Source organism: Nicotiana tabacum, chromosome 7, assembly GCF_000715075.1.
Source record: "Nicotiana tabacum cultivar K326 chromosome 7, ASM71507v2, whole genome shotgun sequence".
NCBI lineage: Eukaryota > Viridiplantae > Streptophyta > Magnoliopsida > Solanales > Solanaceae > Nicotiana > Nicotiana tabacum.
In genome coordinates this window covers 88,916,940-88,989,028 of record NC_134086.1, presented here as the reverse complement: position 1 = coordinate 88,989,028, position 72,089 = coordinate 88,916,940, and the positions used below count along the sequence as shown (strand labels likewise).

General features: G+C 39.1%; 4 protein-coding genes across 5 annotated transcripts; 2 read left to right on the top strand and 2 right to left on the bottom strand.

Annotated features, from left to right (window-relative positions):
• Positions 1 to 6,243: 6,243 nt before the first annotated feature.
• On the bottom strand, positions 6,244 to 11,167 carry LOC107775360 (serine/threonine-protein kinase PEPKR2). The gene is made up of 3 exons (XM_016595086.2): positions 10,164 to 11,167; positions 7,397 to 7,693; positions 6,244 to 7,080 (listed from the first exon to the last, which is right to left on the bottom strand). Exons 1-3 carry the CDS (start codon positions 10,936 to 10,938, stop codon positions 6,713 to 6,715), a joined length of 1,440 nt encoding a protein of 479 aa, XP_016450572.2. The 5' UTR covers positions 10,939 to 11,167; the 3' UTR covers positions 6,244 to 6,712.
• A 29,990-nt stretch (positions 11,168 to 41,157) lies between these two features.
• Positions 41,158 to 46,738, top strand: LOC107807002 (phosphoribosylaminoimidazole-succinocarboxamide synthase, chloroplastic). The gene is made up of 12 exons (XM_016631279.2): positions 41,158 to 41,542; positions 42,029 to 42,130; positions 42,259 to 42,388; positions 43,617 to 43,709; positions 43,811 to 43,899; positions 44,424 to 44,504; positions 45,192 to 45,281; positions 45,366 to 45,455; positions 45,638 to 45,688; positions 45,795 to 45,841; positions 46,022 to 46,079; positions 46,346 to 46,738. Exons 1-12 carry the CDS (start codon positions 41,234 to 41,236, stop codon positions 46,403 to 46,405), a joined length of 1,200 nt encoding a protein of 399 aa, XP_016486765.1. The 5' UTR covers positions 41,158 to 41,233; the 3' UTR covers positions 46,406 to 46,738.
• Positions 46,739 to 53,425: 6,687 nt separating this feature from the next.
• On the top strand, positions 53,426 to 56,016 carry LOC107816088 (glutathione transferase GST 23-like). The gene is made up of 2 exons (XM_016641760.2): positions 53,426 to 54,066; positions 54,175 to 56,016. The coding sequence occupies exons 1-2, from the start codon at positions 53,752 to 53,754 to the stop codon at positions 54,535 to 54,537; spliced, it is 678 nt and encodes a 225-aa protein (XP_016497246.1). The 5' UTR covers positions 53,426 to 53,751; the 3' UTR covers positions 54,538 to 56,016.
• LOC107816087 (pentatricopeptide repeat-containing protein At5g27460-like) lies at positions 54,311 to 58,674 on the bottom strand. 2 transcript variants are annotated; one of them, XM_016641759.2, is made up of 4 exons: positions 58,518 to 58,674; positions 58,170 to 58,422; positions 56,504 to 57,767; positions 54,311 to 54,450 (listed from the first exon to the last, which is right to left on the bottom strand). In XM_016641759.2, exons 1-3 carry the CDS (start codon positions 58,559 to 58,561, stop codon positions 56,532 to 56,534), a joined length of 1,533 nt encoding a protein of 510 aa, XP_016497245.2. In that variant the 5' UTR covers positions 58,562 to 58,674; the 3' UTR covers positions 54,311 to 54,450; positions 56,504 to 56,531. The 2 variants fall into 2 exon arrangements, with proteins under 2 accessions (XP_016497245.2, XP_016497244.2); XM_016641758.2 differs by lacking the exon at positions 54,311 to 54,450 and having other exon boundaries at positions 56,300 to 57,767.
• Positions 58,675 to 72,089: the final 13,415 nt, after the last annotated feature.

The window sequence follows — 72,089 nt, the reverse complement described above, 5'->3', positions numbered from 1 at the left end:
CCATGTTCCTGAGAACCTCGTGGCAGCTGTCTAGATAATCCTGGGGATCCTTAGTAGATGCACCGCTGAAAGTAGAAGTGAAGAGTTTGGTGAACTTATCCAGTCTCCACAAAGCATCGGCGGACATAGCCGCTCCATCACCGGTCTGAGCTACCACGCCCGACTGTACTGCTCCAACTGGCTGAACCACTGGAGTCTGAATCTGAGGAGCTACCTGCTCCAGAGTGGGAGTAGCAGGAGTTTGGGATCCTCCTCCAACCTGAGAGAAGGTTGGTGCTACAGGAAGCAAGCCTGCCCGGGTGACACTCTCCATGAAGCCTACTAATCGGACCAGAGCATCCTGAAGAACTGGGGTAGCAATAAACCCCTCTGAGACCTGAGTTGGGCCCACCGGAACTGCTGGAGCCAGAACCTCCTCATCAAAATCAACCTGAGGCTCCGTCACTGGGGCTGCTGCTCGGGGCTGAGATCTGCCCCTACCTCGCCCTCTAGCACGGCCTCGGCCTCGCCCTCTACCCCTCATAGGAGCGGCTGCTGGGGGCTTGGGCTGTTGAGCGAAGGATGAGGAAGCGCGTGTTCTCGCCATCTGCGAAAGAATGGAGTAGGAGTTCAATTATCATTGAGAAACAAAATCGCACGACGGAAAGAACAAATGTGAAGTATTTCCTAACTCTGTAGCCTTTGGGGGATAAATACAGCTGTCTCTGTACCGATCCCTTAGACTCTACTAAGCTTGTCTATGAACTGTGAGACCTATGCAACCTAGAGCTCTGATACCAACTTTTTACGACCCGGATTTTCCACCAACGGGAGTCGTGATGGTGCCTACTAATGGGAGCTAGGCAAGCCAAACCTTAACTATTCGCTACACTTTCATTTTTGCTTCTTTTTACCAAATACCAGTCGATAATATGATAAAAGCGGAATTTTTAAATAAATAAGCGAAAGTCAACAATTATATATCTCAAGGCTATGTCTATTACAACCTTTAAAACCTCCAATACCCCAAAACTTGGTGTCACAGTGTCACAGACTGTCTAAGAGTCACTACATACAAGGTCTGAAGAAATACAATGCATTGTTTCTGAACAAAAGGAAATGAAACAGGAAATAGAGATAGAGGGAGATGCCAGGGCCTGCGGACGCCTGCAGGTCTACCTTGGGTCTCCAGATGGACTGAAGAAAGCACTCCAACTACTGTCCGAAAGTTGCTCCTGGATCTGCACACAGTGCAGAATGTAGTATAAGCACAACCGACCCCATGTGCTGGTAAGTGTCTAGCCTAACCTCGGCGAAGTAGTGACGAGGCTAGGACCAGACTACCAAATAAACATGTGCAGTTCATATATGTATATAGCGGAAAAGAAATACAGAAATAACTAGTCAACGTGGAAGGGGGAAACAAGCTGTGGGGGAGATAACAGTTCCGTATAAAAAAAACATCAAGTAAGGAAAGAACGACATAACTAGAATATCAACAAAGAAGCAGAAGTCAACAATTGCACGGCATCACCCTTCGTGCTTTTACTCTCAGCCTCACCAAAGCAGTTATATAATAAAAACGTGCACGGCATCACCCTTCGTGCTTTTAGTTTCGTCCTCACCAAAACAATTATATAATCGAAATGTGCACGGCATCACCCTTCGTGCTTTTACTCTCTTTTCTCAACATATAATATATAGAATTGGCACAGAATGGTACGTCGTGCGGCATGGCATCACCCTTCGTGCTTTTACACTCTTTCCTCACAATAACAAACAATGCACGGCATCACCCTTCGTGCTTTAACACTCTTCCTCACCCAAACAACAATCACAAACAAAGAAGCAAGGGAATAAAACAAAATAATAATAATAATAGAAATACCGACAAGGGAACACAATTAAACAATTAAATCACGGCAAGGGAACAACATCAATAATCTCAATATCCCGGCAAGGGAGATAATTAACAAAGCAACAATATCCCGGCAAGGGAACAATTTAATAACTCTTTCTCAATTTTACTTCACAATTCACTTCACAACTCGAGTCAATCCTCTAGAGGTTCGATTATCACTTATTCTTTCTCAACTCGTTCCAATGCTCTAAAAGTTCAATTGTCACTTATACTTTCACAATTTCACTATACAACTTGAGCCAACGCTCCTCAATGTTCATAGGTCACAATTCTTTCCACAAGCTTTATACAACAATTAGGAATCTTCACCAAGGCATGAATAATACAATAAAATCATGAAAATCACAATATACGACCCACGGTCATGCTTGACACTAACGTATAGATACTCGCCACCATGCCTATACGTCGTACTCGACAAGAAGCAAATAGCAAATAGGACACAACTCATAATCCTTCAAGCTAAGGTTAGACCAAACACTTACCTCGATGCCTCGAACATAACTCAAGTTTCAATTATAGCTTTACCCCTCGATTCCACCGTCAATTCGCTCGTATCTAGTCACAAGTTACTTAATTACATCAATAAATGCTAAATGAATCAATTTGAATGCATGAAAATGAGTTTTCTAAAGTTTTACCCAAAAAGTCAAAACTCGCCCCCGGGCCCACATGGCCAAAACTCGAGGTTCGAACCAAAACCTGATTACCCATTCCCCCACGAGCTCAAATATGTAATTTGTCTTGAAATCGGACCTCAAATCAAGGTCCAAATCCCCAACTTTTTAAAAACCTAGGTTTTACCCAAAACACCCAATTTCCCCATGAAAACAATTGATTTGAAGTTGAAATCATGTTAAAAGATGTTAATGATTGAAGAAAACTAGTTAAAAACGACTTACAATTGATTTGGAGAAGAAAGGTTGTTTGAAAAATCGCCTCTAATGTTTTTGGGGTTTTTGAAAAGTGCAAAATAACTGAAAATCTCGTCTATTTATACCCCTCTCAGAACCTCTCCGCGGACCGCATAAAAAGGACTGCGACCGCGGAGCTCCACCGCGGACCACAAGAAATCGAGTGCGGTCGTGAAGGCTTGGCCTTGCTCACCGCGGACCACACAAATCCCACCGTGGTCACGGAGTCCCCACCGCAGCCGCGAAGCTTCCACCGCGGACCGCGAGTCCTGGCTTCAGAGACCTGCAACTTCTCTAACTCTGCAACTTTTTCCTAAGTGTAAAAACATTCCGAAATTCACCCGAGCCCTCGGGGCTCCAAACCAAATGTCATACTAACTCAAAAACATCATATGGACTTACTCGTGTAATCAAATCATCAAAATAACCTCATGAACATCAAATTAAATCTCGAGATCAATGAAATTTTCTCAAAACTTCTTTAAACATAAATTTTGCAATTTAAGTCCGAATCACGCTACATGATATCCGTTTTTTACCAAATTCCACAAAAATGTCTTAAATCATATATAAGACATGTACTGGGTGCTGCAACCAAAATACGGGCCTGGTACCATCATGTTCTAATCAAATTTCATTTCAAATTTCTTTAAACAATTCCAGAAAACAATTTCCTTTAAAAATTCATTTCTCGGGCTTGGGATCTCGGAATTCGATTCCGGGCATACGCCCAAGTCCCATATTTTCCTACAGACCCTCAGGGACCGTCAAATCATGTGTTCGGGTCCGTTTATCCAAAATGTTGACCGAAGTCAAATTAGCTCATTTTATAATCAAAACTTATCATTTTTCACAGATTATCATGTTTAAGCTTTCCGGCTATGTGCCCGTACTGTGCACGCAAATCGAGGTGACTCTAAATGAGGTTTTCAAAGACTCAGAACACGGGATTTCATTTTAAAAAGGGTCATCACACTCTGGCCCCGAGTGGCCTGTCGAAATCATTCTTGCTCATGAATCCCCGACTATTGTGGGTTCGATCGTTCCTTTTTTCACACCTTGCGTGATTGCGTCTGGACCCACTACTTCTTCGATCTCCGTTATAGGGTTGATATCGATCTCTATTTGATCTTGGTTCATTATCGAAGACTCTTTCGGATCTATCACTAGTTCTGACGGGATACACTGACCCGGAAGGGGTCCCGAGCTGATTATCTTCGACGCTGATTTTTGATTGGTACCTGTTATGGACGTCGGCCCAAGTTACCGCCGGGTATTCTACCAAGTTTTGTTTTAACTACTGTGAAGCCATTGAGCTTTGGGGGTTAAGTCCTTGGGTAAATGCCTGAACAACCCAATCGTCTACGACCGGAGGTAGATCCATCTGTTCCATTTGAAACCTCGACACAAATTCCCTGAGCATCTCGTTATCCTTTTGCTTTACTTTGAAAAGGTCCGACTTCCGGGTTTCGACCTTGATGGCTATGGCATGTGCCTTTACAAAGGCATATGCAAGCATAGCAAATGAATTAATAGAATTAGGGGTAAGTTGTAATACCATATCATAGCTCCTTTTAACAAGGTCTTTCCGAACTTTTTCAACAAAACGGATTCGATTTCGTCATCTTCTAAGTCATTCCCCTTGATGGCATACGTGTAGGAGGTCACATGTTCATTTGGATCAGTTGTTCCATTGTACTTCAGAATTTCGGGCATACGGAACTTCTTCGGAATTGATTTCGGAGCTGCCCTCGGAGGGAAAGGCTTTTGGAAAAATTTCTTGGAATCCAGGCCTTTCAATATCGGGGGTGCTCCTGGGATCTGATCAACCCTAGAGTTATAGGTCTCCGCTTTTTGGTCGTTGGCTTCGATATTCTTTTCCCCCGATTCCACCCGCTTTGTTAGTTCCTCGAGCATCTTTATTATTTCGGGGTTGGCCCCGGCTTCAGCTTCTCTCGACCTTTACGATGTTTGTTCATTTCTTCGGGTGTCCTCCCTAGATGGTTCGGGCTCAACTCTGCTGGGAGCGTGGCTTTGGTTCTATAATTAGGTTGTTGCCACCTGTTGAACTTGTAACATTTCAAAAATCACCCGTAAATTGATTCCATTGCCTTCATCGTCATGCGTACCCCTGGCTACTGACCTGGCTCCTCCACGAACGTTGTTTTCTGGATCGGTGGGCAAGTTAGTGTCGATTGCCACATGAGAGTTGGCATCGATTGGGTCCACGACCGGGGCTCTGCTGGGGTCAACAGGGGGAACTTCATTGTTGGGCACTATATTGGTGTTCTCGCCATGGTGTCTAGACTCAGCATCAACGTTCAAATGAGCAAATTGAAAGTTTGACATTCTTAAATTTACCTGAAATTAAAATCTCAAAGAACAAGAGTAAAGTAGAGTGCGTTATGGAAATTTGTATCAAATTGCCACTATTATCTTTAGCCCCACGGTGGGTGCCAAACTGTTTACCCTAAAAAACGGATAACAACTGAATTTATATGTGATTTTAAGGATATGCTAATTAATTCAATACAAACGATTAATAGTGTTAGATTAAACAAATAGAAGACGTAACAAATTGCCAAACTAATAGTGGGAGTGATCCCGGACTCAGTAATAACTCAATGAAGTGCCTACCTTCAGTCGCGGGCTCACGGTAATGGAGAATTGATGAACAAAAGTAAGAAGAGAGAAAAATAACAGTATATTGCCTTGATATTCGTATTACAATATCTCATGAATAATAAGTTTTCCCCTTTATATAGTAGGGGAGTTTTACCCTAAGTACAATTCTAAAAAGGTAAAAATCTTTCGTTTTGCTAATCACTAATTTTTTGCCGACACGGGCCGAGATTCACGTCGTGATATCCAGTCAAGCACGGATATCACAACCCTTTGTTAGTCGTGCGCAGCCATTTGGTAATGCTCTCCAAAGCCTCGATCCTCAAATCGGACCCGGAGAATATGGCCCTGATATCCCCGAGGGTAGGTGTTTTGCAAGAGCCCCGATACGAGGGGCTCTTCGCTTTGACTCCGATACATAACGGTCACGTTCCTGCTCCGTTTGGCTCACCGGGAAGTCGGAGTCACGCAGTGGGCTCGGTCCCATATACACATATAGATTTATATATTCCTAGATTTCAAAAATCAATTGCATATAGCTTAGTTAGGTTTTGTATTTCTCTTCTACACGAGGTCGCTTGGGAGCATGCCTTACCAAGTTGGATAATGATTTGTTGTTTTTATATGGACACTTCTTTTTCCTTTGTGCACTAATAAATACCAGTTTTTTTCTTTTTGGAAACAAATGTTGGTACTCTTATGTTAGGTCTAGTACTAGCCACGAGTCCAGTATCCATATAGACTCATACAGATATTCATATAGTTAATTAGTGACTCCATATAATTTGAAGTTGAGGCGTAAATATATGAATAAAACTTTGATATCATCAATAGAATACAATGCAACAAGAAAGTTAATGAGCAAACTACAGCAAAATGCTCCATGTGTAGGTTAAGACATTTCAAAAACTGATGAGGAAGTCATGAACTTGAAGAAAGGCGAATAATAATGAGATACCAAACCAGTTAGTTTCTCATTTTATACTGTAATCAGAAGAGTTGTCCCTATGCTGCCATCAGCTATTTACATGTCTGTACAGCAATCAGTTTTTCCCCAATACATGTTATCCACTGTCAGGTGAGGAATGCCTCAACTTTCATCTTAATCTTTGACAGACCTTTCAAATCCAATTATGACGGTGTTATTCGAGTTAATCTGCATCCAAGCTTCTGTACAGTCGAAAATTGTACACTGGTAACTTAATTAGTCTCCTCTAAGAAAAAGAGGCGTCAGCATTATAATGTCAAGACACCTGTACATGGATTATGGCTGGAATCAGAAAGCCTTGCATAGGCTGGACTTCAAGTTAGAAGAACATTGTTCCCTTATTGGACTACTTGTAACACACAATCTGCTCCTTTTTGGTTCAGATATCCTGCAATGCAGTATCGCTGCTGCAAGCACATCAACTAAGCCTGAGTCGTCCGATTCTTCAAATTCTCCAGACTCTCTATTCAAATTTTCACACCTTAAAACTTTGGTTTCGCCAGTGTTAAATTTACTGCATCTCTTCTTTCCATCTGATTCTAGTCTAGACGTAGCTGTTGGTATTTGGCTTGGGGTACCAGAGAAATGCTTTGGCTTCAACCTGACAGACACTGGCTTCAAAGTTCGCTCGGTGTAGAACAGCATCCACGGATGACCTGAAATGCACCTTAATCATAAGTTGGAAAATAAAGCAGCCAAACTTTCATTATATATTTGATAAAGCTGATCAAGAAAAAATTTAACCAAGCAAACGAAGGATACAGAAAAGTAAAGGCGGTTCATCTGCCCATGAACCAGTGCAAAGGTAACAGAAAATTGTTGACAAGTCAACAGATTTAATCAGATAATTTTCCATAACAAAATTCCTGTTTGATCAAAACAAAATAGGAACTGAGTTGTCAACCCAGTTACCTACTTGCTGAAGCAATTAGCAAGGAAACCAGTCAATAACAAATAAAGTAATATGCTTACTTAATACTTCTTCTGCAGTTATCCTTGCAGCAACATCCCTTGTGAGAATCCGCTCAAGAAGATCTCGTGCAGGTTTAGACACAGATTGCCATTTATCTGAGTGAAAATCAAGTGTCATGCTTTTAATTGCCTCAAAAAGGGCATCCAAAGAGCCCCCCTGAAACGGAAGAACACCAACTAGTAGAGCATGTAAAAGAACACCAGCACTCCAAATATCAGTCTTTTTCCCGTAATCCCCTGTAAGAACTTCAGGGGCCACATAAGCAGGACTTCCAGCCAACCCACTTAAACTCTGACCTGCATTATAAAAACAACATCTATAAGAAGGTGGAAAAGCAGAGTTAAGAGGAATATATCCCCTCTTATACTTTGAGTAACAGATATAACCACGTTCTTCAGAAAAAAAAAAAAAGCAAAGAATAAAATAAAAGGAAAAGGAACCTAAACATTTTTTCCTGAAGAAGTCTATAGTCCCATACTGTCCTCTTTAGAATCAGCACCATCAACATATGTATTTGACTAACCCAAGAGAATATTGCCACATTTTGACATTACTTCAGTCATATCTTTTATTTTTCCAGGTTTACACAAAAAAAAATTGTGTGAATCAACAATGACATTCAACAGTCAAGCTGCAAATAAATATTTGAATTGCTCAAAACTTCAAGCATAGAGGGTAACTCTATTTAGATGATTTACTATACTCACGATCATAGCATTAGAAAGTTCACTTGAGGTATGCCTTGAAGAGAGGTAATACTAAAGCACCATCAACCAAATGGGGTGGGCAAAAGTCCAGAGAAGTGTATGCATTTTCCATTGGGTATTTGCCTGTAACTTCTTCTTTGTCATCAGGGAATAACTTTTTACCCTTCAGGGAGTTGAACTTCAATAATTTCGCACTTCAATTTTTATTTTTTAAATCAATAGTTTAGTCAACATCTATAGCCCATATAGTTTGAGTCGGTTCACTATGCTAAAGGACAAGAGAGAAATTGTGTGAAGCCCTAACTTGTGTAGCCTCCCCCCCCCCCCAAACAAACACACACACACAAGTAGACATCACTGATTGGACATCCACAGCCATTCCTAATTTGCTGTTCGCTGCTCTGTTCCGACCCCACAATTCCAACTCTGTTCTACATACCTTGGTTATTGCTGCTCGGAAATTCTATTCCCTCCTTTTCTGATTTACTTTGAGTTTGTGTCCTGTTGAAGCTTCAGGATTATATCAAATGTTTGATTTTGTTAGTGAATGCCCCTTGCCAATATTTTTTCTTTTTTGGAATATAGCCTATATTCTCTGTATACTAAAACCTATTTATTTTTTATCATATTAAGAAAATAAGCTCCAAGATTCTCCTCATGCCTCGAGGAACTATGTACCAGCCCAGTAATGGTCAAGCCTGATAAAAAACTATGTTGCTCGGACTCTCCGAAAATATCGATGGATGCAAACACTGACAATAGAAAGCATTGGAAGGAATAGCTGCAGTCTACGACCTCGCTAAACATTATAGGTTTGCATGGTCGTGAAAGTGAGTTAACATAAAATATCACACTCAATGAACCATAATCCAGAAGTACTAAACTGGAAAATCACAAAGGAGTTTCTGATAATCTATGTATAGAGCTACACATCTGAAAGTACAAGTTACCAGCCATTCATTGAGTTTCACAATAGAATACATGAGGAAATAGGGATAGTTCTACTGGAATTGTAGGATCCAGGTCATCCAGCTGTCTTAAGGTATTCAATAACAATGGTCATTAGCAAAAACCAACCAGTAACACGCCTGCAAGCTAAGTTGTTTTTCCAGATATACCAATTTCCTCAATTTTACCTGTATTTACTTAAATAGAGAGAAGAAAAAAAAGGGGAAGAATGAAAAGCGTATGAAATACATAAGAATACACTCATGAGATCATTGATATTATCTGTTTCCACCATCCATCTATTCTCTATCACCTGAAAATGCAAGCAGAGAAAATTCCATTCTATGCAGTGACAAGGATGACAAATAGTGGAACACGGTGTAGATTTCAGATTAAAGAGGTTAGCACAGAAAGCTTTTCTGCTCTAGTTGATCCGAAACTGCTATCAAGAGAGCATGCCTAAATTTTCAAAATCCACAACTGCAGAGCATCATAGTGGGGAAGGAGGTGAAATCATCCAAGCACTTGCACCTTTTTTTATAAACAAGAAATTTCCCAACGAGTGGTGCGCGGTTCAAAACTCGGTGGATTTTAGGCCTGCCCCTCTACCCTTCTCCACTTAAATGTCAGGTTTTCGTATGCAGCAGGTTTCAAACCTGTGACACGCGCCTAAACTATGATGCACTCTTACCACTGGGCCAAAGCCCGGGGACCCAAGCACTTGCACCAATTAACAGAGTAGCAAGGGGAATCTCACATGTAGGTAGGTAATCTCAAAATAGCTTTCTAAGATTAGAGTTCCCAACTTATCAGCATTGTGAACACATATTTTGAAGAAAGAAATAATCAAACCAGATATCCCAAGATTCAGCATCAGAGCCACAAACAAGTATACAGACAAACCACATAATTTTTTAGTTAAAATACTGGAACACAAACTATTAGAAACAAATCGCAATTGGAAGAGATATGAAACGGAATGCAAGGCAGAGGCATTGCCACTAAGATAATACGAGCAAAATTTACCATAAAAACAAATCGTCTGGTTAACATGACAGTGTAAACAAGCAAGAGTAACATATATAATTGGGTTCAAGTGCAAGTGTTTTACCATTGGCAATCCTCATAGCCAAGCCGAAATCTGCAAGCTTTATCTTCCCAGAAGCAGTTAAAAGGATATTCTCAGGCTTAATATCCCTATGTACAACTCCCATATCATGACAATACTGTATCACCATCATCAAATCCTTAAATATATTAGCAGCCTTATGCTCCGAAAACCTACCTTCCTTTGTCATCCGGTCAATCAACCTCCCACCGGAGCACAACTCCATCACCAAATGAAAACTTTCCCCATCCTCATAGACAGACTGCAATGTCACCACACCCGGGTGCCCCGATAAGTGCTGCATTATCTCCACTTCCCTATGAACCGTCTCTTCGCCTTTAGGCAACGTCTTGCAGGCGAATTCAACCCCGGTCAACTTACTCCTACACATAAAAACTGACCCAAATTTACCTTTCCCTAATGCTTCCCCCATTACATAATCATCTTCAATCTTATTCTTCCTACCCATTTGTGTGGCTGCATCTATGCATCCTATTTTTCTTTTTAAACCTCGTGTACACAAACTAATCGACGAACTGCCACCTGGCGCCGGCGCAGTTGCAGCAGCAAGCCTAATACTAGTTCTACTACAAGATCCTAGGCCAACAGCATCATCTTCCTTACACCTCTTTTTCAACCTTCTAGAACATTCCTCTAATGAAAAATGGGTTTTTTTCAAATTCGATATCATCGAATCATGGGTTGAAGTCGAATCCCATATTTCTCTCTGTTGTTTATTAGGGCACAGAATTTCACATCCTTTTCTCTTCTTCCTCATCAATCAATAAATCGATCACAGCATATATATATATATATGTCAAATTAGGGCAAAATTAATCTAAACCCAATTCACATATTACTTATCCGGTGAGTCTGAAAAGCTTTCACCGGAAAAAAGAACGCGGAATTGAGGGAAATATTGGGATCAATTGATTTGGGTTTCTTGAGAGTGTTCGCAATATAGAGAGAGGGTAATTTTCGATCTATTTATAAGAGCTTAATAGGTTATTTCTCCGTGTCCTACTTAAATGACGATATTTATTAGGAGTCAAAAAGTATGCTTTTTATATTTTTTTTATTACACAAAAAATATGTAAATTATTCTCCTAATCCATAGGTTTGAAAGCTTCCAATAATCTTTCGATATTCATATAAATCTAAGAAAATTACGAACCGATATTAAAATTTAGGAAGTAAAGAAGGAAAATATTGCAAGTTTCATCCGAGTAAACATTATTTATCGCTTTGGCATTCCTTGTTACATAATAATGGATAATGGAAAGCCATTCGATAATAGGTTGATGAACAAGATTGGTGATCTCTTTGGCTTCAAGTAACGTAACTCTTCGATGTACAATGCTTCCGTCAATGGTCTAGCTGAGGCATTCAACAAAATTCTATGCAACTTGTTAAAAAAAGTCATCTCCAAATCCAAACGAGATTGGAATGACCGTATGGAAGAAGATCTATGGGCATATAGGACGACTCACTGCACGCCAACACAGGCGACTCCTTATTCACTCGTTAATGGAGTCGAAGCCGCCTTGCCACTTGAGCGTCAAATACCTTCGTTACGACTGGATATTCAAGAAGGGATCACTGATGAAGAAAATGCTCGAGTTCGATTAGCAGAGTTGGAAGCTCTTGATGAAAAGAGATTGGAAGCTCAACAGAGTCTTGAATGTTATCAAGCTCGATTGTCTCCCACCTTCAATAAAAGAGTTCGCCCAAGATCCTTTCAAGTAGGAGATCAAGTCCTTGTCGTACGAAGACCCATAATTACTTCCCACAAACCTGTAGGGAAGTTCACTTCAAAATGGGATGGGCCATATGTCATACAAGAAGCTTACTCAAGTGGGGCTTACAAGTTGGTTGATGCAGATAGCATGAGAATCGGCCCTATAAATGGCAAGTTTTTAAAGAAATATTATCCTTGAAGTTGCAACGCTCCTTGATGCATGAGCCTAAACTGCATGTTGCTACACTCTTGGCCCGCATGAATCTAAATTGTGTACGGCCCCACAAAAAAAAAAAGTTCAATAGGTTAAAAACTTCAAAAGAGGCGGCCTAGGCAAAAGTTAGGACATAAAAAAAAATAATAAAAAAAAACTCACCTAGTCTAAACTACGGTATGACTTGATCCTCTTCACCGAGGTATGTAGGCATCTTAGAGTTTCATTTTAAGTTCAGTCGCATAAGTTCAAAAGATACATATTGCCCCAATTGTTGTTCGAATGAAGTATGAAGGAATGTAAGATCAAGCTAAAATAACATCCTCATGTTGAACTTTGATCTCATTTGATTTAAAGGGGGCAACCCTCCATGGTAAATTGATATCTTCAATGGGCTAATTTTAAGAGGATGTCAAGTATTTGCATTGAAGTCCATAGATTCTCTATGTTTTCAGGTTCGCCAAACCTTCAAGTTTGTTGACCTCCAAGTCCGCCCTCTGCCTTAAAAAAAGGGAAGAGAAGAGAGGCATCAAAAGGAAACACAAGTATAAGAAAATGATTGTTTGGCACAACATTTCAAATCAGTGAGACTTGAACCTAAGATATTTGTGAGAATATAGCTCTTAAATTTTGATTGATGGCAAGTAAGACATCTTCTGATCTCGAGGCTTCCATACCAAGATACAAAAGTTTTGGTGAAGTCGCGCAATCTGAAATCGTCAGCATGTCAAAATTTTATGTTGACTTTGGAATATTATCTGAAACTATCCTTAAGATATTAAATTTTGCATTTTGGATATGATTTAAATTTCGAAGTTTGATTTCCGAAAAATCAAACGGTTCATAATTTCGACATTTTTACACCAAAATATAAATTTTTTCGTGAGACTGCGCAAATCTGGAATTGATAGCATGGTGTAATATAAAGTTGATGTCAAAATATTATCTGGAATGATTCTGAAGTTATTTGATTGAGAATTTTGGATATGTTCTAGATCTTGACCTCTAGTTTTCAATAAATCAAACGCTTCATAATTTCGACGTTCCTACTCCAAGATATGAATTTTTTGGTGAGACTGCGCAAATCTGGAATTCAATTTGCGATTTCGACTTGTAATTGACTAAGTCCTTAAGCCATCCTTCAAGTTAAACTTTACAAAGTCCACCATCCTTCAAGTTGAAGTCTGCAAGTCTGTCAGTCTTCAAGTTGAAGTATTCAAGCCCTCCAAGTCTGTCGGTAGTTAATGTGAAGTCCTCAAGTTTGTCGGTCTTCAAGTTGAATTATATAAGCCCTCCAAATCTTCAAGTATGTCGCTCTTCAAGTTGAAGCATCAAACACCCCCAAATTTTCAAGCCCGTCAAATCTTCAAATTTGTTGGTCTTCAAGTTAAAATCTTCAAAGTCCGCCAAGCCTTCAAGTTGAAGTTTTCTAATTTTTCAATCTTAAGGTGGACATCTTAGTCTCTTTGCAGCTTAAGTTGGTCTCTTCGCGAGTTTGTCCTTAAAAGGAACTATAATTCTTCAATCCTAAGGTGGACGTTGAAGTCCCTTTGCACCTTAAGTTGTCCTCTTCATGGATTTGATTTTGCTATATGTTGTCATGGATTTGATACTTTTATATGTTGTCATGGATTAGATACTTCTATATGTTGATATCCGTCTATATGGTGATGGAGATTTGTCAGTCTATATGTTGGTATGGATTTATCCGTCTATATGTTGATGTGGATTTGTCCGTCTATATGGTGATGGAGATTTATCCATCTATAAGTTGTTATAGATTTATCCGTCTATAAGTTGTTGCAAATTGATCTGTCTATAAGTTGATGTAAGATCCGCCCGTCTATAAATTGTTGTGGATTTAACCGTCTATAAGTTGTTGCGGATTTATCCTTCGATGGAACGTCATGGAGTTGCATGTCGACTTAGCACTTGATGACCCTTCTTGTTTGACCTACAAAAAAAAATGACAAAAGAAGAAAAGCACAAGAAAAGAAAAAGAAATTACCTTAACGTCAATGCTTCCGAGTCCACAAAACTAAACTAAATATGACTTGCAAATACAGCGAATTGAGGCTAAACAAATACAACGCAGGGGTTTATATAAATCTCAAAGGGACTGCTGAAACGTGAATTTTCGACGTGGGATCAAGTGGTAAGAGGTTGCGTTGGTGTCTTGTTCCTAATTGGATTAAAGTCCTTCTCCAATTATGATTTATCAAGTGGAAGAGAAGTTGATTTCCGTACAACTTGCAACGTCCCTTAGCAAGCCTTGTCCGTGTATAATTATGATCCCATGGAAATAAGATATTGAGTATTACATGGATAGACATGTTTGGATTATCACATGGATAAAAATGTACTACGTTAGCTTATTAGAAATAATTACTTTCAGGAGGTGCATGGACAACTATATATCCCACTGTATTATATACGCATATAAATGATATATGTGTATTATGTACGTTATACTTCAAAACTTATCACGGATGTTAGGTGATGTCATACCCCGGCAAAATTTGAAGTATGAGACATTTGTAGGCATATAAATTTTATTAAAATTAAATTCATGAAATAATTTGGATTATTTTTTATATTCAAGACATATTGGTCCAAATAAATACTATAGGCTAATATAATTGAATTAATTATATAAGTTCAATATATATGGATTAAATAAATAAATCATAATCCATTAGGCTAACCCATTTAATTGGGCTAAAGTGGTGAGTCCACTTCATTAAGCGCAAGATGTCATCTTCCTAGAGGCCAATTTGGTACCACGTGTCAAATGACGTGGCATGCCAAGTCAGACGCAAGAGCCAATAGGATCGTGCCACGTGTCAAAATGACAAAGCATGCCAAGTCATATTAAAAGGCCAATGAAACCGCACCACGTGTGCAAGTGACATGTTCTGGCCAATCAAATGCGACCTTGTCACACTTCAATTTGATTGGTCGGAAAGAGTTTGTTCTTATCATAACTCTTCCCTCCCACAACTATAAATAGGGGTCTTCATAACTCAGAAAAGACACCAAAAGTTATAACAAGAAGCAAGAAAGAGCTCGTGGATCAAATGTTGCAAATTCCTCCAGAAGTTTCAAGCTTCGAGCAATCAAGTTCAAAGAACAAATCAAGTTCAAGTTCAAGTTCAAGCAATCAAACTCAAAATCAAGAACGAAGTCAAATTAAATACAAGGCGTTCAAGATCAAGGTTACTTGTTCGTGATACAATTCGTGGCAACAATCAAAGTGTTCGTGACAGATAAATCAAATTCAAATCCAAGATCAAGCTCAAAGGCCCTTGAATTTATATTGGAAAAGTAGAATGAGAGGAATCATAGAGATTGTAACACTCAAATGTTCAAAATAAAATACTATGATTGTTGCGATATTTTTCGGTTTTGATTTTATTTTCTCGACCCAAAATTTATTGTCTACATTGTTGAACATTATATAGTGGTAGTGTATTACCAATATGGAGGATTCTTATGAAATTGATTTTAATTAAACATTCCTACATATTTTTAATAAAAGTTCAATAGACAAGATGTCTATTGTATTAATTTTAAAATCTTATATATTAAAAAATTAACAGTGAAGTTATTGTAGTCCAAAAAATAAGTTATTACAGCTATGTCATTTCCTTATGAGTTTTCTGTTTAATATTTTAGAGCTATTTTGATTTATCAATATTATATTCGTGCTTTTACAATTATATATGATCACTCCTGTTTTTAAATAGATTTGGACAATATAATATATTTTTTTAAAATTAAATTAGTGATAGGTATTTTTTAAGAAGTATATCCTAAAAGTAATAGGATTACAAGGCTAATATCTAGAATTTCGATTATATTCTTTTATTATGAGTTATTGTGCTTAATATTAAAAGTTTATTTTTGTTATCCAACATTTTATTCATGCTTTTATAATAATATAGATAGATAGATATAAATATTATGTTATTTGGTAACGGCATAACAAGAAAAGCAAACAAGCAAAAATGATAAAGTAAAAGCTACAAAAGGAGAAGGAAAAAAAAAAAGGAAAGTGAAACAACCAACTAAAACCAAGTATAAAGGATAAAAATTCGTATTAAAATATGCATTAAAAGTGAGGAGCTATTTTGAAATAGTCCTTTCTAGATGTGGCAAAATCAACATATTTTAAATAATTATTCAACTAGCTTACATATAAAACTGTTAGGTTTATGATTTAATTGTCAACTTGAACCCCCGACGAATTGAATTCAAAATGGCTCGTCAATTATGTCAAAATAAGACAAGATGACATGCAAAATGCAACTTAAACCCAAATATAAAATATCAAATTTTGTATACGGTGAAATCGGAGGAGTCTATTTCTCGCCACTAAGATGCATTCGGGGGGTCATATCAGTATCTCGAGACTGCAGGACTACGATCGAGCTCCCTCCCCCGAGGTTCGCCCGCGACCCAACAAAGGTTACGAGGGTGGGGAATTTCCGAGGCAAGCAGCCAGCATCAGCATGGTCTAGCATTGTGCCTAGCCGTCTCATCCCTGTAACTTTACATTTAATGCACTATGTACTATATTGTATTCCCTCTCCAATATAAAGAAAATCCATGCCACTTTGTAAAGGGCTGATGTTGCTCCATTTATTTCTCCACAAGATCAATAATATCTCTCTCTCTCTTTCTTCTCTCTAACTTACTCGTTCTTACTCGCTCGAAGCCGCTTTAGCATTTATTACTTTCTTGTTGTTCATTTATTGCTCGGTACTGGCCATAAAGAGCCTTGTTTAATCATATCTTAACTGTTATCACATTCCCGATTGCCCCCGATAGCTCGAGATCGAGTTAGATATCGGCACCGAGGCTTCTTCATCGACCAACCCGAGGCTCGGGGGGCAAGCCCCCTAGATTTGATTACTGCGCCGTTTTACCTTGTATCTCTTCATTAAACTTCATACTCTTAGCATCAACTGCTCTAACAACTAGCATAAAAATAGATCACGTATTTTTAGAATCTCATTTATAAATTTAATTGTTGTTACCATTTTCACGGTAAACACTTACACTTTCCATTGAAAAAATAATAGTGATTATTTTCTTGCTAGTTTCATTTCACAAACACAAGCTATCTTTCACGTTTTTTCTTGCTCGAGATCTTTGATTTCAGGTCAAAATGTATGGCTCGGTAAACAGAGTCGAGAACGACAACCTCGAAAACCATGGGGAAAACGGCGTGGCTATCCCCACTTCCGGAACGCAACCACAGAAATCACGATAACGTGCCCGGACCGATTCTGGCAGACGTGGATTCACAGAACGCACAACAGATCGATGAAACCTCACACACCGATGGAAGCATATAGCATGGCGACCAATTAGAAGCCCAAAAACCCCGGCTCGGGAAGCACAAGAAGTTAGTCTTCACGATAATTTTGAAATGTTGCAGGCACATCAGTTGGCTATTGCTCAGTTACAAAGCCATCCGAAGACTTCCAGCACAGTAGCGCCAGAAACTACTCCCCCATGCGAACGGGTATCGGAGAGGTCAAACAACGATGGGTCAGTAGCCGATCCTGCCATCGTGAAAATGTTGGAGGATCTCACCAAAAGGACCGAGTTAGGCGAGAAAATGATAGCAGCCAACGATATGAAGGTCGAAACTTATAACTTCAGAGTTGACCAAATCCCGGGTGCACCCCCGGTCCTGAAAGGTGTAGATTCGAAGAAGTTCGTGCAACGCTAGAGGAAGAGGCTTCGAAACCCATTCCAAAGAAGTTCAGAATGCCAGAACTCCCAAAATACAATAGGACCTCGGATCCCAACGAACACGTCACTGCCTATACGTGCGCGGTGAAGGGCAACGACATAAAAAACGATGAGATCGAGTCAGTCCTACTGAAGAAATTTGGAGAAACGCTCTCGAAAGGGGTGATGATGGGGTACCACAACCTAGCTTCCAACTCCATAGATTCATTCGCCATGATAGCGGACTCCTTCATAAGGGCGCACGCCGGTGCCATCAAGGTAGCAACAAGGCAGTCCGACGTATTCAAGATTAAGCAGTGGGAGAACAAAATGCTGCGAGAAATCGTGTCTCGTTTTCAGACAGAACGAATGGAGCTACCCCCGTTCTCTGATGACTGGGTAGTGCAGGCCTTCACTCAAGGCCCGAATGAACGAAGCTCGGTGGCATCAAGGCAGCTGAAAGAAAATCTGATCGAGTATTCTGCCGTAACCTGGTCGGACGTCTACAACCGATACCAGTCAAAGATCAGAGTTGAGGACGACCAGCTAGGAGCCCCTTCGGGCTCAGTATACCCGAGCAGGCTCTTGGCGAAGGAGCCAAGATCAAATAAAGATAGGTACCAGCCATACCCCGATGATAGAAGAAACGCTCCAAAGCGCAATCCACCCTGTTATGACTGGTTGGTAAACCAAGGACAGAACCCTCGGGGACCCCTCAACAGAGGTGACATCGACGGGTACGCGGGGCTAACAGGGGCGCCCTGCCTATCGGAGTACAACTTTAATGTCGATGTGTCAGACATCGTGTTCGCCATTAGCAAAATTAGGGATGCCAGATGGCCCAGACCAGTACACTTGGATCCTTCCCAAAAGAACTACAATTTGATTTGCGAGCTTCACAACTCACACGGTCACCGAACCAAGGATTGCAGGCAGCTCCGAGAGGAAGTGGCCCGACTGCTCGATAATGGTCACCTTCGGGAATTTCTCAGCAACCGGGATAAAAACCAATCCCGAGAAAGAGAAATAGCCAAAAGGAACAAAGTAGACGAGCCCCAACACGTCGTCCACACGATTTTTTGATGGTCTCCCCTGACGCATTCAAATAGAGGACCATCTAGCAACCGCCAAACAAGCGCCAGAACGCGAAAGCGCCGTCGCCACCAAGGTATATTCACCTCTCCCTCTTTCTATCTTCTACTTCACGATAACTCTTGAACAGGATAGCGACCAAGGCAATCGGGACGCCACTTCGGCTCGAAGACCCTGAGGTTTCAAAGCATCCGTTGTACTCTTTTCCTTTGATCGGTTTTTTATCCCGAAATGGCTTTTTACCGGCAGTGTTTTTTAACGAGGCAACACCCACGCACTTCCCAAAAAGGATTCAATGAGCCTACGGGACTTTCGAGGCTCCAATAGGAAATGATGTACCGGACCAAACGGTCCAAGGAGCCGCACCCGCGCGGGCCGAGCTCACATCAACGAAACAACATGTATTTACGCCAAGCAATAAAGAACATTTTTCAGCATCTCGTACTCAAGAAAAGGAAATTTTAGCATGCTCACGGCAGGGGTCCCTCCACCAAATGTGTCCCAAAAAACTCGGAGACTTAGCATCAACAATTTGGCATCCGCACGACCCCAGGGTCGAAACTACGGGCTCATAAGGCCCCAACAAGGTAACTCCAAGCTCACGAATAATGGCCTTTGAGCCTAAGTAAACTCGATGACTCGGAGACTATCGCCAATTGCCGTACACTGGAAAACCCGAGGCCGTAAGACCCCGAGCGGGCAGACTCGGTATAACCAGATCTATTTTACGTAGCAACAAAAACTGTAAGACCTCAACAGGCGTGACAAATTGTAAGACCTCAACAAGCATGACAAACTGTAAGACCTCAATGGGTATGACAAACAGTAAGACCTCAACAGGCATAACAAATTGTAAGACCTCAATAGGCATGAAAATTTTGTAAGATCTTACTATAGGCATAAAACTCAATCCCGAAGTTTAGGCTATACGTCGCATTTATAAGAATCCCGAAAGGGCATACCCTCGATGTAGACGCCTAAACTATCACTCGGGATCAAAAATGGATCCGGCCAAACACATATAACTACGGTCAAAATGGCTGCTCCAGCCAAATTAACGTGACTCGGGGACGCCCGACCGTCGTAACAAAAATGCATGCCATTACTTCGAATCTACTTCAAAAAGAACCGGTAAAACAGGCTTCCTTCAACAGGCAAATGAGCTTCGACCATGTCAGCTCCAAATCACAGGGCTTCGAGCTACTCAGCCTACGAGCTAAAAACCTTTCGAGGTGCTCAAATATCGCCGCAAACGACTTGAAAATGAGGTTCTTCCTGAACCGACGATGGGTCAGGCAAAATTATTTCAAAAAGACCTTAACGAGAGGAAAACAAAGCCTACAGTATGCCCACGGGCAAAAGCATAAGAGCCATTGTCTCCAGCCAAATGAGCCTCCGGGCCACACACTAAAAGGTCGCAATGACCAACAGCATAAGAGCCACTATCACCAGCTTGAAAATTGAAAACTTGAGGATTAAAATGAGCTCGAGTCGTAATCCGATTCGGAGACCGGATCCAAAATAGTTAACTATACATGCCTAAGGGCCACATACATAAAAGGTCGCTCCGACCCAAGGCGTAAGAGCCATTGTCGCCAGCCTATGCAAACGTAAAACTCGAGGGTAAATTGAGCTCGAGTCGGATCCCGACTCGGAGACTTAACCTGAAGACGGTTAAAGTACATAAGCCTAAGGGCAAAAAATAAAAGCCACTATCGCCAGCCTAATAAACATCGGGGCCATATTGTAGGTTCAGAGGTTTTTGTTAATTCAAAGGTCAAATCGACCCGATTGAAATCCCGACGAACAAGAGTATAGAAGATACAAATTGCAGGGTTCCCCATCTTATTTTTACATATTGGCGGTGAAGCACAATCTCAACCTATGACATATTATGAAAGCTATATATGCAAAGAAGAAGGCAGGAAATAGAAATTCCCCCTTTCAACAACTAAGGCCCGGTAGCCTCCTTCTTACCGTCCTCAGCATCGGACAGAAGGAACTTGGTATCATACTCCTCTCCTTTGGCTTGCTTGATCTCCCCCGAGAGATTGAAGGCCCTGACATGAATCTCCTCGTGGATTTCCCTCTGGGATATGCACCTCACATATTCCTTGCTATTGCGTGCATGATCGAGGGCCCTCTTCAGCTCAGCTTTAGCAACGGCAGCGCTCCTTGAATAGGACACCACTTTCTATCCCGCCCTGGTATTGCTCATTACAACCTCCGCCCAGACATTCACTACCTCAGGTTTTGCCCTCGAAAGCTCGGATGAAAGCCTTGCGATCATCTTAGCCTGAGCAGAATCGTTCGCACGGACGTTCTGGATTTGCCCCTCAAGAGTAGAATCCCCGGCCTGAGCCCTCTCTTTGGCCACAAAATGGGCACTCACATGCACCTGCAGCTCGGTGAATTCGCATTTGACTCGGCCAATCTCGCCCAGAGTTGTCCCAGCTCATCCGTTTTGTCTTTCAACTGAAATAGCAAAACATCAAGACGCCAAGATAGAAGGGGAGTGCAAGCCAGCATGAAATGCAGGGTATCTATTTTTCTAGGAGGACCTCCCAGACCCAGCTCCGGTCCACCTCACGCCGTAAGGAGACGAGCTCGCTTTCCTTTGCCGCACAAAGAAGCTTGAGGGATTTCTCCCTATCTAGAGCCTCCCACAATGGGGCCTCACAATGAAGCAACTTGGCTTTAAGCCTGTCGAAGGCCTATGAAATAAAGCCAGATAAAGATAAAGAAGAGCGCAGGGCCGGGACATTCTTACAGCAGTCGAAACTTACCATAAGGCCAAAACGCTAAGCCTCGCCGAAGGCCGAAGCAACGTCCAATGGCGTGACACTCCCAGAAGGTTGTTGATCGACCGAATCACTTCTCCTTAACCACTGCAAAGAAGTCGCCTCACTACAAACCTTTCCGCACCCCGAAATATCTTTCTTTTTATTAGCACTCCTTGATCCCGAGGCCAACAACCTCTCCTTCTCCCCTGAGGGACACGGCCTCGCCTTGAAAGGACTCCCAAGACCTGTGATAGATAAATCAAATAAGCTGGCAAGAAAGACGCCATTTCTTAGGAGTCAGAGCATCGTGCACCTACCATGGTACTTCGCCTCCCATCTCCCTTTTGACAGATCTCGCCACCGGTGCCTATCATAAATCGTGCAAGCTGCCAGCTTATGAGACCACTCGGCTAAATCAGGGACCTTGCCAGGTGACCAATGAGTTGCTACAAATAAAGAACAAAAAGATATCGTTACGAAGCCAATCTTATGTTGAGATAAAGGTAGTCCAAACAGAGCACTTACGTGTGAAGTTCCATTTCTCAGGAAATGACAAAAACACTCCAGGGATAACATCGGTCGTCCGAATTCGAATGAACTGATTAATCCATCCACGGTCCTCATCCTCCTCGCTGCCAATTACAGGAGCTCGGGTGGATCGACGCTGAAGAGCAATCAGGTCCCGGTAGCACAATGGTTGATACAACCTCATGAGTTGGCTGAGGGTAAATTCTATCTCGACCTTGTCGGCAAAATATCTCATCGCCTGCACTATTCACCAAAGAGAAGGATGAACCTGCACCAACGTTACTTGATATCTTTGACAGAAATCAAGCACGACCCAGTCCGGGGAATCCGGCATGAAAACATGAGTGTATACGCTCAAACATCCCTCAACAAATGTCATGACACTCTCCTCGGGGGAAGGTACTTGTAGAATCGCGCCTTCCCCCCATCCGCAATCTATTCTGATCATCTCGAGGTTTTCCTCCCTCACTAATGAAATGATCCTCGACACACACTCTCGATGGCTCGGAACATTGGGAGTTTTCCCCAGCGTGATAGCCCTTCTCGATGCATGGCACCCCGAGCCCTGCTCTCCCGACATTGGAGGCGAGCCGCTAGAACCGACCAAATGTGGAACGCATGAGAGACTCCCCTCCACTCGATAATCAGACATCGAAGCAGTGGACATGGCTATGACATATTAGGGGGGCAAAGTGAGGATCCGAGAAAAAAAATCCGAAAAAGGAAAGCAGAAGGACTAGCACAAAGCACCAGGCTCTATAGAAGAGATAGCCTTATTAAGAACAGCAAATTTGCCACTTAAGTGACAGATGAAAAAATATATAGGGGCAAAGCAACAACTGCCCGTTTACCAATTAATTCTGGCCGCGTTAACGTAACCCTCTCCTAGGGGAGCATACTAGCGGAATCACTCCAGCTCTTACGTGACTTAGAAAATTGCGGGACCTCAGGGAGACCCCCAACGTCACAAATATCAGTTTGAGAGGAGCTGTCGATTTAACCCTGCGACATGGCCAGTTTCAGGGCCCCGGTTGATCCGAGAGCACGCCCCGAAGGGCCAAAGCTGAGAGGCAAAAGCAAAAACACAAAAGCAAAGGGGCAAGGAGAAGGGATGACAGAGTGAAAACTCTTTTTCTACATTGTCAAAAAGAAAAACATCTTTACACTGTCCATTCCTCGGGGGGCCGCATACATAGGGAAAGGGATGGTATACAAAAATGACTCGGATACTACTCCTCATCACTATTATCTTCGCCCTATTGGGGGCAATCAAAAGCACCAGTTTTTCCTCCACTACACGGTCCTCCTTAAGATCAGCTGATAGGTTGATACCTCTGACCCCTAGTTCCTCCAGGGTCTCTCTCCTCGCCTTCGCCTTAGCATGCTTAATAGCTCGGATTAGTTTCTGCTCAGTTACTATGGATATGTCATGAGCTATTAGATGCGATGTGGCCACGTCCTCCTGATAAGTAACAACATCTTGTTAGACCTCAGACTTAGCTGCGGCCAAAGCAGCAATCTCCCTGCGAGCATCCTTGAGAAGATCCCAGGATGTCGCCAACTCCCCGTCCGCTATTTTATTTCGCTTCATCGGCCCAGAGATCTATGCATTCAATTGATTAATCTACGAGCCACTCTGCTCGACCTACGTGAGAGGGGTAAGCCCATGAATATATATGAACACGGGATAAAAAGTCGGGCACGAGCAAGGAAAAGTAGCTGAATAGCAAGATTGGCCTTCTTCCGGAGTGTCGTTTCCAAAGTGGCCCGAAGTTCTCCCAGCTCTTTATCTCCCCAGGCAGAGCGAGCCTCCGAATCCTACAGCTTCAAAGTAACTTTCTTACACTCCTTTTCATGATAAGAAAGCTCTCCGCAGAGCCGGAGGATGGCATGGTCGTACATCTCCTTACACTGCAGCATAGCGGAAAAGTTAGAAAGACGAAGAATGATGCTCTCAGACGAAAGAAATGCACGAGAAATGGCTATCACCTGCTGCATGAACTTCTCCGCCGCTTTGACGGCTCCAGGAATATCGAGATCAACTCTATCAATAACACCAGCAAAGATGGTAGCAATAAAGTCTCCCCCTCTGAGAGGAGTTCCCACTGTGGTACCGATCATCCCCGTTGGCATCCCGCATCACCAAAACCTACACCAGCACAGTAACCGCAATACGTTTTCGCTAAGGGCTAAAAAAACACAAAATACGAAGCATATGCGGTAAAGGAACCTCACCATGATTCTTGGCCACCCAATGCTTCTTAGCCAGGCCGGTCCAAGACCGAACGCAATATGGGAACTTCTCGTTCAACCGCCCGATCCATCCCGACAAATCTGGGATCACCTCCAGGTGCCAAGCAGCGACTGCATGGAGCACAAAGAGATTATTATTTCAAAAGGAAGAATAGTTGGAAAGCGGCTAAGAGGAAAATTGCTTACATCGGGTATTCCACCTCTCCGGAAAGGGCATCTCTGGGGAGAGATGATATCCAAGGTCCTTACTCAGCTAAACTTGCTCATCCATCCTCGATCCTTTCCCTCGTCGACGCTCGTGAAAAAAGATTTTTTGGACCAATGGTGGAGCTTGATTAAACCTCGATACAATCGAGGATTATACATCCTGATAAGATGATTGAGGGTAAAAATCTCACCCTCAACCTCTTCGGTGAAATAATGAAGCATCAACACTATCCTCCAAAAAGAAGGGTAGATCTGACCAAGCATCACTTGATATCGGTCGCAAAAATCAAGAATAACCGGGTCTATCTCCAGGGGAGGGGCCTCAACAGATTTATCAGGTCCCAGGGTGAATGGGTAGGTGTACACATGAAGGAAGCCAGCCTTAAAGTCAGTTATATTATCATCGGGACCGGGAATCTCCACCGCCACTGCCTTGCTCCATCGGCAGTCCTTCCTCACCTTGCTAATATCGGTCACGATGCTAACATATCGGGACACATGCTCGCATAGGCTTGGTGTAGATGAAGTGGCATCGACATTAAAATCCTCTGAAACGTCGAGATTAGGTGGGGTACATTGTTCCAAGGAGGGAATCGCTCTGGTTTCTTCCTTAGGTCGGGATGATGCATCGTCGTTCCATCGGGGAACCGTCCTATAGGTCCTAGCCATGTCAATGGTAAAAATCCTTCTATGAAAAGATGAAGGGGTGTCAAATACAAAAATTCTAACTCATGAGCTTGAAAGTGAGGTGAAAGTGGAAAGCGTCAAACAACCGATGCATTTATACGAACCGCTGGGGAAGCAGAAGGGATGAGCCAATTGCAGTTCATGGGTTTCTCGATTATCGTATCTGACGGTGGCCTTACACAGTTCTCTAGAACATGGCATTTAATGCTCTTAAACGGTTGACGTCACGACAATGATGACCTCAAGACGACGGTTCAAATTTGTTTCCTATTACTTCATTCTAGGAAACACGAAGATTATCTATATACGGTGAAATTGGAGGAGTCTATTTCTCGCCACTAAGGTGCATTCGGGGGGTCATATCAGTATTTCGAGGCTGTAAGACTACGATCGAGCTCCCTCTCCCAAGGTTCACCTGCAACCCAATAAAGGTTCCGAGAGTGGGGAATTCCCGAGGCAAGCAGCCAACATCAGCAGGGTCTAGCATCGTGCCTAGCCGTCCCATCCCTGTATCTTTACATTTAATGCACTCTGTACTATATTGTATTCCCTCTCCTATATAAAGGGAATCCATGCCACTTTGTAAAGGGACGATCTTGCTCCATCTATTTCTCCACAAGATCAATAATCTCTCTCTCTCTCTCTCTCTCTCTCTCTCTTTCTTCTCTCTAACTTACTCATTCTTACTCGCTCGAAGCCACTTTAACATTTATTACTTTCCTACGTGTTCTTCATTTACTGCTCGGTATTGGCCATACAGAGCCTTGTTTAATCATATCTTAACTGTTATCCCATTCTCGACTGCCCCCGATAGCTCGAGATCGAGCTGGATATTGGCCCCGAGGCTTCTTCATCGACCAACCCGAGGCTCGGGCAGCAAGCCCCCTGGATTTGATTACTGTCTCATTTTAGCTTGTATCTCTTCATTAAACTTCATACTCTTAGCATCAACTGCTCTAACAACTAGCATAAAAATAGATCACGTATTTCTAGAACCCCATTTACAAATTTAATTGTTGTTACCATTTTCACGGTAAACAAATTTGGACATGAGGAATTATTTAAAAATACATTAGGTTTCACATTTTTTTCCAAAAGCAAAATAGGAAAGGAGGGGAGTGGAGACCCTACCTATTTTGACATAAGCAAAATTCGACCTAATTCGTAATTTTGAAACCTTTTCTTTTTATTTTCCCTTTTCATGGGTTATAATATCGAATTTGTTATAAAACAATAAAAGAATAATATTGAAAAGAAAGAGAGAATTCTTAATGATTTTGGGATGAATTACAATAGAATAGGACCCCTCTATTTATAGGGAAAGAGTGACTTAGCCACCAAGTAATAAACCCTAAGATCTCTCTAAAATATAGACATTCACCATAAATAAAATTCTATTTATAACACTCCCCTTTAAATGCCTATTTACCAGATAATGTGCATCGTTAAAACCTTAACTAAAATAAACCCAGTGGAAAAAAAATCTAGAAAAGGAAAAAGAGTACACATATCTAACAATACGCTTTTTGGTTACCTCGTTAAAAACCTTGCAAGGAAAACCTAGTGGGACAAAACCTTATCAGAAAAAAAGAGTACAACACGTATTAACTCCTCCTGATGAGAGCATCAATTCACACCCTTGAACTTTAGCATTCCAATATTGTTCACCATATTCAAAAGATTGTTGGTAGAGATATGATAAATAAATTAACCATATTAACTTGAATGAATTTGTTTCACCTTGAAATCATTATTCCTAATAGAGATGTATTGTCTTCATATGATCTTGTTGGAATCGTTATTTCAATATCTTCACATAGAGGTAAAGACTCTGCTATCGTATTATCATGCTTATAGTTATAGCAAAATATCTTTGTGCAAAAATTGCACTTAGGATGTGGTCATTCATGACCATAAAATTCTCCAAGAATTGCATATGCTATCAGCATTTTAAATCGTTCATGGATTGCCATGTAAGTATAGTCAAATAAGCCATATAAATAGACTTTAGATTTGCACCAAGTTTTCATGTCATGCCAGACATATAAGATACATGAAAGTGATTACACACACCATTGACTTTATACTTTCAAGTGTTTGAACCACATGTCCAAAACTATATGTCTTTCGTATGAAACCGATTCTATTTGAATTGCGTCTCTTTTATTTGGCTAATAATTTGAGTCTGTATTCAACAAACTTAAGATCCTCAGCTATACTTAGCGCTATCATATATGTCGTCGACAAACATTTTATATCGGTTCCAACATTTTTTTCATAAAGACATGACATGGAGATCTTTTCATTCATATTCTTAGGTACCTGAACCTCTTTTCTGAGATTTTATCAAGTGTTATGTCATGAGATCTTCTAGATCACTTGCCTCCTTATTATGATCATTTTGATCATTTGTTCATCTTCTTTAACAAGAATTTTAATTGAAACCAATTTGTCTATATGCTTTAATTCTACCATAGACTTTGTCCTTTTAGGACTTAATATGAGCATTTGCAATGAGAAATAGTTACTTTCTTTGGGTCAGCAAATGCGTCTGACATGTTTTGCAATATATTACAAATAAATTATCCTTTTATGAACTTCAAGTTCATATTATTTTATTTGAGGATCTTGATGTACAAATGATAATTCATTCAATGTAACTTTTTCTCAACTGTTTATCTTGTGTCCCCCTCATGTTAGAAAAACTAAATTTCTTCCTCAATTTTGGGAACCCATCTTTGTGCATATGGTGTTAATAAAAATATACACCGCTAGTAATAAGATAGAATTATTTGGTTCCTGACCCTGAACCACTTGTGAGGGGAGAATATAATATACTTTCGTATATAACGTATATCAAACTGATATAGATAACTTTGTTCTCATAAGCAATAGTTTAACTATTAAGTGCAGGCACTCAATAATTATTTTGCTAAACTAGCTGTAATGTAAGCCAACTTATCAAGATAAACTGTCTTGAATAAAAAATATGAAAATTATGCTCGAAATTAAATTACCGAGCAAGTTACCTCGCAAACACCGGCAAGGTTGCGGGTTAATAATAATCGCACGTGTAACCATCTCATAGATGCATCTTATGTGGTATACATGGCAGGTGAATATTCTCATATTCACCTTTGATATTTTCAGTATTCATGGGATTCAATCCCAATTTTGTTGGTCTATTAATAACGAGAACAAACAACATAAGAGAATTCGTAAAGAACTTTCTAGTTCTTTAATATTTACCCATGTGAATTCTCTTTTATTTTTGCACATCATACTTAACTTAATATGGCTAAACCAATTATGCCAACTGAATAAATTATTAATATTGATAAAGTTCAGATTTATACCATGACGTGTGCAATTATCAATAAACTCCAAGTTTATTATGATATAGGTTTTTATATCAATAAACTTCTATTTTATTGTGGTATTTTTTTATTTATGTAGTACAGACTGAAGAATAAAGCGAGTAGCTTTTCACATATATATTACCCAGCTATAAGTTGTAGTAATAGAAGATATTAAATCTTCCTTTATTTATAGTCTTAATATAACCAACCGCTTTCGCGAATACTTTAGAAACTCAATAAGTCTCTTTGACACTTACTACGAGACAAAATAGTATAATTGGCTCTTCCAAAACTCTCAAATAATTTTGTACTACCACTTACTCATCAACATCTATATGGTGAATAAACTTTTAAGGAGAAAGTTATACCATTATGGTCATGGTCAAAATCATATGCAAGATCTGTTTCTTGTATTACTGTTGTCTTCGCACATTGCCAAAATATTTTGGCTCTAGAATAGGTATGTGACCAATGACCATTCATCCCATAATAATGACATTATTTTCTTATTTCCCCTCAAACCTCATTCTAGAGGTGACTGTGGTATATTCACTACCACTAGCACGTTCATATTCTTCCAAGAATGAATATGTATTCATAAATCAATGTTGTCACATTCAGATCATGAATGGACCATAATCCTCTATACGTGCCTTACAAAATCTCATGTCAAATCAATGACAAATATTACTTTCACAAAGTGAAGGATTATTTTGAGAATTATTATTGTTCTCATTACCACAATGATGACGATTATAATTTTGTCTATTGTCATGTCCATATCCACTGAGACATTCATAGTAATAATTTTGTCTTCTTTCTTTATCATATACTGCTATCGCATTCTCTTAAGAGAATGAGAATGAAGCAAATTCAATGGGGTGGGTCTCAATTCTTTGCCCACAATCATACATGAATTTGATCATGGCGAGGTATAAATTTTTTACCACTTTGGGTGATTATAATTTCTTACAAACTCCATTAGAGTTACAATCAAAATTTATTGACTTTGCTTATATTTAAAATCAAATTATAGAATTTCAAGAATTTAACAGAGAAAAATAAAGTAAAATACTTACCTTAAATCAAGAATTTAATTATGAAGGAAGTTCACTGAATAATTGACAATCATTATGCTCAATCTCAAAGCTTCTACTCAATTGGTTAGAGTCCGTGCTGATAACGTGTTTCAAAACAATAAAAAAAATATTGCACAGAAAGAGAGAGAGAATTCTTATTTATTTTGGGATGAATTATAATGGAATAGGACCCTTATATTTATAGGGAAAGAGTGACTTAGACACCATGTAATAAACCCTAAAATATCTCTAAAATATAGAGATTCATCATAAATAAAATTCTATTTATAACAGAATTGTCATAGTTTAAAATTGTTGAATTTTGTATTTTTTGGCTTCTAATATAGTAAGCGACGTTATTAAATTGTTATGTTTTTTTTAATATATATATATATTTGGTGTGATAAAACAATAGTAAGTAGCTTTTCCGTAAAAACACAAATAAACTAAAAAGAAATTCTATTACAAAATAAAAACTTTATTATGCAACTTTCAATTATCAATCTAACTCCTAACACTAGAAGATTTCAATTATTTCATCGCGGTAAAAAATACTATTTTGTCGCACCCTTGTGATAAATTGATAACATACTGTTTGATTTTATTTTTTCAAGGAAAAAGGTGAAAAATATCCTCGTACTTTTTTGATGTTTTATATGTCAATACCACACAAGATGGGGAGAGAGTGATTTGTGTGGTACCCAAATTTTGTTTAACTTGATAATAGAAGGACATGGTTCTTCTATGTGTTCCAACTACTACTGTTTGCGGAATAATAAGTAAAGAAAATAAAGAACACAGAGACCCAGATTTTTCACTCTCGAAAGTCGTGATGGCGCCTACTAATGTGAGCTAGGCAAGCCGACTATTGAACAAATAACCTTTTTACCCTTTTTATTCTCTTTAACAGTTATAAAGCAATAATGTGTAAACAACGGAAATTTAAAATAAGCGAAAGAAAAGCAATAGAGTATCTGAACATGTAACTAATACAACTGTTTAAGCCTTAACCACCTAAAACTGGTGTCACAATGTCACAGACGATCTAAGATTTACTACATACAAAGTTCGAAAAATAAACGATACACTGTTTCTGAATTAAGGAAATGAAATAGGCATAATGGGATAGAGGGAGACATCAGGGTTTGCGGATGCCTGCAGGTCTACCTTGGATCTCCGTGTGGACTGAAGGCAGCCACCCAATCTACGGTCCAAAAGCTGCTCCGTGATCTGCACATAGTTCAAAGTGTAGTATCAGCACAACCGACCCCATGTGTTGGTAAGTGCCTAGCCTAAAGGCTAGGACCAGACTACCACATAAACCTGTGCAATTCAACTATATACAGCGAAAAAGAAGAATAGAAATAAACAACCAAATATGGGAGGGGTAGCATGCTACGGGGAAGATATCAATTCAGAATAGAAAGACAACAGGTAGTTGAAGGAAACAGTAAATCTCGGATATCAACAAAGAACCAGAAATCAATAAGTACACGGCATCACCCTTCGTGCTTTTACTCTCGTCCTCACCAAAGCAATCAAGTAATGAAAATGTGCACGGCATCACCCTTTGTGCTTTTACTCTCGTCCTCACCATATAATCATTATAATCGGCACGGGATGGTACATCGTGCGGCACTGCATCATCTTTCGTGCTTTACACTCTTTCCTCACAAATCATACACGGCATTACCCTTCGTGCGTTAACACTCTTCCTCACCCAAGAAATAATCATAAACAATAGGGCAAGGGAATAATGAAATTACGATAAGAATCTCGGCAATGGAACAATAGTTCAACAATCAAGTCGTGGCAAGGGAATAGCATCAAAAGAAACATCAACATCCCGGCAAGGGAGATAACATGAAAAACAACAATATCCCGGCACAGAAGATAATATAATGATTCTCTTCTCTTTTTCACTTTTACACTCACTTTACCAATTTGAGCCAATGCTTTAAAGGTTCAATTTCCACTTATACTTTCATATTTCATTGTACAACTTGAGCCAATGCTCCTCAATGTTCAAATGTCTCAATTACTTCCACAAACTTTGCCCAACAATAGAAATCATCATCAAAGCATGAATAATACAACGAAGCCACAATATTCACAGTATAAGACTCACATTGACACCAACGTATAGATACTCGTCACCATGCCTATATGTCGTACTCGACAAATACCACATAGCAAATAAGACTCGACTCCTAATCCCTCAAGCTAAGGTAAGACCAAACACTTATCTCGATGCCACAAACACAATTCACGTCTCAACTATCACTTTACCCCTTGATTCCACCACCAATTCGCTCGTATCTAGCCACAAGTTACTTAATTACATCAGTAAATGCTAAATAAATCAACTTCAATGCATGAAAATGAGTTTTCCAAAGTTTTACCCAAAAAGTTAAAAATTACCCCCGGGCCCACATGGTCAAAATCTGAGGTTCGAACAAAAACCTGATTACCCATTTCCCCACGAACCCAAATATATAATTTGTTTTGAAATCGGACCTCAAATCGAGGTCCAAATCCCCAATTTTTGAAAAACCTAGGTTCTACCCAAAACACCCAATTTCCCCCATGAAAATTATTGATTTTGAGTTGAAATCACGTGAAAAGATGTTAATGATTGAATAAAACGAGTTAAAATTGACTTACAATCGATTTGGAAGAAGAGTTATCTTTGAAAAATCGCCCAAGAGTGTTTTGGTTTTGAAAGAGTGTGAAAAATGGGAGATTTTCGACTAAATATAAAAATTGCAGGTTGCAGATATGGGAATTGCGACCAGGGTTCGCAATTGAGAACCCCGACCTCTGCTATGTTCGCATTTATGAAGGAGTTCTCGCATTTGCGAGGTGAGAAATGCGAAGGATGCGTCGCATTTGCGACGACTGGCTAAAAGGGGGAGTATCACATTTGCGATAGAATCCTCGCAATTGTGAGGTAGGCTGGCCTGTGCTTCTTTCGCATTTGCGACATGCCTCTCACATTTGCAAGTCAGGCTTCACAAATGCGAAGCCTGTAGGCCTGCAATGCAACAACTGAAAGTCTGCAATTCACCAAGTCCAAAATTCACCCCGTGGCCTATCCAAAACTCACCCGAGCCCTCGGGGCTCCAAACCAAACATGCACACCAACCTAAAAATATCATACAGACTCGCTCGTGCATTCAAATCACTAAAATAACATTAACAACTATGAATTTAGCATCAAAATCATGAAATCTTCTTAAGAACTTCAAATTTCCAATTTTCTCAAAAACGATCCGATTCACGTCGTTTCAAGTCCGTTTCTTATCAAATTTCGCAGACTTATCTTAAATCACATATAAGACCTGTACCGAGCACCGGAACAAAAATACGAGCCCGATACCATCAAATTTTAATCACAATTCATTTCCAAAACTCGTAAATAATTTCAGAAAATAATTTTCTTTAAAATACATTTCTCGGGCTTGTGACATCGGAATTCGATTCCGGGCATATGCCCAGTTCCATATTTTCCTACGGACCCTCCGGTACTGTGCAATCACGGGTCCAGGTCTGTTTACCCAAAATATTGACCGAAGTCAACTTAAACTCATTTTGAATGCAAAATTCATCATTATTCACAAAATGGCTTTCCGGCTATGCATCCAGACTGCACACACAAATCTAGGTGATGCCAAAAGAGATTTTTAAGGCCTCGGAATGCAGAATTCACTTTTAAAACAAGTGATGACCCTCATCACAAAAGAACACAAAGATTTTTACGTGAAAAATACCTGGCTCAAAAGGTGAAAAAACCACGACCTACTACTCAGTAGGATTTTTCCAAACTTTCACTAAAATCACTGAGCCGAAAACTACATTTACAAAAACTCTTTTGTAAACCTAAGATTAACTCTAATCCTGTTGTGGCACACAACATCAACTGTTGCGACATATTCAAGTTAACTCTAACTTGAACACTCTAGGTACCTAAATACAATTGCTTCTATAAAAGCTGAAAGGTACAATTTAAAAGCACCTACTACAATTGAACTAGAATAAAAGATAGACACTTGGAATTGTTTCTTCTATCTTGTTCAAGTAGCTTCAGGATTGCACGATTGAATCACACATAAATTACTTGTAAAATCGCCTTGCTATTTTGCTCTCAATTTAAGTTTAACTTCTGCTTATGTGCATTACCTATAAACAAGAACAACACTGATATTTAATGGGTTAGTAATTAGAGATTGACTGGGATTCAGATGCTACTCTTCTATCGTAGAAAAGTTCTAGTTGATCTCATACTCTAACACTATCTTCTTCCTAAACTGTGTTCTCTTCGCGTAAGGAGTCTTTTTCTCCTTATCCAATATGCAACCTTTTCGATCAGATCAAGAGATATTACTTCTGATAAGTTAGATTTATCTCCTTTACGTGCATCTCACATGTTTGTGTTGATCATGACTGTGCTTCACAAAATGGACCTGGTCCATGTCTAAGTTCTTTTGTCATTCTTCAAAACTTCACCTGTATTTGGGACAACAAATTCCCCCTTTTTGATGATGATAAACCCTGTGCTTTTTACTTACTTGGATCCTGTAAGAACTCAGCTTAACCATCAATACAAAGTTTAGAAAATTCACTTATCATCAAGGACCAAGTTAATTAGGTTATAAATATCACTTATTCAGAATATGTAAAGCACAATATCTCTTTCCTCTTTTGGCATCATCGAAAAGTTGCATACAAAGTGTGAGTCCCAAATTGTAATAAGTACTCATGGCCTCTGGGGCAACTGCAAGTGCAATCATGGATTAATCATCAGTAATCGAGCAAACATATTTAAACTATCAAGGAAATATTAACATTTAACAAGAGCAAAAATAGTAGATATCATTGATAGAAGATATGTTGCTATCACAATCCAACACAAAAAGCAAAAATATTCAAAAAATGAGCAAAAAGAAAGAAAAATCCCTAATCCGGGTCACTGAAGGTACTAGACAGGTTCAGGAGATAAAGGCTAGAATTCCTAAGGCTTGGGAGAGCTAGAGGGTTGGTTTTGGGCTTGGATAAGATTCAGCATATTTTGAAGAATTCCATCATTCTTCTCCTTTTCCTTGGTGAGCTTAGTTCTGAGAGCATCCCTCTCATATTCCACCTCTGTCACACGAGCCTTTAGCCTAGCTATCTCAACATCCTTGGCTTCACTTTTCTGAACAAGAGCCCTGACTTCACTGTTGATAGGAGTCTTCTTGGATGAACCAGGTTCATTTGGGATGACATCGACTAACTAGTCACAAGCAAGCAGAGTATTAATACCAAAGTAATCCTTGCTTTTAGCCATTTCCTATTTCTTCAGAGGCACATTGCACCTATCTAGAACTGTAGTCAAAATAAAGCCATAGGGGGTAGCATGAGCTTTGGAGCCATTGATAACCCTGTTCAGTAGCTTGATGATGAATGCAGGCCAATTGATTTGCCTTACACTTTCAAGGCACTCCATCAGAACTAAGTCCATATAATTTGCAATATGTCTTATCTCCTGCCTGGGCAGGAGGCACTTGTTGACAAACTCAAAAATGACTTTGTGTTGTGGCTTCATTTCACTCTTGTGCACCAACTTGGCCCCATTCACTTCTTCATCACAAAATCTCCTAATGATTGTAAGGGCAGATGGAAGGGAATCCAGACTTGGCCATCTCTGTCTGGTGTAATCATCATATCCCTCAGTAGGTATATCTAGAATCTCTCCTAGTTTCTCTGCATCAAATGTCACTTGAACTCATTTGACTTTGCTTGTAACTCTGCCATCTTTGACTTCAGCATTTGCATTAAATTCAATGATTTCATTTCTGGCCAATCTCCCATCCATCTAAAGGTCCATGTCCTGCCAGCCCTGAGCAGTCAGTGTGTCAACTAAACGAACCATCCCTGGTTCTACCAAATATTTTAGCAATCTTCCCTTCAAAATTTTTCTTTTGCCAAACATGGCAAACTTGTCTTGTTCACCATCAGTCTCATTTTCTTCTTCACCACTCCATTCCTCATCTTCAGAAACTCTAACTTGTTTACTTCTCACTGCAGACCTTGTCCTCTTGGCCAATGAAGGTTCAGCAGCTTCAGACACAGAGAAAGACTTCTTGGAAGAAGTCTTGGGCTTTTTGGGCTTGGGGGTCTGAACCTCCACTGTTGTAACTTTCTCCTGATGGACATGTTCCATCTCCTCAATATCAATAGCTTCTAAGGACTCTGCAACCTTACCCTTTCCTTTAGCCATCCTTTTCTTTTTACTTTCAGCCAGAGCCTTTTGTAGATCACTCTCACTCTGTTTCCCCTGCTTCTTGTGGCTCTTCCGTTGGGCAAGGAAGTTTTAGTAGTTGTTGGGGATTGTCACACCTCCTTTTTACCTACACCCGGAAGGGCATAAGGGAGTTTTTCCAATTAAAGGACAATCAAAATGGGATTTATTATTAAAGATTTAGAGTCGCCACTTGGGAGATTTATGGTGTCCCAAGTCACCGGTTGAATCCCGAATCGAGGAAAAGATTGACTCTGTATTACAGTCCGCGAACCAGAAATCTGAGTAAGGAATTCTGTTAACCCGGGAGAAGGTGTTAGGCATTCCCGAGTTCCGTGGTTCTAGCACGGTCGCTCAACTGTTATATTTGGCTTAAATTATCTGATTTTAACAATTATGAACCTATGTGCAAATTTTAACCTTAACCGCTTTTATTCATTTTTAAAGAAAATTGCAACGTCATTAAAACAAGTCTTGAACCACGTCACATAAATGCACCCGTGGTTTTTGGACATACTTTAACATCGTTGGGATTTGGATTTGGGTCACATAAATGCGCACCCGAGTTTAGGGAGGTAATGTTATTAAAATACGTGCCTAAAGAGACTAACGCGTTATTATTTTGGGGAAGACCGTGAAATTCGCTAAACGGCCCGTCCCGAAATCTAAGTATTTTAATATATACAATTATCGAGGGCCCCGCAATTTATGTGTTTTGTTTAGCGAGGCTCATTCCGTTTTATTATTTTAAAGTGCAAACCTAGAGCAATCTATAGTTTTCTACTTAATTTGTCTCTAAAATAAAAGAAAGGCCCTAATTAATTTGTTACTGGACTGATACAAACTAAGTAATATTTTTGCACCAACATCCGACCATTGGGCTCCGATGTGAGCCCAGCAGAGGGAATTTAAAACCAAATATACACCATAAAATCGGCCAAAACAGACCTTGGCCCAGGCCTAAATGAGAAAGGGGCCAAAACTGGCCTGGGCCGTGCATCAATTATCCTGAGGCTCAAACGTTTAGGGACTAGCCTGTTAAACCCTGTCTTTTACACTAAATGGAATTTCAATTTAATTAAGAACACAAATCTGATGAATCTACTACTAAAATTAACTAGCCAGTAAAATAAATTCAATGCAACATTAAACATGAGTTGGAAAGCAACTGATTTCAGATTTCATGACTCACGTAAACTGCCTATGATCACAATTTCAAACGTGGTGCATGCTAGTTCAAATTTCAAATTCCATACTATGACTCATTTTTATTAAAATGCTGACTCATGAACTTTGATTAAACACTAACGTGACCACATATGAGAATTGAAACTCGAGAATTAAGGATGTTGGATGAAAATAGATTGCCTAAATTAACCTTACGAATTACATATCTCATATGTACTTTTAACTTTCTGATTTCGAACCCACACACAACCACTCAAACTCAGAATTATAGATTAACTCACATCATCACTACTAAATATAAAGCTCCCATGATTAGAAGAAGTATCACACTACTTTAACAGTCTACAGCCTAATTAATCACAGCTTGAAAATACTATTTATACAGATCTAGGAAAACCGGAAATTAACTAAACTAATAGAAACTATTCTGTTAGTCCAGCATGGAATTATTACAATGAATACTCAACTAAACTCATATGCATTTCTAAATATCTAACACACACTTAACGGTTCAAATGCACAAACTTATAATTAACAGTCCATCAGTACGGTTATTACAGTATAATGAAAGCAGTAAATCAACAATAGGCCTCCACTTCAACAACAATAGGCCTCCACTTCATTCATTTTCAACTGGATATTTTCATACATCCAGTTTCAGGACATGTACCTGGTATGTAGAACAGAAAAATGGGGTAAGCAATCAGCAACAGCAAACAGCAAAATACAGCAGCAGAAAGCCCAACACAGTAGCTTCAACACCTCAATCCAGAAATCCCAACAACACGAAGAAAACCAGTAAAAATGGAGAAGAAAAATAGTCCGAAAATCTCTCTTTGTTTTCTCTTTCTAGATTTGAACTCTCTCTGGTGTTCTTCCGCTCTCAATATTTCAGAAAATTTGGTTCTATCTTTTTTTACTCTCTCCAAAATGAATTCTGCCCCTGTATATCCAGTGTATCCAGAGTGTATATCGAGTGTATACCGCTCTCTTCTCCCCCTTGAATCTGATTTTCAGCTCCCTTAAATGGGCATTCAATTAGTGCATTTTCCACTACCAATTTAACTTTTCATTTCTTTAATCATACACTTAATTGTCCACTCAATTAGTGCTTTTAGTTAATTTGATAATGCAAATACTACCCTACCACTATTAGGAGCTTCTCAATTAGTAATCACTTGCATAAAATTATATTAATTAGTGGATTATATACACATTCAACCAAATTATTGAACTAATCCCAGTTATTCTGCCTAAGTGATTAAATGAGATACCATTTCAAAGTTTTCTGATATCCTAATTATTAATTAATTCCAAAAACTGTAAAATCAAATCTTAAATGTCAATGCTATATTTTTGTATTTTTAATGCATTAATAAAATTAAACATGCCCACAAATATATGCAAACAATCAGAAAAATCACGCAATAATTCCTAAAAATAACAAATAATCAAGGCCAAAACCTAATTTTGGGAATTATTTTGGAGTAATTCGTATGAGGCAAAAATCACGTGCTCACAGCTGCCCCTCTTTGTCCGGAAACACGAAGAGTTTTCGTGCAAAGATAAAGTGAGCGGATACGAGCGATTTTTGCCTGTTTGAACACTCTGTGGGAAGTATTTTTTGAAAGATTTGACCGAACCTCTGGTTCAAAGGTTTTCTACATATCCTTGGCTATAAAGGAATCAGGTCAATGTAGTTCGGGAAGTTTTGGAACATTTTCTTATACAACCCCACAAATAGCAGGTACAGACAAATCAACCAGTGGGTAAATGATCAACTACTCCTTTCCCTTTCCCCCTCTCATCACCACATCTACCCTCTCTCTCTTTTTCTTTTTCAGATTTCTTTTTACCTCCACTCCTTCTTAATTCAGGTAATTCCACATCCCTGATAGGCCCAACCAAAACAAACCTATTTTCTAAATTCTCAGTCAAAGAAGAACTTACCTTAGAAGGGGATTCTTGAGCCTTCTCAGAGTCAGAAGACCCAGGTCCTTCCCCCTAACAGATTTGTACGACTCAGAATCAGAGTTAGAATCAGAGTCTTGAGCCTGACTTGCCTTTAATTGCTCATTCAATTTCTTTGAGAGAGCACTAGATGCCACCGTTTTACGAGCAAGCATTTTTACTCTTCTTAGCCTGGATTTGGGAGATGTGCTAGGTGAAGGAAGGTTAGATGAATCAGAGGGAGTGTGTTGTGGAGGAGTTCCAGGGTTGTCTTATAGGTTTGTCATTGTAGATGATTTCTTGAGAGAATTGGTGAGTTAAAGCTTTGGAGAAAAAAGCAATTGGGTGTAAAACAATTGGGTGTTTTACGTGAAAAACACCTGGCTCAAAAGGTAAAAAAACCATGATCTACTACTCAGTAGGATTTTCCCAAACTTCCACTAAAATCACTGAGCCAAAAACTGCATTTACAAAATCTCTTTTGTAAACCTAAGATTAACTCTAATCTCGTTGTTGCACACAGCCTCAACTGTTGCGACAACTTCAAGTTAACTCTAACTTGAACACTCTAGGTACCTAAATACAATTGCTTCTATAAAAGCTGAAAGATACAATTTAAAATCACATACTACAGTTGAACTAGAATAAAAGATAGACACTTGGAACTGGTTCTTCTATCTTGTGCAAGTAGCTTCAGGATTGCACGCTTGAATCACACATAAATTGCTTGCAAAATCGCCTTGCTCTTTCTCTCAATTTAAGTTTAACTTCTGCTTATGTGCATTACCTGTAAAAGAGAACAACACTGATATTTAATGGGTTAGTAATTAGAGATTGACTGGGATTCAAATGCTACTCTTAAGAAGAGTTCTAGTTGATCTCATACTCTAACACTATATTCTTCCTAAACCGTGTTTTCTTCGTGTAAGGAGTCTTTTTCTCCTTATCCAATATGCAACCTTTTCGATCAGATCAGGAGATATTACTTCTGATAAGTTAGATTTATCTCCTTCACGTGCATCTCACATGTTTGGGTTGATCATGACTGTGCTTCACAAGATGGACCTGGTCCATGTCTGAGTTCTTTTATCAGTCTTCAAAACTTCACCTATACTTGGGCCAACATTTTTGAAAATAGTTTTAAAATATACTATGTTATACTATTTGGCTATCTGAATCCATATCATTATACTATAATTAAGAAATACCCATAAATTTGAAGGACTGCCACATGGCTTCACCAAATTCAAATAACCCAACTCCTTTTCTATGGTTCGATTAATTTAAACTCGGAACCCGATCAAAATGCTCGAAACTTAAAACACATCTAAACCTAAAAAGAGATCCAATACCCTTTCATTTATGAATTAAAGTAAAAATCTGGCTTTTTTAGAACATTAATTTTTAGTATTTTTTGGTTTATATGTATTTAAGTTAGGGGTGTTTGGATCAGGTTCTGGGTTTAAATTAAGCGAATCGCGTAATAGAAAAAGTGTTGGGTTATTTGAATTTGGGGAACTAGGAAGTCGCGTGACATTACGTCAAATTGAGGGATATTTTTGAATCATAAAAAATCAGTGGGAATTCAGATAGTCAAATAGTATAATAGAGAGTATTTTTAAACTATTTTTGAAAATATAGAAAAAGATAAATTTTGAAAATTTTAAAAAATTCTAATAAGATATTTTTCAAAATTCACTCAGATCACTCACAAAAAATAAAAAAAAAAATCAAAATTATATTTATATCCAAACACAAACTCTAATTTTCAAATAACATTTCCACTTTAATTTATTATTTTTTGGCCACTTTTTTCCCGGAATTTACAATTCTTATGCCAAACGCCCACTTATTCTCTTTTTTCCTTGTTCCCTTTTCTTTTGTTTCTCTTTTATACTAACTATAGTAAGCTCAAGTTTTAAACCCCTACAGCACAAACCTCAGAAAGGAGAAAGGAAAGAAGGGGGAAAACGATGGCTCATCATTTGCCAGCCTTAAACCCTCCCAGAACCCTAAACACTAACCTTCACTCTATCAGCAAACCAATCTTCTCATTCTCACAAACAGCATCTCGAAAAATTTCGAAATTGAAGAAATACCCATCAATCACTTCATCCACTATGTCAAGCCAGCAGCAAAACCCACTGCCCCATATAGCATTAACCAACAATGAGCACAAGGAAGAAGTCATGAACGCTATCAAAAGTTCAATATCTAATTGCCTCTCCGAAACCCATCTTGATTTAACTGTATCTGCACTCCGGTCCAAAATCAGAGGCAAGGTAATAAATATTAGTACTTGTATTTTTCTCTTTTAGTTAGCAGAATGTAACAGATAAATATGTAGGGTGCTGGAACTTTTTCCAAAAGTTTAAACGCATAGTTTTGATAAAGGGATTTTATTTCCTTGATAGAAAGTTGACAACTTTATCCCAAATTTATATGCGAAGTTTTGAAATAATGTGTTTTATTCACGAATGTATATATGACAAATTGCATGTGTATATGACCGTCATAGATATATATATGATGGAGGGGATTATCTATTAGTGTTTCTATTTACTATTTTTCTCTGTTAGCTAGCAGAGTGTGACAGATAAGTATGTGGGATGCTGGAACATTGTCCCGAAGTGTAAATGCATAGTTTTGCTAAAAGGGATTTTATTTTCTTGTTGGAAAGTTGACAACTTTATCAAAAAATTTATGTTCATAGTAGTGAATTATGATTCTTTTTTTTGCACATATGACAAATTTCATGTGCTTTGAAGGTTAGAGATATATATGATGGAGGGGATTACCTTGTAATGGTGACAACAGATAGGCAAAGCGCATTTGACAGAATTCTTGCTTCCATCCCCTTCAAAGGCCAGGTAATATTTTTATTATTCCTGTTACAAGGTAGCTTATGTGAAGAATGTATTGATATTATGCAATTAGTAATAAGTATAATATGATCACTATCTTCAATCTTTAACGTAGTTACACTCTGGGTACGCAGGTCCTTAATGAGACAAGTTTATGGTGGTTTAATAAAACTCAACATATTACTCCTAATGCAGTGGTATCAGTGCCTGATCGGAATGTAACTATTGCGAGGAAGTGTTCGGTTTTCCCTGTTGAGTTTGTTGGTGAGTTTCTACCATATAGTGGTATTATCTGCAAAATTGATTCACTGTTCGACCAAAATATAATGAGCTTTATGTGTGGTTAGGTTCCTCACTACATGTATAGTAGTGAGGCAATTGTTGAAGTCAGCCAAATTGTCAGTTTGTGTTATATTTTCTGGACCTGCATGTTTAGAAACAATGGAAGTTAACTCTCTTTGTTATTCTCAATCTGGGCACTTCTTGCTCTATGGTGCTTATATGCTTAGTGGCAAAATTTTCCTTTAATGGCTTTACAAGCTTAGCATGGTTTACCGAACTCCCACCTCCACCCCACCCCTACCAGGGGAGGATGTAGAGGTTAAGGTATGGGTTCAAATAGCTTTTGCTCAAACTTTGTATATGTTAGAAAATTTACTAAATAAGTACAATTAATTGATTTCGGACCCATCAAATCAAATGTTGTGTTAGAATTCCATACTCGAACCTATAAAGTTCAAATCCTGAATTTGCCTCTGATCCACACCTCCCAATGAAGGAAAAAAGAGGTAAAACAAAAGAACAAATTTGACATAGTTTAAAGAACATAATAGTTGGACTATCATATGATTTCTCACTGTGAGGAAAATGCTGAAGGGCTAGCTACGTGTTTGAATCTCGCTCTGGCACACATATGAGCCACTACTATAGTTATCCTACTCAGCATTTCCTTTCTCTTCTTTGGGAGGAAGGGTGCTAATTGAAGGTAAGTCTTTGCAATTTGTGCAATTGAAATTCTTTTAGATGTCAATTTGAAGCATCCTTAGTGCTAGTAAGGGACCTAATCAATGGTGAGTCTTTGTAATTGTATATATATATGTATAGTCGCACATTGGAATAGGAGTAATATGTATAGTTGTAAATAAGACTTCTTGTATTATATTGTAAATATACATCAGTAATATTTTTTTCCCGTGCTACTTCTTAGTAATTAATGCCATTGAAATTCTTTTAGATGTCATTTTAAATATGTAAGCTCAAAACCTCCTAATAAGCATCTGACTTTTATGCTTCCATTTGTTTTGACAAGTATGCTTTCAAGTTTTCAACTGTGTCTTTTAGTGGAATTAAAAATAAATGATAGCTTCTCAAAGCTTTTTGTATTAGGTTACTATCTACTTCTCATGTTAGTTTATGTTTGTTGGTGACTGTCTTGTTATTGTACATCAACAAAGCCGTGACTTCAGGTATTAACATTATCTTCTTTTTCTAGTAAGAGGGTATGTTACTGGAAGCACTGATACATCACTCTGGACAGTCTACAATAAAGGGGTTCGGAATTATTGCGGCAACAGCCTTCCAGATGGTGTGGTTTGTATAATGCATGAATGCCACCATTTTCATTTAGCTTTTTGTCCTCTTCTTTTTATTTGTTTCCTTGATTTTTGTTCTTCTTATATTTTACAGGCTTGGTGAAAAATCAAAAGCTTCAAGAAAATATACTCACACCGACAACTAAAGCAGCAGATCATGATGTTCCTGTAACACCAGATGAGGTCTGTATTTTCACTCTCCTTTTTTCTTTTACTTCTTACTTCTCTACTAGTCTTTCTTTATTTCTATTTGCTGTTTTATAAAAGAATGAGTTAAATTTCTTAAAATTTGATGAGAATTAGCATAAGATATAATGGATGAAATTATGAAAAAATGACTAGCTGGACATGTTCTTGAAAGATTGTATTTCCATCTTTCTGTTTTACATCTTGGTATTTTGGTGGTGTTTGTCGGAATCTGGTTGGTCGCTTTGATGTTATAGGCAGATTTTCTAGCTTTTTGAGCATTTTCATGCCAAAGCCTGGGGATTTTGATATCTGTCATAACACAGAATAAATGTTGATTTGGAAGTGAGAATGACACTTTATCTGCAATATATTTGGCTGACAAGCTAAAACTTATAGTAGACAATAGATGATAATACTACTAGATTTTTCTCTTGTAGCACATTTGTTGTCTTTACCAAATTGCTGAACTTTGTTGTAAGCAAAGATGGCTTAAGTGTCCTGAGCAATTTAAACTGCAGATAGTTCAACTCGGGCTTATGACTCAAGCTGATTATGACGAAGTGAGTAGGAAGGCGACGAGCTTATTTGAGTTTGGCCAGGTAATCAGTTTATATTATGTTTATCAATTATTTTACTTGGGATTCTTATCATGCTTCTTTCTCCTATTAATTGTTAATATACCAGTCTCTTTTACTCAAATTCGCTGAACCAACGATGGAATGATCTCACTTCAATATCATCCCTATTCCTTAATTTCAAGTTCATGATGTTTCTTATCAAATGGCTTTAGTTTGTGCTGTGCAATAGGTTAATGATTGTGGAGATCAAAGCTTTTCTTTCTTTTTTCTTCTTAGTTAATTTTCCGCAGTGACGATCTTGGAATTTCGAAGTTCCATTCCGTATGGACAAATAAGTAGCATGCCTCTTTGTTATTATAAAAAATGTGGCATGCCCCATAATCGACATTTATTATTATACATAGATAGTTAAATCAATTCTCATACATTATTTGGTTTGGAACTTTTCACAAGTTTTAATCTATTTTCCATAAGTTTTTATATTTTAATCTATTTTTGGAATATTCTTCTTATTTTTAGAAGTATTGGAACTTAAAAAGTTCGTTGGGCTAAACGTGTCATGATAGGCAAAATACTTGCCCTGCTCCTTAGCCTTCTAAAACACTAATGGTTAGAGTTTCTGATGTATATACTGTCTTAGCTGTAGAATGCAATTAGACAATATTATACCTCACTGTTCAGTTGTCTTCACTAACCTTCACATTGCAGCGTGTAGCATTGGATCATGGTCTGATATTGGTGGACACCAAATATGAATTTGGAAAGGGAGTTGATGGTAAAATTTATTTGATTGATGAGGTAAGCGTAAGTTTCCTAGTTCCTCTTTGACAGTGATACTACTTTTCTCACTTCAAGGCCTGATCATCTGCTTCCTACTTTTAGGTACATACACCTGACTCAAGCAGATATTGGATTGCTCATTCTTACCAGGAACGCTTTCAGAGTGGTCTTGAGCCTGAAAATATCGACAAGGTTTCTTACATGATTGAAACTTAATCATTACGTCTTAGATACATGCTCATGCATTTATCTTAAGTGGATTAGGGAAGTAGAAAACTATAATTATACTTTTACTTTGTTTTTCCCAGTTAGCTTATGATTTCCGAGTATGTTGTCCTTGCAATATGCTGACATTTACTACAATATTTGACTAGGAATTCTTGAGGCTGTGGTTCAAAAATCATTGCAACCCATACGAGGATGAGGTAATCTGTAGGAAATGGGCATTTTATTTCCTCTCGTTTCCTTGGTATTCAGATAACACTCGTATTCGAACTGCACTAATCCAAAAAAATCAATTTTCCTGCTTAGGTCTTACCTGATGCTCCAGAAGAACTTGTCTCTGAATTAGCTTGGCGGTATGGTTCCATGTCTTTTCATGTTATCACTGTAGAGGCAATGCCTCCATTCCTTTTTAGCTAATAGTGCGCTGAAACTTCACTTGGCTGTCATCTACTTGTAGCAAAGCTGCAAAGATGTCTTACAGTTATCATTCTTAATGTTTCAGTTATTAGTGCTGATTTCCACTTTACTAACAGATACATTTTCCTGTTCGAGACGATAACAAATTCAAGATTCGAGATGCCTGGGACAAAGGTAATGCTGAATAGAAAACAATTACTATTATTGTCTGAATACAACAGTTACTGAAGAAAAATTTTATTTTGTGCCTCACACAACTCACACTAGTTGTGTGAGGCCTCTTTTTTGTCTCATAACTTTGTGGTCCCAGAATTTTGTGGATCCAAATGTGTAAGATATGGGTGCACAAATGTGTGAGATAAAAAGATGCCTCACACAACTAATGTCAGTTGTGCGAGGCACACCATAAAATCACTCGTTACTGAAAGTTCTTCATGCAGGAGCCAGTTCATGATCGAATCTCGAGAAATGTTTCACAGGCTTTGTCATCTTTGCAGTAATAGCATCAAATAGGAAACTTCTTGTGCAAGTTTAATGAGGTGGAACCAATATGTTCTGCTCTGACATTTGGGAATAATTTGAAGAACTGTATCTTGCGTATATTTTGAAGGATTGTAATGTCAGCTTGATATCAAGGAAGTTAGTCAATGTTGTATTACTATGTAACGCGCATATGACAAAATTATGCTTCAATCCCAAGTAAGTTGGGGTTCATAAATTTACAATTTTTATCCGCAGCCTGCCTGTTTTATCTGGACTTGGGACAAACAATGTAAGCAAACTCACATATTTGGTCGCTAATTTATTTCTTAACACATTTTTGAGTGATGGTCTCAGCAACTGTATGTTATTGACCTTATTCAGTGGATCTCAGTTACTTGTATAGCTGTTTTGCGTGAAGTGAAGTTAAGCCTGTCCAATCATTAAAGGTAGAAAAAGAGACGAATGGTTGTTAGAAGGTGCTTAAATCAAGGAATCCAACAAAATGGTGGAAATTGGTTTAAATTGCAAAAATATTTGTTTTATGTAGAACTTCTAGAGTTTTAGATTTTAATTATCCTTGAGATATTTTTTTGAGGAATTTTTAGAAATCACTATTGTTTAGTAGCTATTAACTTCCTATAGCTATCATATACATAATTACTTCCTATAACTACTATTTAGTTGTTATGTTAGTGTATTCGCTGTATTTCCGCTGCTGTATTTATGAATACAACAACAAAAAGCGTCTACAAATTAGGGCAGTTCAGCTGTACGTGCATGTATTTACATGTATTCGCGCCATGTATTCATGAATACAGCAGCAAAAAGCGCCTAAAATCAGGGCAGTCTAGTTGTACGCGCATGTATTTACATGTATTCGCGTTGTTGTATTCATGAATACAATAGTAAAAAGCGCCTAATGTTAGGGTAGTTCAGCTGCACGCGCGCCATGTATTCATGAATACCGCATCAAAAAATGCCTAAAATCAGGGCAGTTCAGCTGTACGCGCATGTATTCACATGTATTCGTGTTGCTGTATTCATGAATACAACAGTAAAAAGCACCTAAAATCAGGGCAGTCCAGTTGTACGCGCATGTATTCACATGTATTCGCGCTGCTGTATTCATGAATACAACAGTAAAAAGTACCTAAAATCAGGGCAGTCCAGCTGTCTAAGAGAGGAAAAAACAAATAGCATATTTCATGCCTCAATGGTAGCATATACCATAAATACTTATTTTGCTATAAAATATAAAGGAAGCTATAGAAAATTATATTTTAAAATAATTTTGATTTATATACCTTTGCTATAGGAGGTAAAATTTCCTATTTCTTTTTCTAATTATCCTTGAGATTTGAGTTACGGACAGTAGTATTTCTCCAGGTGTCACCTTTTGACTTGTAATTGCTTCCAGAAAATGCTTCAAGATAGTATAACTTTATGATATTTTTGAAATGCAAACACTATTGTATTTTCTTGGACATCCCGAAGATAAAAATAAGGAGAATGTTATAAATATATTATATTATGGATATTCATTTAGTACTCCGTTGTAAATAATTTTTCTGAAGAAGCTTATCCATATGGGACTCCATCGTAAATATATTTATCTATTTAATACTCTATTGGAAATAAGCTTCCTGAAGAAGCTTATCACTTTGGTACCCGATTATGGATAAATATTATCCTAGGTAGAAGATTATCCATACCGGGTATAATAAGTTTATCCATTCAGTACTCCGTTATGGATAAACATTGCTCTCAGTAGAAGATTATCCATATCTGGTATAGTAGCAACTTACACAGCAACTTGCAGTAGCAGCTTACACAGCAGCTTGCGTAGCAGCTTACACGGCAGCTTGTAATAGCAGCTTACACAGCAGCTTGTAGTAGCAGCTTACACAACAGCTTCCTTTCTTCTATAAATAGAAGAGATTTCAGTTCATTATGTACATCAGTTTGAATTCGAATAATATATCAGTTTCTCTCTATACTTGTCTTTACTTTATAGTCTTTATTTTATAACACGTTATCAACACGAGACTCTGCCATATCGAGCACTTACTTTGAATTTAGTTTTTCTATTTCAGGATAAGAAGTAATTCAAAGTCACAATACTGAGGAAACTAATAGATGGTGTCCAACATAGAAAATCTGGAAGAAAAGCAAGCCTCTACATCGTTGGAGAAATCAAAGGCTTAGCTTGTGTATTTTCAACTATTATGATTGTTCGATGCCGAAGCATCTATTGCTTGGAGGTATCATGTATTATTTGTTTAATTACTTACTTATCTTAGCTATTAAAAGTATTCTAAAGAGCAAACGTGTATAACATGTAAGCGAGAAATATTGCATCAGTAGATGCATATAGCTAACAATTGAAAGGGATTTGTCACCTCCAAAAGGTGATTTTTCTTAAATCCATCCAATCTTCCTATTATCACTAAGAGTGATAAATATTTTGGGAGGCACCAAATTTGCTCCTGCCGAGCATCGCTTGAACTCTAGTAGAGTTCATGAGAAACGTAAGATCACTAGAAGTGATTATATATTTTATATAGTATTGTAACTAAATTGGTTAACCACCTGAAGTGGTATATTACTTATGACCATCAGAAATGATAATTTAGGCTTTCTATGGTTACAATTAAAGATAAGCTCATAAATATTCTCTATATTACGTTCGCCTCAATTTGCTCCTGAAGTAGTAAATATTTCAAAAGAGGTTGAAACATCACAATTTGATGTGATTAATGCGCGTTTAGATAATTATGTTCGATTTCCTGAAGGATGAGAATTTTTTATAAATATTAACCATTCCCTGAAGTGAATGTGACAATATTAATAAAGTCGTAAATATGAGCGCGCTATTGATGTAAATATATTACGATTCACCTCCAGAAGAGGTAATATGATTGGGAGAATATATACTCAATTTTTTTCGTATTTTAAATTTGCTCCTGAAGAAGTAACACAATTGAAATTTTCTCCTGAATCAGGATAATATTATGAAACTATGTCTTTCTGTGCTTAAATAAAATAATAAGCTATTCAAAATTATTTCTGAAGCACATTTTCATTCCCTGAAGTGAATGAAGAAACAACACAACTCACCTCCTGAAGAGGTAGAATAACAAAGGATATAAATCTTATTTTTGTGGCATAAAGACTATTGTCGCACGTACCCGTTGTACGTAAAATATCTTGGATAATTTTATTAAATATTATTCCAAAGCAAAAGTATTCTTGTAGAATGCTTTCTACTACAACCACACTAATATGTTATGGTTAGTTATCGAGTTCCCCGAAGAAAATAACAACACATGTGTCACACCTCCTTTTTCCCCCGCGCCCACAAGGGCGTAAATGAGTTTTTCCAATTAAAGGACAATCGAAACGAGATTTATTTATTAAATTCAGAGTCGCCACTTGGGAGATTTGTGGTGTCCCAAGTCACTGATTTAATCCCGAATCGAGGAAAAGCAGTATAAGTTTATACTATGTGTTAGGACCACCAGAGGCGAAAATATATTTTGTATTTTTCCTTTAATAAAATGAAAACAAACATGCACAGGTAAATACAGATAATTAACAACATGCCACGAAAAACTCTCAACATTTCGTATAAAGGAAAAAATTATTTTATCTTGATTTCTTTTGGAGTATTTCTTGTGGAGCAAAAATCACGTGCTCACAACGTGTATCTTTCCCTGAAGGATGTAATGACTATATGGTTACCACTTTGATATAAAATATTCAGATGTTAATGGCGCTTCTCCCTGAATGAGATAGTTGTCACAAAGTTAGTGATAGAAATACTGAAATTCTTAATTTCTAACATTCATAAATTTAGAATTGTCTTTATAATATTCATTTGATTATGATTTTCTCTCATAATACCAGAAGTGTCTGAGTAATATTTGATAGTACAAAATATATTAACAACTCCTGAAGAGCTAATTGTTTGTCTAGAAGACATATGACACCAGTAGTATCTGATAAATATTAGATTATGGATAATGAATGAAGGCTCTTGAAGAGCTTATATACAAACATGTCATTCATATTATATGATTATGGTCAAAACATATGTTGTAGTAAACTTGAAGTTTACTAATATAGAGGACTATCATATTGAGATTACATATGACTGAAAGATTGAAAATCTTCATGTTTCCACAATCATAGGGGGTAAAATAATATGTATGTGAGAAGTTACTCGCCTTATTCTTTAATTTGTACTACATCATGTATCATAGTAAACTAGAAGTTTACTAATGCAAAAGTTCATGCCATAGTAAACTAGAAGTTTACTAAGAGATAGCACATGTCATGAAAAACTTGAAGTTTTCATTTGCCATTTTTAAATGAGCTATTTGACAATTCTGATAAGCATATACTGAAGAACCAGAAGATTCTTCAAGAATTCTCTTGTGCTGCTTGTTCTCATAATAAATTAGTTATACCGGCTAAAGTTGGGACTAAGATCCCTGAATTCTGGAATATATAAAAGGTGAATATGGGTCCGTTCACCTATCATGTGAACCACTTATAGGTGCATATATGAGATGGTTACATGTGTAATTATTGTCAACCTGCAGTTTGACATTTGGAATTGCTTTTCTCGATTAAGAGCATAATTTTCAGATTATGAAATCAAGACAGTTCATCTTGATAATGCTGGTTTATATCCAAGCTGGTTTAGCATTGAATACCTCCTATTAATGGCTAAACCATTGCTTATGAGAACAAAGCTTCATGTGTTGGTCTAAGATTTTCTAAATTGCATATAGCAGCACTTGTATGCATCAGATCAACAATATATGATAAGTCCTCCCTTCACAATTGGTTTAGGATCAGAAACCAAATATTTTTACTATCTTTTGTTGTGTGGTATATGATTAATTTCTCTACCATAATACACAAAGATATGTTTCCCAAAGATGATTGGGGATATATGTTAGTTTTTCTAACATTTGGGGGATGGAATAAACAGTTGAAAAATATGCTATATGAATCGAATTATCATGATCCTCACTTAGAAGATAATTCAAGTCGAATGCTAGAAGCATTTGCTGATCCAAAATTAAATATCATATTTCAGCTGCAAATGCTCCTATTAAAATTAAAGTCCCTGAAGGATAGAGTTTACTGTACGCATGAAGCGTGGTAGACCAATCGGTTCCAAAGGTAACAATCCTTGAAAAATAGTAGGAGCTAATGATCAAAATGAGGAGGAAATAAGCTCTAGAAGAGCCCACGACATAACATTTCATGAAACTCCCGAAAAAGTTCAGGTACCTGAAAATAAAGAAAGTGATGAGATCTCTACAAGTTATGTCGCTTCGGAACTGACACAAAATGATTGTCGACGATATATTTAATACAATATAGTGCACAATATTGTAAAAGATTGTGAGGATCGGACTAGCAGTCCAGACACTTGAAGATGTCATACCATTTAGATACAAGTCCTTAACCTATATGACTTATTTGGCTAAATCTATATGAAGATCCTTGAAGGATTGAAAATGCCCGAAACATATAATTCAAAGTCTTGAGAAATGTACTCGATCAAATTATAAAGATCTTTGTACGGTTTAAAGCAATCTGTGCGCGTGTGGTATAATCGCCTCAGTAAATATTTGCTGAAAGAAAGTTACATAAATTATGTTATTTGTCCATGTATTTTTATAAAGAAAATGTCATCAAAATTTGTTACACTTGCTATTTATGTTGGTGACATAAATCTTATTGGAACTCCGGAAGAGCTCCAAGAGGGTCTTAAAAATACTTTTACATGGACAAAGTGTACCCATTAAGTACACCAATGAATATTCAATCACTTGAAGTGAATAAGGATCCGTTCCAACCTCTAGAAGAGGATGAGGAGCTCCTTGGTCCTGAAATACTCTATCTCGGTGTAGATGGTGCACTTATTTATCTTGCTAATGCTAACAAAAGTGGTGCAGATCGTATTGGTAATGCAGATGCAGGTTATTTATCCGATACCCATAAAGCTCGATTTCAAACCGGCAAGCAGGGAGTGCATATGATTGAGATCAGTGATTCATTCGAGAAACATGTGGGTTGGAATGTGATAAAAGACCCACAATATTATACTGAAACAATGTTTCATGCATAGCACTATTAAAAGGAGGATTTATAAAAGGAGATAGAACGAAGAACATTTCACCAGAATTATTCTACACACACGATTTTCAGAAAAGTGGTGACATTGATGTGCAACAAATCCGTTCAAGTGATAATCCAACAGATTTATTCACTAAATCTTTGCCAACTTCAACTTTTGAGAAGATGGTATACAAGATTGGAATGTGGAGACTCAAATATTTGAAACAAGGTTTTCATCAGGGGGAGTAAAATACGCGATGCAATCTTTTTCCCTTACTAAGGTTTTTTCCCATGGGGTTTTCCTTATAAGGTTTTTAATGAGGCACCTAGCAATGCGTATTACTAAATATGTGTACTCTTTTTCCTTCACTAGGATTTTTTCCCACGTGGTTTTTCCTAGTAAGGTTTTAATGAGACACATTATCTTTTAATGAACATCCAAGGGGGAGTGTTATAAATATATTATATTATGGATATTCATTTAGTACTCCGTTGTAAATAATCTTCCTGAAAAAGCTTATCCATATGGGACTCCACCGTAAATATGTTTATCTATTTAGTACTCTATTGGAAATAAGCTTCCTGAAGAAACTTATCACTTCGGTACCCGGTTATGGATAAACATTACCCTAGGTAGAAGATTATCCATACCGGGTATAATAAGCTTATCCATTCAGTACTCCGTTATAGATAAACATTGCTCTCAGTAGAAGATTATCCATATCTGGTATCGTAGCAGCTTACACAGCAGCTTGCAGTAGCAGCTTACACAACGGCTTCCTTTCTTCTATAAATAAAAGAGATTTCAGTTCATTATGTACATCAGTTTGAATTCGAATAATATATCAGTTTCTCTCTATACTTGTCTTTACTTTATAGTCTTTATTTTATAACAGAGAACAATAACTTGTGCCAGATGTAATAATCACAAAACTATACATGATTATGATAACCGAAATTATCATATTCCGATAAGATTAATAAAGGCCAAGGAAAGTTACCTTAATATTAAAAGTCAAAGAACCAATCATGTTGCTGGTATACCTTGACCCGGCAGCAATAAAAATGTATAATTATCAAGATCACTTCACTATTTCACACATTTGGCAGCAGCCTTGGCCCCTTTTGAGGTTGCATAGCAAGAATTGTACCTCTATAATAACAAGAATCAGCAAAAAAGACTTGTAGAGAGTTCAGTAGCCTCTGTGAAAGCAAGAATCAGCAAATGGAGGGTGAGGGAGTGAAATTGCTTGGACACTGGGCAAGCCCTTTTGCTCTAAGGGTTCATTGGGCTCTGAAACTTAAAGGCGTTGAATATGACTACCAAGAAGAAGATCTCCCAAACAAAAGTCCTTTGCTCTTGCAGTATAATCCAGTGCATAAAAAGATTCCAGTTCTGGTTCATAATGGGAAACCTATTGCAGAATCATCAGTCATACTTGAATACATCGACGAGACTTGGAAGAAAAATCCCCTCCTCCCTGAAGATCCTTATGAAAGAGCTAAAGCGCGATTCTGGGCAAAATTTATTGATGACAAGGTAGGTAATAACTGATGTTCAGATATGAAAGAATGGATTCTTGTCACTAGTTTATCATCTTGCAGCAAATCACTCACTGAAAATTTTATGCTCTTTCCTTCTTTCCAGTGTGTGCCAGGAATCTTTCGTACTTTCTCCAAGGTCGGAGAGGAGCAGCAGAAGATAGCAAAAGAAGCTCGCGAGAACTTGAAACTTTTAGAGGGCGAACTAGACAAGAAACGCGTTTTTGGAGATTCGAGGATAGGGTTCATTGATGTTGCATCTGCTTGGATCATATGCTGGGCTCAGATTGTTGAGGAGATTGTTGATATCAAACTTATTGATGCAGAGGAAATGCCTTCACTCGTTGCATGGTTTGAAAATGTCCTCGAAGCTGCTCCTGTTCTGAAAGAGTGTACACCACCCAAAGACAAATTGTTAGAGCATAACAAAGGATTTCACAAGATGTTGGTTGCTTCAGCGTCACCTTGAATTCCAAAATCTGTTCCCATGGTGGAAGATGTTACTACATATGATTGTATGATATGTAATCTTTTAGATGAGTTTGTATGACATGTAAGATTTTGCCATCAAATATAATTTTGTAGGGAAATAAGGGTATAAGCATCTATGATTATGATATCATAGTCCTTTTCTGTAAAATTAAGGAAACTTCAACTCTTTAAATTGTCTGGGAGCTTTGCACCTTGATAAGGCCAAGTCGCTAATTATCAATATGGCACACAGCATTTGAGTTCCTTATAAGGTACTAGTTCCTTCAACTTTTGGCGAGTAAAAACCAAATTCAATTTTAGTTCGAGGGGAGGTGGATGAAGGGCTGTGAAGTAAAAAGACCCAGCACTGATACATTGATGAAAAGCTACAAAGGACCAGAGACTTTTAACCATAATTTAATCGACCATTAACGAGGAAGCAACCCCCATCCGTTATTAAGGCTATTCAAAAAATTAAACATTCAGCTCGCATCCATAAGTAATCATACACCTATTTGAACAAACAAGTAAGAGAGCCAGTCCGGCAAGACAGATCAGGAAAGATAAAACAAGTCAAAGAACCACAAACATAGAGATATTACAAGTCATAGAACCAGCATATTATTCCAGTCCAAGCATTAAATGATCCATATCATCTTTATCATGATACAATATCATATTAGTTTGGTAGGAATCAGAACATACAGCGATAAAATATTTTAGGAGCCACTTTCTTTGGCTAATTCGCCAGAAAAGCCTCAAAATGAAAGAAATATCATAATAAGGCAACGATGTGTATGAAGTTCACTAGTGCAACAGAAAAAGTCAAAACCATGCTTTTACTAAAGCTTACCCCACTTGAAGCTTTATCATCCTGTCATAACTGACAAAACTAGTATTCCTCACATAAAAGGGAGAGGCTAAACAGAGCCACAAAGGAAACTTGCAAGACCGAATCACGCTAAAAGTGCAAATAATAAGAACTAGATTTCAAAGTTGAAAAGGATTTTGCAGACAATATTTATTGAATCAGAAATATTCAGAGAAGTTGAGGTGTGGACCAAGGAAGCTCAGACGATGCGCAGAGTAAATTAAGAACGATATATTTGACAAAGATGCAACTTAATCTTAAGCCAGAACTATGTGTAAGCAGTAAAATCATCTATCATGATAAAGGCTTTGAGAGTTTATTGATTTTTCAAACTTAAAAGGTCATTGATGGTTGTTTTGCATTCTGTAAGATTTCCAGATATCATTTGTAGAATTTTATACGCGAATATCAAATGCCCAAATATTCAAATATCATAAAAGCAACAATAGTTAGTAGAATAAATCTACACTCTGGCTAGACAATAGAAAATGCAGAAGCCATAAATTTTTACAGATTTTTTTTGATAAGTTTTACAGAGTTACCGATAAAGCAACTTCCAAGTGAAAAGGGAATCATGAAAAAAGAAAGTAGCTTAAGCAAACAAAAACTTACCTGTCGCTGCATGATGCACTCTCAATCAATCACATCCACTGTGCTTTTCATATTTTAAGCACAAACTCAAACTTTGCACCAAGCGACAAACAAAAAATACTCCCTCCGTCCCAATTTAAGTGACGGTGTTTGACTGGGCACGAAGTTTAAGTCCCAATTTAAGTGACGGTGTTTGACTGGGCACGAAGTTTAAGTAATAAAGGAAGACTTTTGAAACTTGCGGTCTAAAATAAACCATAGAAATTTGTATGGCTAGAAATCATCTCACTAAAGGTAAAAAGGAAAATTTGAAGTTGATTTGTTACTAAATATAGAAACGTGTCATTCTTTTTGGGACTTACTAAAAAGAAAGGAGTGTCACAAAAATTGGGAATAGTAACAAGTTCTCTTACAACGCAACGTAGTAACCTATCTTTTGCCAGGTCTAACAGTCAACTTTTAAAGAACAATTAAAGTACCACTATGGGTTTTCAGTTCTCACAAAGTAGATATAACTGCGACCTTCAGACTCAATGCAAAATGCCTGAACATATGACAGAGGTCTCATCATCCACGTCAATTCCATCCTTCTGCATCATATCAAGGATGTCCTGTGGACTTTCTTCTCTTGAGGTTTGCATTCTAAGCAATGACTTGTACACTTGCAAATTAGCAAGACGAAAATGTCTAAGAGTCTTAAGAAACTCCATAGCATTCTCAAAATTTCTAGTTTCTTCGAAATATTCTGCAATGGCGACAACACTACTTGGTGAAGGCCTCCAATCATAATGTTTTAGAGCAGCAAGACCACTTTTCAAGGCATCAATAGCTTTATCCATTTGTTGACTTCTTATCCAGCCCTCCACCAGTATCTCCCAGGTTTTAGAATTTGGACGTCCACCTTTCTCCAACGTGCGATAATGTAATGATTCAGCTTTTTCCACTGATCCATTTCTCATGTATCCACCGAGAAGTATGTTGGAGACCCTAATGTCATATGTCCTGCATTGAGACTCCCATTCTGCAAAAATTCTCTCGGCTTCTCTCATGTCGCCAAGCTTCACCAAAGATGACAAAATACACATGTAATTAGCACAAGTCATCTGAGAATTTACTGCATTAGAAGCTTCCCAGACCCGAAGTACTCCATCTTTGTTATTCAAGGAAGCATACTGCGTAATGAGAAAGAAGTAAGGACGGTGAGTACTTTTGGATATTTTCTTTTCAGCAATTTTTAGGGCCAAAAAGGCCTTATCCGTCAGTCCTGCTTTCATATAAATATTCGCTAATGTAGATAAAGAGGTCCATCCCACTTCTACATTTTGGTTGCTCTGCATTTCTTTGTATACCATCTCTGCTGATTCGACCCCAGAGAGCTTCCCACATGCGTCCATCCAGAAATTATAGGAGAGAACATTTAAGGATATTCGGTTTTGCTTCATTTGCAAAATGACAGATAATACTTTCTGGTACTGAGATGTAGCCATATAAAGCTTCATCATTTCATTAAACAGATGAGGGCTCAGAGCAAGTCCCAACCTGTTTATCTTTAGCATGAAAGCTTCAGCCTTCTCAGCGGACCTTTCTTTAACATAACAACGAAGAAGAGGGACGGAAGCAGCTTTCCGTAAAAAAGTGCTTGTTAAACTGTCAAAATATCTTTCAGCTTCTGTGCTACCATGTTCTTTCACAGTTAGTTCCAATCTCATGGCGTAATCAGAAGCTAACATGTGAGATCTGTGTTGAGTTTCCATCCAGTTAAGTATCTGCAAATGAAGAAAATAAAGATATACATTATTGTCTTAATGTATCTTGCTTCATTACATGCACACTCGGATAAAAGGAGAAGAGAGATTTCAAAAGAAAAGGTTTCACAATTAACAGGTAATGCCAAATCTTTACCGGTACTCCTCTATCGAGTATATAAAGCAAATATTAGCAGTATATAATTGTATATAAAATTGTAAGCAAACAAGTAGAAAATTCTTTTGTACATATTAGTGGAACATTTCTATGACCAAATTGAAGTTTGACTCTCGAGAGTATATGTTACTCACATTATTAACTTAAGTAACCTCACTAAAAATCATCATATAATCAAGCACCAAGCATACGAAATTGTACAATTTTATTTAATTAAAAAAAAAAATTCTGAGTGAATAGAAGACCTCCAGAGCGGGTTTGAAACGAAGTTGTTTCACGAGCTGCCGGGTAACGATCCTGAGCTCGGGTACAGAAATTTTACGGCCTTCATCCACCCAATTCTGAAGCACACTCCTCGCCGTGTTCCCACTTGATGAAACCACCTTCAAAATTCGTCTTTTTAGATCAAACCCACTGGGGTAACTGCTGTTTAATAGCGTCGTTTTGTTGGCTGAGCTCGAGCATGATCGTGACAACACATATCTCCATGTCCATGAGCTGCCAAAAAAATGTACTTAATTTCCATTCTTCAGAAGTGAAGAGATTGTACAAACAACAGAAATGGAATAAAGAGAGAAAAGGGTGCTTCGTACCATTGAAATCTTGAAAGATTGAAGCCAACTACCTTGAATAGCATTATTAGAGCTTTCCTACTTTCACTTCCGATGTTGTGAATAGGCTACTTCTTGTTCCTTTTGAGTGCTTCGTTTGGGTTTTGGGATGTGTTTTAGCGGAAATCATTTGTTTTTTGAAAATCCAGTTTAATCCTCGATGTCTGAAATCTTGTTCATTTCAACCCCTTCATTAAATGTGTTAAAACATATACTTAAGTTGTACCTCTACCCTAGCGGACATAGATTCGATTGACAGTTTTGTTGGATTAAAAAGTAATTTTCGAAAGTTTAAGTTGTGTTTCTTCATATATTTTATTTGAAGAAAAATTGAAAAATTTTGTGACTAGAAGAAAATTTTTTTCTCCAAAAACTGGTTTTGGGGGTAGTTTTTGGAAACTTGAAATTTTTTAAATTTTTTCCAAAACATAATCATATTTCATAAACAAACAATGTTTTTAATTTTTTTGAAAAAAATGAAGCCAAAATTTATGGTCAAACTAAGGGTGGCAAGTGGGCCGGTTAGGCCCGGGCTCGGCCCTGGACCGCGAGCCCATATGGGTAGTTGGCCTAAACGGGCCTACCAGTTTAAGCCCGAGATTAGGGGGTTTGAGGCCCAAGTGTGACGACCCGGCCAGTCGTCTCATGAGTTACCGCTCCGTTTTCCTATTTCTGCTTTCTTATGCTGCGTTATCCGTATTTTGTGATATCGGGTTGGTCGGATCGAGTCCGGAATGAGTTTGGTGAAGTTTGAGACACTTAGTCTCTTTTAAGAAGGTTTAAGTTGGAAAAGTCAATCGGACGTTGACTTATGTGTTAGAGGGCTCGGATGTGAGTTCCGATGGTTCGGTTAGCTTCGAGAAGTGATTTAGGAGTTAGGAGTGTGATCGGAATGGGTTTTGGAGATCCGGAGTGGAATTAGGCTTGAATAGGCGAAGTTGATACTTTGGCGATTTCTGGTTGATAGGTGAGATTTTGATATAAGGGTCGGAATGGAATTCCGAGAGTTGCAGTAGCTGCATTGTGTCATTTAGGATGTGTGTGCAAAATTTCAGGTCATTCGGACGTGGTTTGGTTGGGTTTTTGATCAAAAGCGTATTTCGGAAGATTTTAGAAACTTAGGCTTGAATCCGGTGTGATTTGATAGATTTGATATTGTTTGAGGTGTTTTGATGATTGGAACAAGTTTGAATAAGGTATTGGGTTATGTTAGTGCTTTTGGTTGAGGTCCCGGGGGCCTCGGGGTAATTTCGGATGGTTAACGGAAGAGTTGAAGTGTAATTGCAGCTGCTGAAGTTGCTGCTTCTGGTGTTTTCGCACCTGCGGTTTGGGGACCGCAGGTGCGGCGCCGCATGTGCGTGAGATTGGCCGCAGAAGCAGGCGAGGAGGATTTGGTCAGGGACCACAGAAGCGGTCAGGTTAGCCACATCTGCGGAGTCGCAGATGCGGAAGGTATTTCGCAGAAGCACGGCCTGGTCCCTTAAGTGAATTCCGCAGAAGCAGAGGGTAGACCGCAAATGCGGTACCGTAGGTGCGGTTAAAGTGTCGCAGATGCGAAAAAAACTGGGCAGAAGGTATATATTTCTTCCTTCGCGATTTTTGAAGGGTTTAACCATTTTTGAACTTGGAATTGGGAGCTTTGGGCGATTTTGAAGAGATAAATCAAAGAGACTTCGTTGAGGTAAGGATTTTGGACTCAAAACACATTTCTATGGTAGAATTTCATGAATTAAGGCTGTAATTAATGGGATTAAAGGACTAAAATGGAGGATTAGAACTTGAGTCTAAGAGGCCTTTAATGAAGGATTTGAGGGGTCATTCGAACCCCGATTTTGGTGTTCTTTATATGTATGAACTCGTGGGGAGACGAGAAATCTATTGATATGAAAATTTTTGAGTTTCGAGAAGTGGGCCCGGGGCTTGGGTTTTGCTAATTTCGAGATTTTTGGTATTTTTCGATTGTTTCGCTTGGGCTTTATTCCCTTAGCATATTGTGACGTATTCGTTCTGATTTTGGATAGATTCGATGCGAGTGGAGGCCGATTTGAGGGGCAAAGGCATCGCGGAGTAGTATTTTCACCGGTTTGATGTAAGTAACCATTGTAAATCTGGAACTGAGGGTACAAAACCCCGGTATTTGACTTAATTTGATAAAAGCGGTGACGCACATGCTAGGTGACGAGCGTGTGGGCGTGCACCGGTAGGGATTGTGACCTGGTCCGTCTCGTAGCTACTATTAAGCCGCGTAATTGATTTGAAAATCTATATTATTATATGTTTAAGTCACTTATACTGTATTAGGGTCTGCATGCTATGTTTGGGGCCTTGTGCCGATCTGTAGAACCCTTAGGGGCATTTCGATTGTTTTTCCTCACTTTACTTGTTAAAAACTATATCCTCAGTCATGTTTTTACCTGTTTAAAAGATTAAAGCTGGTTTTTATCACTCTGTTCCTAAATGTGAGGATTGTTTGGGCTGAGATCCCTACCTTCTATTATTGTGCCCGAGAGGCTATGAGGTTAATGACTGAGAGAGGTTGAGAACCCAATTGTGAGGATATCATATGTATATATCATGGATCGGGCTGCACGCCGCAACGATACTTATATGGATCAGGCTGCACGCCGCAGCGATATATATATTGGATTGGGCTGCACGCTGCAGCGATATGACGCTTGTGCTGTAGGAGCCCCTCCGGAGTCTGCACATCCCAGTGAACGTAGTCGACTATAAATATATGAATTGGGCTGCACGCCATAGCAGTTACTATAATTTCTGTTATTATGAGATATATATATATATATATATATATATATATATATATATATATATATATATATATATATGAGCGTAGGCAACATGTGAGTACTAAGTGATGAGAGTTGAGTCCCAAGTGACTGAGAGGCTGCCCGAGAGGCCTTGTTATGATGCTTTCACTGATTTCATTCTGCTTTTAGATAGCCTCTGCTGGATTTATTGTTAACTAACTGATTTCAATGTTTTAAACTGAAAGAGACGGATTTATGTCAGAAATTGATTTTTGAACTGTAAAGAGAACATGTTATTTCGTTGTTTATCCAGTTATATATATTTTTGAACTGCTCGTCACTACTTTCAGTCCTTATTTACTTTAGTTACTTACTGAGTTGGCGTACTCACGTTACTCCCTGCACCTTGTGTGCAGATCCAGGTGTCCGAAGGGTAGAGTGAGGGCTTTCTGCTGATTCAGTGTTCGCCGGCGATTACGAGGTAGCTGCTTGGCGTCCGCAGCCCTGTCTTCTCCTCTCTAACCAGTTTATTTTTCACATTTCCTAAACTTGATGTACTAGATGTTCAGTTATGTATTAGAGGCTCTAGACTCGTGACACCAGATTTGTTGGGGCTGTGTAGTATCAGCTATGTTGATTTTCCGCATATTTCTGTCCTTTTAATTCTTATGATGAATTCCGCATTTTAAACTTATGTTAGAAAAATGGCTTAAGGTTATTGGTAAATGGGTTGTGATTATGGGTTGTCGGCTTGCCTAGTACTATGATAGGTGCCATCATGACCGGTATTTAGGGTCGTGATAAGTTGGTATTAGAGCCTAGGTTACATAGGTCTCACGAGTCATGAGCCAGTTTAGTAGAGTCTCGCGGATCGGTACAGAGACGTGTGTACTTATCCTCGAGAGGCTGCAGAACCTTTAGTAAAAACTTCACATTCTTGGAACTCTTGTCATGCAAATTTATTGATCCGAGTGCTAAACTTCTGCTATTCTATTCTCTCACAGATGGTGAGGACACGAGCTACCGGACGGGGTAGACGACCACCAGTGCCACAAGCGGGGGCCACTAGAGGCCGAGGCCACGGTTGAGGCCATGGTAGGGGCAGAACAGCTAGAGTAGCGCCAACAGATCCACCAGTTGCCCCAGTTCCCGATCAGGTCCCAGTTGTGGACGTTGCAACAGCACCAGTGCAGGCACCAACTGTGCCTATCGTGAGGAGGCTTTAGCTCAGATATTATCAGTATGTACCGGTTTGGTTTAGGAGGTCTCAGTTACTACGGTCAAAGCTACTTCCCAGGCAGGGGGAGGCACCCAAACTCCCGTTGCTCGCACACCTGAGCAGGTAGTGCAGGGATTACAGACACCGGGGGCACCTCCAGCCCAGCCAGTTGCACCAGCTCAGGAGTTTATGGTACCAGTTATGCCGGATGATGAGTAGCGTCAACTTGAGAGGTTTGGTAGGGTCCAGCCTCCGACATTCAGTGGTGTAGAGGGCGAGGATGCCCAGGGATTCTTGGATAAGTGTCAGCGGATGCTTCGTACAGCAGGGATTCTTGAGACTAGTGGTGTGGTATTTACTACATTTCAGTTTTCTGGGGCTGCCTTCACTTGATGGGAGGCGTATGAGAGGCGTAGGCCTGTTGGTGCAGTGCCCCTTACTTGGCAGCAGTTCTCTGTTCTCTTCCTAGAAAAGTATGTACCGCAGTCGCGCCGAGAAGAGTTGCGCAGGCAGTTTGAGCAGCTGCGTCAGGGGGAGATGTTAGTGATGCAGTATGAGATGTGGTGTTCTAAGTTAGCCCGTCATGCGGTTTGTATGGTTCCCACAGATCGAGAGAGGACCAGGAGGTTTGTTGATGGCCTCACGTATCATCTTCGCATTCTCATGACTAGAGAGAGGGTGATAGGCGCTACCTTTGAGGAGGTTGTTGACATCTCCTGTGAGATTGAGTTGGTTCACTAGCAGGAGCGGGAGGAGAGGGAGGCCAAGAGGCCTCGGTGATCTGGTAGCTTCAGCAGTTCTCCTTCGAGGGGTCAGTTCCAGCAGGGCAGAGGCCGTTCTTTCAGGCAGGCTCATTCAACTCGCCCCGGGTTGCCGTGGAGTATCATCGGGTCATGGCTTTCATAGTTCTCATCAGGGCCACTCATCACTTAGTGCCCTTCCAGCTCAGAGCTCGTCTCGTGCTCTATCAGTCCAGGGTTCTTCCATGCCAGGTCCTTCTACTGGTCATTCCGATGCTAGGGGTTCCCTTCAGTCCCCATCTCCAACACTGGGGAGTTGTTATGAGTGTGGAGAGTTTGGGCATATGATGAGTCAGTGCCCTCGTCTTCAGGATAGACAGTCTCAGCAGAGGGCTCAGCCCTCAACTTCTGCCCCAGTTACTTCACCATCCGCCCAGCCAGCTAGGGGTGGAGGTCAGGCAACCAGGGGTCGCACTAGAGGGGGAGGTCGATCAGGCGGTGGTCAGGCTCATTTTTATGCTATCCCAGGGAGACCAGATGCTATTGCTTTAGATTCTATCATTACAGGTATTGTTTCAGTTTGCCACAGAGATGCCTCTGTATTATTTGATTCTGGTTCCACCTTTTCTTATGTGTCATCGTACTTTGCCCATTATTTGGATACGCCCCATGAGTTTCTTGTTTCATCTGTTCATGTATCTACTCCGGTGGGCGATACTGTTATTGTAGACCTTGTGTACCGATCATGTATGGTGATTATTGAAGGTCTGGAGACCCGAGTGGATCTATTGCTATTGAGCATGGTGGATTTTGATGTCATTTTGGGCAGGGATTGGTTATCTTTGTGTCGTGCTATTCTAGACTGTCATGCTAAGACAATCACTTTGGCTATGCCGGCTGTGCCACGGATTAAGTGGCGAGGTGTGACTGATTATGTTCCTAGTAGAGTGATCTCGTTCTTGAAGGCCTATCGTATAGTTGGGAAGGGTTGTCTTTCATATCTAGCGTTTGTGAGGGATGCCAGAGCTGAGACTCCCAGCATTGATTCTGTTACAATTTTGAGGGATTTTCCCGATGTGTTTCTTGTCGACTTGCCGAGTATGCCACCAGATAGGGATATTGATTTTGGTATTGACCTGGTGCCGGGTACTCAGCCTATTTCTATTCCGCCGTATCGTATGGCACCAGCGGAGTTGAATGAATTGAAGGAGCAGCTTCAGGAACTCCTAGATAAGGGGTTCATTCGGCCTAGTGTGTCACCTTGGGGTGCGCCGGTTCTGTTTGTGAAGAAGAAGGATGGCACAATGAGAATGTGCATTGATTATAGGCAATTGAACAAGGTAACAATTAAGAACAAATATCCTTTGCCTCGCATTGATGATTTATTTGACCAGCTTCAGGGAGCGAGAGTGTTCTTCAAGATTGATCTCTGTTTGGGTTATCACCAGTTGAAGATCATGGACTCAGATATTCTTAAGACTGCCTTTAGGACAAGATATGGTCATTATGAGTTCCTTGTTATGTCTTTCGGGCTGACCAATGCCCTAGCAGCATTCATGCATTTGATGAACAACGTGTTCCGGCCTTATCTTGATTCGTTTGTTATAGTCTTCATTGATGATATTCTGGTGTATTCGCGTAGTCAGGAGGAGCACGCGGAACATTTGAGAGTTGGGTTACAGAGATTGAGGGAGGAAAAGCTTTATGCAAAATTCTCTAAGTGTGAGTTTTGGCTCAGTTTAGTGGATTTCTTGGGGCACGTGGTGTCCAGCGAGGGTATCCAGGTTGATCCAAAGAAGATAGAGGCAGTTCAAAGTTGGCCCAGACCGTCCTCAGCTACAGAGATTCAAAGCTTTCTTGGTTTGGCAGGCTATTATCGCCGGTTTGTTCAAGGATTCTCATCTATCGCATTGCCTTTGACCAAGTTGACTCAGAAGGGTGCTTCATTTGTATGGTCGGACGAGTGTGAGGAGAGCTTTCAGAAGCTCAAGACAGCTTTGACCACGACTCTAGTGTTGGTTTTGCCATCAACTTCAGGTTCATATACCGTGTATTGTGATGCTTCGAGAGTTGGGATTGGTTGTGTGTTTATGCAGGAGGGTAGAGTTATTGCTTATGCTTCTCGTCAGTTGAAGCCCCAATAGAAGAACTACCCCGTTCATGATTTAGAGTTGGCTGCCATAGTTCACACATTGAAGATTTGGAGGAATTACTTGTATGGCGTATCTTGTGAGGTGTTCACTGATCATCGCAGTCTTCAGCATTTGTTCAAGCAAAAGGATCTTAATTTGAGACAGCAGAGATGGTTGGAGTTGCTTAAGGATTATGATATCACTATATTGTACCATCCGGGAAAGGCTAATGGGGTGGCCGATACTTTGAGCCAAAAGGATGTGAGTATGGGGAGTTTGGCATATATTCTAGTTGGGGAGAGACCTCTTGCAGTTGATGTTCAGGTCTTCGCCAATCAGTTCGTGAGGTTGGATATTTTGGAGCCCAGTCGGGTGTTAACTTGTGTGGTTTCTCGGTCTTCCTTATATGATCGCATCAGAGGGCGCTAATATGATGATCTGTATTTGCTTGTCCTTAGGGACAGAGTTCAGCATGATGATGCCAGAGATGTGACCATCGGTGATGATGGGGTGTTGATGATGCAGGGCCAGATTTGTGTGCCCAATATGGAAGGGCTTCAGGAGTTGATTCTGGAGGAGGCCCATAGCTCGCGGTATTCCATTCATCCAGGTGCCGCGAAGACGTATCAGGATTTGAGGCAGCACTATTGGTGGAGAAGAATGAAGAGACATTGTGGGGTTTGTAGCTCGGTGTCTCAATTGTCAGCAGGTGAAACATGAGCATCAGAGACCGGGTGGCTTGCTTCAGCAGATAGTGATTCCTGAGTGGAAGTGGGAGATGATCACTATGGACTTTGTTGTTGGACTTCCACGGACTTTGAAGAAGTTCGATGCTATTTGGGTGATTGTGGATCGGCTGACCAAGTCCGCGCACTTCATTCCTGTGTGTACTACCTATTCTTCAGAGCGGTTGGCAGGGGTCAATATCCGAGAGATTGTTCGCTTGCATGGTGTCCCAGTTTCCATCATTTCAGATAGAGGTACTCAGTTTACTTCACAATTTTGGAGAGCCATGCAGAGAGAGTTGGGTACTCAGCTAGAGTTGAGCACAACCTTTCATCCTTAAACGGACGGGCAGTCCGAGCATACTATTCAGATATTGGAGGACATGTTGCGTGCTTGTGTTATTGAATTCGGAGGATTATGGGATGAGTTTCTACCGCTTGTAGAGTTTGCTTATAACAACAACTACCAGTCGAGTATCTAGATGGATCCATATGAGGCTTTGTATGAGAGGCGGTGTAGATCTCCGGTTAGTTGGTTCGAGCCCGGTGAGGCTAGGCTATTGGGGACTGATTTGGTACACGTTGGAAAAGGTGAAAGTGATTCAGGAGAGGCTTCATACAACACAGTCAAGGCAAAAGAGTTATGCTGATAGGAAGGTTCGAGATGTGTCCTACATGGTTGGTGAGAAGGTCCTGTTGAAGGTTTCACCCATGAAAGGTGTTATGAGATTTGGGAAGAAAGGGAAATTGGGTCCTCGGTTCATTGGGCCTTTTCAGGTGCTTCAGAGGATTGGGGAGGTGGCTTATTAGCTTGCTTTGCCACCCAGCTTGTCTAGTGTGCATACAGTATTTCATGTTTCTATGCTCCGAAAGTATATTGGGGATCCGTCTCATGTTCTAGATTTCAGTATGGTTTAGTTGGATGATGATTTGACCTTTGATGTGGATCCAGTAGCTATTTTGGGTCGTTAGGCTCGGAAGTTGAGGTCAAAGAATATAGCTTCAGTGAAAGTGTAGTGGAGAGGTCAGCCCGTGGAGGAGGCTACATGTGAGACCGAGCGGGAGATGCAGAGCAGATATCCTCACCTGTTTGAGGCTTCAGGTATGTTTCTTGACTCGTTCAAGGACGAATGTTTGTTTAAGTTGGGGAGGATGTGACGATCTAGCCAATCATCTCATGAGTTACCGCTCTATTTCCCTCATTTCTGCTTCCGTATCCTTCGTTATCCGTGTTTTGTGATATCGGGTTGGTCGGATCGAGTCCGGAATGAGTTTGGTGAAGTTTGAGACACTTAGTCTCTTTCAAGAAGGTTTAAGTTGGAAAAGTCAACCGGACATTGACTTATGTGTTAAAGGGCTCGAATGTGAGTTCCAATGGTTCGGTTAGCTTCGGGAGGTTATTTAGGACTTAGGAGTGTGATCAGAATGGGTTTTGGAGGTTCAACGTAGAATTAGGCTTGAATTGGCGAAGTTGATATTTTGGCGATTTCCGGTTGATAGGTGTGATTTTGATATAAGGGTCGGAATATAATTCCGAGAGTTGTAGTAGCTTCGTTGTGTTATTTGGGATGTGTGTGCAAAATTATAGGTCATTCGGACGTGGTTTGATTGGGTTTTTGATCAAAAGCGTATTTTAGAAACTTAGGCTTGAATCCGGTGTGATTTGATAGATTTGATGTTGTTTTAGGTGTTTTGATGATTGAAACAAGTTTGAATAAGGTATTGGGTTATGTTGGTGCTTTTGGTTGAGGTCCGGGGGGCCTCGGGGTGATTTCGGATGGTTAACGGAAGAGTTGAAGTGTAATTGCAGCTGCTGAAGTTGCTGCTTCTGGTGTTTTTGCACCTGTGGTTTGGGGACCACAGGTACGATGCCGCATGTGCGTGAGATTGGCCGCAGAAGCAGGCAAGGAGGATTTGGTCAGGGACCGCAGAAGCGGTCAGGTTAGTCGCATTTGCGGAGGGTGTTTCGCAGAAGTGGGGCCTGGTCCCTTAAGTGAATTCTGCAGAAGCGGAGGGTAGACCGCAAATGCGGTACCGTAGGTGCGATTAAAGTGCCGCAGATGCGAAAAAGATTGGGCAGAAGGTATTTCTTCCTTCGTGATTTTTGAACTCGGAATTTGGAGCTTTGGGCGATTTTGAAGAGAGAAATAGAAGAGACTTCGTTGAGGTAAGGATTTTGGACTCAAAACACATTTCTATGGTAGAAATTCATGAAATAAGGCTGTAATTAATGAGATTAAAGGACTAAAAATAGAGGATTAGAGCTTGAGTTTAAGAGGCCTTTAATGGAGGATTTGAGGGGTCATTCGAACCCCTATTTTGGTGTTCTTTATATGTATGAACTCGTGGGGAGACGAAGAATCTATTGATGTGAAAATTTCTGAGTTTCGAGAAGTGGGCTCGGGGCTCGGGTTTTGCTAATTTCGGGATTTTTGGTATTTTTCGATTGTTTTCGCTTGAGCTTTATTCCCTTAGCATATTGTGACATATTCGTTCTGATTTTGGATAGATTCGATGCTAGTGGAGGCCGATTTGAGGGGAAAAGGCGTCGCGGAGTAGTATTTTCACCGGTTTGAGGTAAGTAACTATTGTAAATCTGGAACTGAGGGTACATAACCCCAATATTTAACTTGATTTGATAAAAGCGGTGACACACATGCTAGGTGACGAGTGTGTGGGCGTGCACCGGTAGGGATTGTGACCTGGTCCGTCCCCTAGCGACTATTAAGCTGCGTAATTGATTTGGAAATCTATATTATTCTATGTTTCAGTCATTTATACTGTATTAGAGGCTGTATGCCATGTTTGGGGCCTTGTGCCGATCTGTAGAACCCTTAGGGGCATTTCGATTATTTTTCCTCACTTCACTTGTTAAAAACCATATCCTCAGTCATCTTTTTACCTGTTTAAAAGATTAAAGCTGGTTTTTATCACTCTGTTCCTAATGTGAGGATTGTTTGGGCTGAGATCCCTACCTTCTATTATTATGCCCGAGAGGCTGTGAGGTTAATGACTGAGAGAGGTTGAAAACCCAATTGTGAGGATATTATATGTATATATCATGGATCGGGCTGCACGCCGCAACGATACTTATATGGTTCGGGTTGCATGCCGCAGCGATATATATATTAGATCGGGCTGCACGCCGCAACGGTATGATGCTTGGGCTGTAGGAGCCCCTCCGGAGTCTGCACATCCCAGTGAGTGTACTCGACTATAAATATATGAATTGGGCTGCATGCCACAACAGTTACTCTTATTTATGTTATTATGAGATATATATATGAGCCGAGTGCTGAGAGTGAGTACTAAGTGACGAGAGCTGAGTACCGAGTGACTGAGTGGCTGCCCGAGAGGCCTTGTTATGATGCTTTCACTGATTTCACTCTACTTTTAAATAGCCTCTGCTGGATTTATTGTTAACAAACTGATTTCAATGTTTTAAACTGAAAGAGACGAATTTATGCCAGAAACTGATTTTTGAACTGTAAAGAGGACATGTTATTTCGTTGGTTATCCAGTTATATATATTTTTGAACTGCTCGTCACTACTTTTAGTCCTTATTTACTTTAGTTACTTACTGAGTTGGCGTACTCACGTTACTCCCTGCACCTTGTGTGCAGATCCAGGTGCCCGAGGGGCAGAGTGAGGGCTTTCCGCTGATTCAGTGTTCGCCGGAGATTAGAGGTAGCTGCTTGGCATCTGCAGCCCTGTCTTCTCCTCTCTAACCAGTTTATTTTTCATATTTCCTAGACTTGATGTACTAGATGTTCAGTTATGTATTAGAGGCTCTAGACTTGTGATACCAGATTTGTTGGGGCTGTGTAGTATCCGCTATGTTGATTTTCCGCATATTTCTGTCCTTTTAATACTTATGATGAATTCCACATTTAAAAACTTATGTTAGAAAAATGGCTTAAGGTTATTGGTAAATGGGTTGTGATTATGGGTTGTCGGCTTGCATAGTACTATGATAGGCGCCATCACGACCGGTATTTGGGGGTCGTGATACCAAGTGGGCCGGTTCATTAAAGAAGGTAAAAATAGCACGGTATAGTTAGTTTTCGGACTGGTCATTCAAAAATAGCCAACGTTTATGAAGTCAATGAAAAATAGCCACTATTTTGCTGCAACAGAGACCGGTCCAACATAATATACTGGAGTTCGGTGCACCTATGTATGAACTCCAGTATATTATGCTGGACCGATATACTTTGCTGACTCCACTATAATATACTGGAGACTGGAGCACCAGTGCTCCAAACTCCAGTATATTATACTAGACAATTATACTTGCTGGACTGGAGTTTATTATGCTGGAGTTCTAGTGTACTTATGCTGGAACTCCATCATATTATGCTGGAGTTTCAGCATACTTATCCTGAAACTCCATTATAATATGTTGGAGTTCAAGCATACTTATGCTGGAACTCCAGTATAATATACTGACGTATTTTCTGGGTTTTGAACAGTGTTTTCGCTCAGATTTATCTTTACATGAAAAGTGGCTAAATTTCGATTACTTTTGAATTTTTGAACGACCAGTTCTAAATCTAGCTATTTTTGAATTTTTCCCTTAAATAAGCCCGTTAGGACCGGGACTGTTTGGGCCCGGGATTGGGTCCTAAGTGGGCCGGTTCAACCGGTCTTAAACGGGCTCAAACGGGCCCAACGACATTCCGATTTTTTTTGGCCGTTGCAACATTTAAAAAATGGCCGTTGGCCTGGCAAAATAGCCATTTGGGCTTTCTAAAATAGCCATTTAACCCCCCTCCCCCTCCAACTTTATTTTAACCCCAAACTTTTTATAATTACACTTTTTTCCTATTTTTAACTATAAATACCCCCTCATTTTTTAATTTTTCTCACAAAATCATCAATCTCTTTCATTTCTCAAACTCAAATTGAAGTATTCAAGTCTTCAAGTCTTCACTCATCTCTCATTTCTCAAACACAAATTCTTAATTCAAGTTAAATCATGCCCGGTGATTCTAGATTGCGCCCATTTATTTTGGAACACTTTAATGTGGTAGAAAAAAATGAAGAAGTTTATATAATAAAGTTCAAGAACTGTAGTCGAGTCTACACTCATCGTCCAAAGTTGGAGGGCACACACTATTTAAGGAGGCATATAAAGAGTTGTCTTGCTCAATCTCCAGATATTCGTATTTAAGATTTTAAGTTGATTTGAGACAATTTGTATTATTTTAAAATTATTAGACTTATTATGCTTAATGTTTTAGTTTGTTAGATTAATTTGAAGTATTATGTTGAAGGCATTGAACTTTAATTTGAAGTATTAAATGCAAATTTTAATTTGCAACTTTGATATATAGCCCGCTTAGTATTTTTAAGTCGCAATTATATAATATAATTTATAAGAAAATGCCTTAGATAAAAATTTAAACAAACAAATAGCTCTACAAATAAATAGGCCCATATATATAAGCTATATAATTTACAAGAAATTGCCTTACATAAAAAAAAAATTAAAAAAATAAAATCCAGGCCCACTTAGGCCCATTTAGAACCGGCCCCGGCCCACATATATATATATATATATATATATATATATGGGTTTTGCTAACATACTACATGAAGGTAGTATATTAGCACCCTACCCATTTTTTATTTCACATAAATGTCCCTGCCACCTCAATAAGTGCTTAGCCTTTTTAGTCTTTTCACCCAACCAACTCACAAATCACTTAATGCCCTAAAAATTATATTTTCAAGACCTTCCCGCTAAATAGCGCCATTTACTGTACATAACTGGCGGAAAAAAGGGACCAAGCAATCATTGCTCTTCTATGAAATTCCAAGGTTATTTCTTAAGTTTTCTCTTCTTCCAACATTGACTAGTGCATAATGGAGGTAAGCATATAGTATTATAATACTTTTTCATTTGTTGATCAAATTTTAAGGTTAAAAGCTTTTTTTACTTTTGAAACAGAGGTGTCCAACGATTA

Coding starts and splice junctions, on each gene's coding strand:
- LOC107775360 (XM_016595086.2), bottom strand. CDS start 10,938: ATGAGGAAGAAGAGAAAAGGATGTGAAATTCTGTGCCCTAATAAACAA. Junction 7,694..10,163: donor GGCTATGAGGATTGCCAATG/GTAAAACACTTG, acceptor TTTATAATGCAG/GTCAGAGTTTAAGTGGGTTG. Junction 7,081..7,396: donor AACTGCAGAAGAAGTATTAA/GTAAGCATATTA, acceptor GGTGCATTTCAG/GTCATCCGTGGATGCTGTTC.
- LOC107807002 (XM_016631279.2), top strand. CDS start 41,234: ATGGCTCATCATTTGCCAGCCTTAAACCCTCCCAGAACCCTAAACACT. Junction 43,900..44,423: donor TTCCTGTAACACCAGATGAG/GTCTGTATTTTC, acceptor TTTAAACTGCAG/ATAGTTCAACTCGGGCTTAT. Junction 45,689..45,794: donor GCAACCCATACGAGGATGAG/GTAATCTGTAGG, acceptor TTTCCTGCTTAG/GTCTTACCTGATGCTCCAGA.
- LOC107816088 (XM_016641760.2), top strand. CDS start 53,752: ATGGAGGGTGAGGGAGTGAAATTGCTTGGACACTGGGCAAGCCCTTTT. Junction 54,067..54,174: donor CAAAATTTATTGATGACAAG/GTAGGTAATAAC, acceptor CCTTCTTTCCAG/TGTGTGCCAGGAATCTTTCG.
- LOC107816087 (XM_016641759.2), bottom strand. CDS start 58,561: ATGCTATTCAAGGTAGTTGGCTTCAATCTTTCAAGATTTCAATG. Junction 58,423..58,517: donor AATCTTTCAAGATTTCAATG/GTACGAAGCACC, acceptor TTTTTTTGGCAG/CTCATGGACATGGAGATATG. Junction 57,768..58,169: donor GTTTCAAACCCGCTCTGGAG/GTCTTCTATTCA, acceptor CTTCATTTGCAG/ATACTTAACTGGATGGAAAC.